The sequence below is a fragment of the Photinus pyralis genome, unplaced genomic scaffold (genome assembly GCF_008802855.1).
Source record: "Photinus pyralis isolate 1611_PpyrPB1 unplaced genomic scaffold, Ppyr1.3 Ppyr1.4_LG10, whole genome shotgun sequence".
In the NCBI taxonomy this organism is placed as follows: Eukaryota; Metazoa; Arthropoda; class Insecta; order Coleoptera; family Lampyridae; genus Photinus; species Photinus pyralis.
In genome coordinates, this window is record NW_022170250.1 from 14,475,115 (window position 1) to 14,547,203 (window position 72,089).

General features: G+C 39.0%; 5 protein-coding genes across 5 annotated transcripts; all 5 read left to right on the plus strand.

Moving 5' to 3' along the window:
• The first annotated feature begins 12,096 nt into the window (after positions 1–12,096).
• LOC116161896 lies at positions 12,097–12,692 on the plus strand. Its single transcript, XM_031475379.1, has 3 exons — positions 12,097–12,237; positions 12,285–12,416; positions 12,467–12,692. The coding sequence occupies exons 1-3, from the start codon at positions 12,183–12,185 to the stop codon at positions 12,604–12,606; spliced, it is 327 nt and encodes a 108-aa protein (XP_031331239.1). The 5' UTR covers positions 12,097–12,182; the 3' UTR covers positions 12,607–12,692.
• A 6,765-nt stretch (positions 12,693–19,457) lies between these two features.
• LOC116162377 lies at positions 19,458–21,692 on the plus strand. Its single transcript, XM_031475992.1, has one exon. The coding sequence runs from the start codon at positions 19,458–19,460 to the stop codon at positions 21,690–21,692; it is 2,235 nt and encodes a 744-aa protein (XP_031331852.1).
• An 80-nt stretch (positions 21,693–21,772) lies between these two features.
• Positions 21,773–24,349, plus strand: LOC116162378. Its single transcript, XM_031475993.1, has 2 exons — positions 21,773–23,680; positions 23,738–24,349. The coding sequence occupies exons 1-2, from the start codon at positions 21,773–21,775 to the stop codon at positions 24,347–24,349; spliced, it is 2,520 nt and encodes an 839-aa protein (XP_031331853.1).
• A 12,101-nt stretch (positions 24,350–36,450) lies between these two features.
• LOC116162172 (zinc finger protein 708-like) lies at positions 36,451–38,356 on the plus strand. The gene is made up of 2 exons (XM_031475719.1): positions 36,451–36,528; positions 36,573–38,356. Exon 2 carries the CDS (start codon positions 36,651–36,653, stop codon positions 38,211–38,213), a length of 1,563 nt encoding a protein of 520 aa, XP_031331579.1. The 5' UTR covers positions 36,451–36,528; positions 36,573–36,650; the 3' UTR covers positions 38,214–38,356.
• A 7,777-nt stretch (positions 38,357–46,133) lies between these two features.
• Positions 46,134–47,433, plus strand: LOC116162211 (sulfotransferase 1E1-like). Its single transcript, XM_031475766.1, has 5 exons — positions 46,134–46,379; positions 46,425–46,515; positions 46,561–46,720; positions 46,765–46,885; positions 46,935–47,433. Exons 1-5 carry the CDS (start codon positions 46,172–46,174, stop codon positions 47,345–47,347), a joined length of 993 nt encoding a protein of 330 aa, XP_031331626.1. The 5' UTR covers positions 46,134–46,171; the 3' UTR covers positions 47,348–47,433.
• Positions 47,434–72,089: the final 24,656 nt, after the last annotated feature.

Here is a 72,089-nt window from a genome sequence, read left to right on the forward strand (position 1 = left end):
ATGCACAGTGCCAACTTTTTTATTTATGGAAGAATTTAAACGAAATTTGATACATAAGCACTTCGAATAAAGGAAAATCAAACGGCAATTTCAAAATTTGGTTTTGCGCATGCGCAGTGCCAACTTTTTTATTTATGGAAGAATTTAAATGAAATGTGATACATAGGCACTTGGAATAAAGGAAAATCTAGCGCCAGTTTCAAAATTTTATTTTGCGCATGCGCCGTGCCAACTTTTTTATCTATGGAACTATTTAAGTGAAATTTGATACTTAGGCGCTTGGAACAAAGGAAAATCTAACATTAGTTTTAAAATTTAGGTTTGCGCATGCGCAGTTCCAACTTTCTTATTTAGAAAAGCATTGAAATGAAATTCTTCTCATAAACTGAAATTGAAGTAGCACGTCAACAATGGATTGCCCATCTGCAACGCTATCTTTCATATTTGTGGCCGGATTTTTACGATTTTAACAGAAGTTGCATCTTACAAATGGGAAATGAATGCAAGTGGAAATGCGCTTTATGTAAATCGTTTACGATTACTTTTTAACTTGTTTGTTCGGTCGCTGTATTCGGCTGCACTTTTGATTTTCCAGAGACACGGAATACTTCTGCATAACTCAATAAATTCCGTGAGGAATTGCTTATTGACTTGCCTTAAGTCAGTCATTATCTCAAATGTGCATTAAAATGTGCATGTGCCACCACTGATAAAACCGTCGTGTTTAGCCCACACAACTCGTGTTTACCCGAAACGATGGAACGAAAACCGACAAAAATCAAGCACAACTTGATATTTTGGAACGACGGGTAAAACCGACGGTTTTAGTCCACAAACCTCGGTTTTGCAACAGTTTTAACCGAACCGTCTTACCCGTCGGGTAAAAACGTCGAGAAAGAACGAGGTGTGTGGGGCCCTTTAGAGAAAGATAGCTTATACTACCTGACAATTTGAACGAATGCTTTTGTTTTTGAAAGAAATTCAGTGACTTGTAATATACTTGTCAAACGTAAATTACAGAATAAGTACTCTGAACATGAACTAAAATCGTGATGTAAATGCACCGCGTAGAAAGAAAAGAACTGCTAATTTCGAGGTCTTATCATATTAGGTCGACGATAGATCACCTCAAATAATTCTTCGTCATCGGATTCGAATAAGTCAAGAAAATCTTGATCCATTTGGAATGTAAAATAGGTTACTTATATCCTTCAAGAAAACATAGTATATGTACCTATTTGCGTACTTCTACTTACATACTTCAATTTCTTTCTTCCTATTTAGTATAGGTACGGTTGGTAATTTCGCAAATTTTTAAAACGTCACCAGTTTACTAGAAATTTGACGCAATATCCTGGGGTTATGTTGATAACTGCAGATAATCTACCCAATAACTTTATCTAGAACTTATCCTGCCGATAATATTTAAACAAGGTTCGATATACCCGAAGTGACGCTGTTAAATATAAAATTTAAAATTTATTTTATCGCTTTGCCTATTTTATTATCTCTAGGTGCAGCGCAGAGTGCAGTTTTAAAACTCACTTGCCGAATATTCGTTCAACGCTACACACGCCAACTGCATCAAGTTCAATTTCATTTTGTATTAATTATTGTGATACTTGTATACGTCAATTTCACACAAATCCTTTCTTTCCGATCCTTTAATTTGTGTAAAGATCATAGAGACAAAATATTTGGGGGTAAGTCATTTTTTTATTATTTTATCACTAAAAGATTAATCAAAATTACAGTCCGCTTTTCGCTTTTGTAACAGACGCTAACTGTCGGTTTACCTGGAAGATATCTTATACTTGACTTTATCCCGAGATGGAAATACCGGCCCTAAGAGTATACACAAACCAATTGTGTAAGTAGATAGTACCACCTACTCGACACGATGTGGCAGCACAATTTATTTACTACAAAGGTAATACTTCACTATTTTTCGATTTTAAAACATGCTGCGACCTCAGATATTTAATAGCTGAATCATGGTTGCCTCATTTCATAACTGGTTCAATTTTTTAATTCGCGGTAGATTTGGAGTAGGGGAAATTAAATACTTAGGGTATAAATTCTCGAGTGAAGGGATAATGATAGATGAAGAAAAAATTGATGCTATAAAAAATATGCCTCAACCTAAAAATAAAAAAGACATACAAAGATTCCTAGGTTTTATCACGCATGTTGGTAGATTCATAGAAAATTTGTCAGAAAAAACTCAACCACGAACTCAAATAAAAGAGAACCGATGATTTCACACGAAATAATTAAAAAACCATGGCAAAAAGTGGGCATTGACTTATATGAAGTATCTGGTAAAATTTATCTAATTGTGGTAGACTACTACTCAAAATTTCCAGAAATCTCGAATCTTCATAAAAACTTAACATCTAGTAACATAATTAACAAATTAAAAGCAATTTTTGCAAGACATGGAATCCCAAAAATAGTCGTTTCCGACAGTGCAAAACAATTCACAGGCATTGAATTTCAAAATTTTAGTAAACAGTGGAATTTTTTATCAATAACATCCTCTCCGCATCACCAACAGTCAAATGTACAAACGGAGAGAACCATTCAAACAATAAAAAAATTAATTAAGAAATCAACTGAAAATAATGAAGATATTTATCTAGCATTATTATAGCTTTCCGTAACACTCCTGTTTACAATTGTTATACACCATCTCAAATTTTAATGTCCCGATACCTCAGAGACAACTTGTTAATAATTGATTCAAAGTTAAATCCAAAATTAATTAACAACACAAAACTTAATCAGAAAATTAGTAATTCTCAATCGTACAACAAAAAGCAATATGATAGTAAAGGTGTAAGACCGAGACAAGATTTTAAAATCGGCACAGCCGTTTGGTATCAATTAAAACCCAAAAGCCTATGGAAAAGGGTAAAATAGTAGACAAACCTAGTAATACAACTTACAAAGTGCAGACATTAGATGGTAAGGTGTTAATTAGAAATAGATTTTATATTAGACAATGTCACACAAATAATGTAGAAAATAAGGATAAGTATTATTCAAATTTTGTATATGAATTTGATGATGACAATTTAGATTCACATCAAAATGTAATTAGTAATAAGGATAGCGATCATTCTAAACCAAGTGTAAGTGCAAGTGACGAGAGAAGCAAAAGACAAATTAGACTACCACCTGCTCTAAATGATTATGTTCTTTATAAATAAGGGAGATGTGGTGTATGCAACCAATCATACACTAAAGTATTGTAATGTCTATGTACATATTGTATCAATGTTCAATGTGAATAAACCAGTTCGTATTTGACTATTAAAGAGACATGACAGCCTACACAAGTTGTACATTATGTACAATGAACGATAGAGAGCCGACCGCATCCACTACAAAATACTGCGTATACATTAAGTAGGTAACGTCATTATAGTGTGATCTGTAGCGAAGGATGGATTGGCAGACTACCTATTGCGTATACCATCGCCAAAGCATTGAGCACTGCCGAAAAGGACTGCTCTGTGCTGTACAATACATTGGCAATACGCAACCCGGTAACGCGTTACGCACATCAACACCCAAATTCAAGAAAATCTTCCGAAGATTTATGAATTTCTGTGTGTTATTGGAAAAGAGACATACCTCCATCTATATCTAGATGGTAGCGTCAATTTTACTTACATTTCCCAAAGCAATAACAGCAATATCCATATCGGAAGGGCTAATACCTAATGACTTCGCTACTTGTTGGTAGTTTACCAAGATGGTAAATGATTCGAGAATCTGCCTCTTAGTGGCTGCAGCACAATTCAGGTTTTACCACATCTTCCCTTGCCACAAATTTATACTCGTAGCACCTTATAGATGTGGCAAACACAACTTTCCTGCCAAGTAAAGGACAATAGGTCTTTTTTGTCCCTGATCGGTATAAGTGTAATCTATAAGAGAGGCTTTGAAACTATCATTGCGAAGTGCTTTTATGAAATTTGCAGGCTGCTTCTGACTGGGGACCAGAAATTGAGTAGGATTGTATGCTGTCCTTATTTTGATCCCAACGATCATATTCTGCATCCTTCATGGAAGGAGCAACTATCCGTCAAAAGTCAGATGAACTTCTCTCGCTGACACAGCACAAATCTTGCCGAAGATGTGTTCAGAAAATCCCTCAAAGGTTTACCGGGGTTCTTTTCAGAAATTCAGAAAAAATAATCCATTATTATTAACATGTCAGTGCGGAAATGTTGGAGCGTTTTGGGTTACCTTAAAAAAGGTTGGTGTAAGAAAGTAGGTACTCATCTGCGTTCACAGCATGTACCACGAAGAGGGTGGCCATTAGTGTTTTGATATAAATGGTGAAAATACGACTTTGTACCTTATCATTTGATACCTACACATATTTATTTAAAACGTAGAAAATCATCATTGTGACACCGAAATAGAAAAAGAGATTATCAGATACGCATGTTTCAAGTGGGTCGAAACAGTACCTACCGTTATCAAAGGGACTCCTCTGTAGAGGTTTGTTTACTGCTAAATTTAGGAAACAAATTGCTTGAATATCATGTATTTTGTTCATTTTAGTAAATAATGAAAGAAAAACTGAAGGACGACTCCTTAAATTGATTACCTACTTGCATCTCGTATTCCCATAAGAAATTCATTTTATTGTATTTTTCTAACATAATTTTATCTCTCTCTTTTTATACGAAATGCAGAAGAACGAATCAGAACAATAGTATCAACTTTAATTTGAAATGATTGTTTCTATTATAGTCAGTACCTACCCCAGAGGCCGGGGCGCCAACAGCCGCCATCGATGCGCCGTAAAAGATAAGTCACCGAGGATAAGAAACAAAAGAAGACGTAATGCGTTCTTTGCAAGATATGTGATTTGCAGACTTGGCAGGTATGCAGGAATTTTCGAGATCTCGTGAACTTTCTAGAAACTTTCCGTTTGCTTAAATAGAAGCGTGTTTAAGTTCAGTTCCCACATCGACGCTGAAGTAATTATTAGTGAAGTTCGCGCTCTACATGTTATAAATTGTGCTCGTGTTCACATGGTATCAACCGTTTTACAAAAGGGAATCACTTCGCCTCAAGAGCCATAAAATAGAAAATTCAAATGTCCCCTCAACTCTTCAATCCTGCTACATCCTCAATTTTTCAATTTTCTACATTGTCTCAGTGCTGAGATCCTAAACCTTCCGACAGACAGACGGATTTTCATACAAAATACGCAAAAATTGTTTATCTTATCCCTTTAATAAATGCTTACCAGTTTCACCCGCAAGCACCACGAAACAGTTCTGATTGATCTGCTCCATAATTTCCTGTTCCTCTGCGAGTATAGGCAGTTTCAGTCTTGCATTTTGTATAACCGCCAACGATTGACCGGCACGAATGCTGCCGGCTTACGTTCCACCACCTTAGCTTCTTTAAGCGGCACCTCTTCTGAACCATTAAAGGTGCCTTACCTGCCTGATCTTCGATCGGAGCATTTGTACCGTTCACGACCTCTGCCTCAAGCAGTACTTCATCTACTTTCACTTTTTTCAAGGACTCGTCGCTACTCTCAGAATCCGAGCCCGAGGATTCGAACCCGATGGCATTGGGATCGTCCCTCTGTGCCTCTCGAGCGAGAAATATACGTTTACGTTTTGATCCGGCGATACTGTTAATCTTAAAGGGCCGCTCGTCACCGTCCGATTTCGCCCTCTCTTTCTAGCGCATTTTCCAACGAAGTTGGGTGCGCTGTTGCAGCCACTTTCTCTGTCAGTCCGGTCTGTCCGAGGCCTTAACTACTCCTACAGTTTTCAAGATATTTAGTTCGTTCTTTTTGCATTCGGTAGCGTATAGCCCTACCACCAGAGCCAAGGAAAATCTTCACAATTAAACTGCGCATGCGCAGAGCGCGCAATGTCAACTTCCTTATTTATTAATATATTTTGTTGAAACTTTAACCACAGATACTTCTGGTGAAGGCAAATATATCGCAACCCAACGAGCTGCCCGCGCGACGACTTACGCCTGTCTTCCTCTTCTTCTTCTCGACGACTTTCTCGAGCCGTTTTCGTTGCTTCTTGCTGAGAATTCTCGTCACCTTCTACTATTGTCGTTATCTTCGTTTTGCACTTCTTCGATGGTAAAACCAAATCGAGATGTATCTGGAATTGGGTGGTAAATTTGTTATTAAAAGGATTTAACAATAATTGACGATGAAAACGCGTTGGACGACGCAAATGACTTGCTTTTTAATTTTCTAATCGACGTCCAAACAACCATTGAAGAAGTAACTGTGGACATCAACGAACTTTGATTGATTGTTGCGTTGTAGATTCTACCGAGTAACGATCCTCATGGTCAGCCCACTTTCAACACAATCGACTACATTAATAGCTTATTTCCGACAGAGCAGTCACTCTCAAATATTGAAGAAACTGTCAGTCGAATGGAGGAGAAGATTCAGGCGATCGACGACGAAATGAGCACAGTCGTTCGAGGGCAGCCAGGACGGCCGACAGGCTCTCGACGAGGCGCAGCGGGTTATCAGTGAGCTATTCGTGCAAATCAAGGACATAAAGGGACGAGCGGAGAAGTCTGAGGAGATGGTACGAGAAATCACGCACGATATCAAACAGCTCGATTGTGCGAAACGAAATTTAACTTTGGCGATTACCACACTGAAGCACCTTCATATACTGGTGGGGGGAGTGGATACGCTTAAATCGCTTACAGAAAAACGACAGTACGGCGAAATAGCGCTACCTCTACAAGCAATAAGCGAAGTGATGACCCACTTTGAAAACTACACGGACATTCCGCAAATCAAGAGTCTAAGTGACCAGGTCAAGTCGATCCACCAAGATTTGGCGCAGCAGATCACTCGCGATTTCAAGGAGGCGTTCTCCGGTGCGAACGCGAAAAGTTTCATACACAATAAGCAGCTGGCGTCCGCTTGTCTTGTGGTCTCGGCGCTCGAGCCGAAAGTGAAACCCGACCTGCTCAAGTGGTTCATCAATCTTCAATTGCAGGAGTACATGCATCTCCTTAACGAAACTGAGGACACCGCGTGGCTCGACAAGATCGACAAGCGGTACGCGTGGCTCAAACGGCATCTGATCGAGTTCGAGGATCGGCTCGGCGGCATGTTCCCGCGGAATTGGGAGGTGTCCGAGCGGATCGTTCTGCAATTTTGCAACGCGACGCGCGAGGAGCTGCCTAAAATCATGACGAAGCGGAAAAGTCGGCGAATTTCGAGACGCTACCCGCGCGACGCTTTACCGGCGTGACGATATCTGAGAGTGGAGACGCAGGGAACAAGGAGGGCGCAAGAGGCGTGCCAGGTAAGAATGTTATTTTGAGCGCTTCTTTTGAGACAAGGCCCAACTCAATCGAGCGGATTCACTGCAACTCATTTAAATAATGGCGGTTACTTATACTTATCCAAATAGTCGGAATGAAATCTCCAAATTCGGCAGTCCAGCAATGCCCTTGTGAGGTCGAGTGGTGCAAAACAAAAAATTAGGTCATTGCCCTTGGATTACCTCCAGAATGTAATTAGACACTACGCCCTTCGACATTGAAAATATAACCTGACACCACAGAAATGGGTTCATTGTTCTTGAATAACCGAGAAAATGGAATTGGACACTACATAACAATGACGTCATTGACCTTGGATGTTCTTGAGATTATACCCACATAGCATTCGATATCTAAAGTATATACATTTTAAATCCATAATGTACAGGGAATATCCTGTACATCTTATGTATATACTATGTATATTCATTATAGACATATGTATTTTATGTCCAGTATGGATATTCTATAAATATACATTTTGGATGTGCTATGTATATACATGGGATTATGTGTTGCAAATATGTATTAGTGCGAGGTGTAAAGATTGGATGGGAATTATTATAAGGACAAGAATGACAGGTATGTTAGCAACCTATTTGTTATGAACTCGCGCTATTATAGTGTTGAACAAGAACACGATCAAAATGACTCAAGACTACAGTGTTAAATAAAACAAATTATTTTCCATTGTATACTAGGAGACTTAATAAACAAAAAGCTCCACTCCGTGAAAAGAATTTATTTATGTAGGTATAGATGCTAGTAAACTTCCCGAATGTTAGAGGAATCTCTATAGAACATCCATTCTGAATGTATACAATATACATAGAATATCCTACTGAACATCTTTGCATATCACAGGAATATTCATGGTATATCCAGTTGTCAGTATACCAATATACATAGCATGTCTGATGTATATACATCAAGACATCCAAACCGTATATACTATGTATTATGTGAAGTCTGCCAAACTTATATCCCATGCACATACATCGGACATTTGCGACATACTTTTCCACATTCTATGGATATACAGTATCCCACGTGGAATGTACATGGTATATGCAGTGTATATAGGTCTGCTATGTGGGTATTTTGACACCAGAATTGCCATTGACCTTAGGTGACATTGAAAATGCAATTGGATACCGCAGTTGAGGTCACTGACCTTGGATGACCTCGAACGTCTAATTTAACACCACATCAATTGACCATGTAAGACCTTGTAATTTGACAAATCAACTACAGCGTGCACTTTGATTTTTATTATTCATTGAATCCTGTTTTTAACTAAAAATTGTTGATTATTGAAACGTATTTACAAGTAAAAAGTCATAAGTCATCAAATGGGAATGCCTCATCATCGCTCAGATCTCCTGTTGCAGTCGAGCTATAAAAAATATTTAGTTAAAATCATTAAAAATAAAACGCTGACAATCATGTTTATAATAAGCATGTACGCAGTACATATACTTGGCTGCTATTTTTGCAGTGTTCTTGGCAGTTAGAACTCTGTAGGGTGCAGGGAAGGCTGTTTCGTAAGCATGAGCACCTCATGGTCTCACAAGTTGACTTGCAGCCGCATTTTCCTACGATTGAGAACGCTTTCCCTTTTGATGGGATACAAAGTTACGCAAGAAGAGGCGGACGGGCGAATCATCCTCCATGCGAAACATATGGTGGAGCATGGAGCCCAGAACATCCTCGTCCACTCTTGAGATACTGACGTTCTGATGGTCATATATATTTTGTTTTTTTTTAAGTACTCGGACTGAAAGAAGGATATCTGTCAGGTGTTGGGCCCTAGCGTCGATATATAGCGACCCATTTGATTGCATTAGAAGAAGAAGAAAATTCACAAGCCCTATGGGACTTTCATTGTCACACAGGTTGTGGCACAACGCCCTGCTTCAATTCTATTGGAAACAAGAAGGCGTTTATGACTTGGATGAAACGCCCGGACGTGACACCAGCTTTACTTGAACTCTCCAATTCACAAAGAGGAATAACAGAAAAAAACAATTAAAACTTTAGAAGAATTTACTACCGTTCTCTATGACCCCGAAGCACAGGAGAAATCCACTCCTAATGTGGGAAAATATTTATTTTGTACTAAAAATAAATTACTGCAGTTCCTGTCCCCAATCAAGCAGGTCATGTGTTGTGGGGGCACTGCTTCTATCCTACTGAATGCCCTCCACATCCGTCAACTTGGGGATGGACACGAGGCAAAGTGGGCTGGGAACCCAACTGGACCAAATAGGTGTAAATATGAAAGGAGCTCACAATCCTAGGGAAATGCGGCTGCAAGTGAACTTGTGAGACCATAAGGTGTTCGTGCTTGCGAAACAGCCTTCCCTGCACCCTACAGTGTTCTAACTGTCAAGAACACTGCAAAAATCGGAGCCGAGTATATATGTAACTACAATTGTACATGCTTATTTTATAAATATGACTGTCAGAGTTTTATTTTTAATGATCTTAACTAAATATTTTTTTATATCTCGAGTTCTCGACTGCAACAGGAGATCTGAGCGATGATGAGGCATTCCCATTTGATGACTTATGACTTTTTACTTGTAAATACGTTTCAATAATCAACAATTTTTAGTTAAAACCGAATTCAATGAATAAGTTTCATCTTTGCACTTAGTTTACACCGACCTTTTTATTCAAAATACTTATTCAAAATTCATAAAAAAATAACTATTTGTATATTAAGAGCGCAATAGTTATTTATGTATCAAGGGCGATATTTATGCCGAGGGCGACAGAGACCGAGGGCCTCTGGCCCGAGGGATTGTAAGTCGTCCGAGGGTTAAATATCCAGTAATGCCTGAGGTGCATACAACATTTTATTTTTCATCGTTCCAAATAATGCATTTCCAATATACAAATGTAATGATTATTGTTAGTGCTTCATACGAATCAAGTAGCATCTTTTTTTATTACATAACTCCGTCAATATATTTGACAGGCAGTTTGAGGGCATAATGAGAGGGCATAATGGATTGTCATCTCATTATTCCCTCTCATTATGCCCTCGGGCGTCATAGACTGCTTTATATATCTCATATGACAGATATAATTGACATATAATAAAATGAAAAATAAAATGATATATTGCGTCGATTGAAAGAGACATTTGCCGCGCCACATAAAAGATGTCATTTACTCGTTGTCATTGGATACTCTAAGCAATGCATATTTGTATTATAGTTTATAATTGGGAGAGCGAGGGTTTTTTTTTATTTTGTCGCTTATAAGCGACAAATTGACATTCCTCGAAAAATATGACGTTTGCGTTGTCAAATAGGAGCGCAAATGCCTACTTTGGATATCGATTGTAGGAAAAGTGGGTCTTTTTTGGTAATCTTCGCCCAGAAGAACCTCAAAAACGCCACCTTAACCACGAAAATCGGTCAAACTTTCCAAGAAACTTTCGAATCCTGTCGGACGTTAGAGATATCCTCGGAGATATCATACAATCATGCTTCCCACACAGAAATTAGCTGCGGATATTGGGCCGTATGAATAAAAGTAAGCAAATGCTTATACTTGCAAAATTTAAAGTAAATACTCGTAAGTGCTCCTTCGCACTGGGCGACTTAGGAACCCTTCTAAGCAAAAGGAAAGGACGCAGTACAGCGCTGCTAAACCATGCTAAACAGACCAGTATAAAGGGGCAGTTACGAGTAGGTATTTACTTGAATTTTGCAAGTATAAGCATTTGCTTACTTTTATTCATACGGCCCATTGTTTTTGTCGTTTTCACCCTCGGAAACCTCGTAAACGTCACCTAAACGTTTAAAATCGCTCTTCTCTTCTCTTAAAGGTATGATAAGTAACGTTACTACAAATAATGAATGACATACGGAACTATGCACGGAGTCTCCTCCTCAAATCATTTTCTGCAAATGCAAAAGATGTCTTTGCCTCGTATCCTTATTGTTGGATGCTCTCACAAACGCACGTAGTTTAGAGTAGGTCTGCTGCAAAATCTGTTCCACTTACTAATCGCAGTATTAATATGACGACAATGTACAGGCGTTGAGTTATTTAAAATGGGCCATAGGGAAATTAAATTGCGCCACAGTGGGCACAGTAGCTGAGTGGTATGCGAGCTATTCAATGTCGAGTATCGGGTATTGTTTGATTGCCGGTGGAAAACAATTCGAGCACAGATTGTAATTTTATACGTTTATATATCTCATTTGAATAAATTTATTGATTTAAGATACAATTTCTACAGTACTGTGGCAGAGATGATTCGCGAGGAAGCTATGACTGAAAGAATTGATGCAATGTAAATTTTCCCTATGGCCCATTTTAAATAACTCAACGCCTTTACATTATCGTATGGCCCGTCTTAAAAAAAACACAGTGTATATGGCAGCATTAACGATCCACTTAAGACTATCTTTGAAAAAGATTTTTCCTATTCATCCACGTCAACAACCTTTCATATTCTTTATAATTTGAATTTTGCAGGTACTAACTTTTTCTGCTTCAGCAACAAGCCACTGAATGGACTTCTTCAACCGAAGGCGGTGATTTTAATAAGCAGGTAGTAGGGACGTTTTCAAATGACTGTAGTGACGTAATAAAATTGGTGAACAAAAAACATGTTATTCAATCAAATTCGGCAGTAAACAAACCACTCAAGAAAATTTCCTTTGATAACGATACTGTTTCGCCACACCTGAACGAGGCGCCATCCCGCCATCTGATAATTCAAATTAATTACCTACTTTTAGGGGGGTAAGTAGGTATAAATATGTGCGTCAAGTGAGTAGGTAGCAAGTTATATTTTTACCATGTATATCAAAACACTATTGGCTACTCTCTTTTTAGTTCATGTTGTCAATGCATGTGAGTATACACTTCCTTTTCAGAAATTTCTAAACGTTTCATTTCAGCACTGAACTGTTACGTATGCGACAGCTCAGAGGGCGACACTAATTGCCGAAGTGGATCGGGAGTTCGTAACGTTACATGTTCACCCCCACCTTCGAATCACGTGAGGGTGTGCCTTGCATTTGCGGAAACTGGTAAATGAAAAGTTAATAACTGCTTTTTCTATTATTTACTTCTTCCGTAGTGAGCGGGGTGACAAAATATATCAGAAAGTGCGACGGTGAACTGATAAGTTCAGCTTGCGATGAAATGAGAAACCGTGGTCGAGACATTGGCAACTGTTATTCTTGTTACAGTGATTATTGTAACGGAAATCCTCTTTAAAAAATGTCGAAGGATATTAATTGAACTGTGTGCATATTTCAATAAATTGTAACATCAGAGACTTAAATATAATTTATAGGAAATGAGTGAAGCAAAGCTGACTTGGTTTCCGTATCCTGTTTTCCGTTCATTTCCCTTTCCAATTTCCGATATCAGTTCTTGTTGCCTTTTCTGCATGTTTCCATCCCTGAGTTCCATCTCGTGTCCTTCCGTCGCAAGCCTCCCCCATTTCTCTTTTCACTTCACTTATTGCTCCACGTTTCGGTTTTGTGTTGGTCTCCAATATTAATTGTTTTCCGATTCTGTATTTTTGAATATCCTCTCGTTTGGATCCCCCTATTCTTATTTCCGCTTTAGCTTAGTTTCCCGATCGGCTCAAAGCTTAAAATCTGACTACCGTCCCCGTTCGTTTTATTCCTGTCCCGATCTCCCGTGTCTGTTTGGAAATTTTGAAAAACTTCAGAAACGGAAATGGGCAAAGGATTCGTTCGTTCCCTTGATGGTGATGTTTTTGGAAAATTGGTCAACATACAGATCAACCTAAAATGCCAAGATACCGCGCCACCAAAAGAGTATCCCTTCCTCTAAGGGTGACCTGGCCCGTGTGGTTAGGCACCCATCGGGCGCGTCCCCGGGTGGCGGATAGGGGAAAGCCCATACAGACACTTGAATGATCGTACGTGACTCGTGCATCGGTGTGGGTAGTGACGATTATAAGTGGCTCGTCGGGGCTAAAACCCAGACTGGTAGCGACGAAGGTCGTCGCCGCGGACCAACCTCCCAAGTCAAGGTGTTAGCGACCGTGCCGAGGACTGCGTGGCACTGGGGTGCAGTGTCGATAACGGTGCCCCTCGGATACCGGGCGACCTCCGAGTGGTGGCTCCTTTCCTTTGGGAAGGGGCTGGCAGCCAAGCCCTGGGCAAGCGGCTCTGCCCAGGTGAGACCGCATTTCCGCACTACTCGTGGGAATTGTATGGAATCTTCACACAAAACCTTTCTGGGCTCCTCGTCAGAGGGGACCAACAAGCCGGGCCCTCAAAAGGGGCCCGGTAACGGGGCAGTCTCCTCGAAAGAGGGGACGGCTCCAACGCAGGGCCTTACCCAAGGACCTGGTGGTGGGTCAGCTCCTATTCGCAAGAAGAATAGGACTGGCGCACAGAAGGCGATGGCCAGGAAGCGCCGGCTCGAGGGTAAAACCTCGGGTCAAGCGGGCCCTGCGCCAAAGCCTAAGGCTGCGTCTGGGTCGTTGGCTCAGGGGGGCAACCCCACGTCAGGGACAAAGCGTCTCAGATCAGAGGGAAGCACTCCAGGGTCTGGCTCAAGGCAGCCTGAGAAGAAGCCTAGAGGTTCTGATGCACCCAAGGGTGCACCACGAACTTATGGGCAAGTCGCTGCGGCAGGGCTTAAGGTGGCCGTCGTTCCGGTTTCATACCCGGACGTGGACATCTCTGAGGCTCAGTCGAGGTGCATTATGGCTGCATTGAATGCAGTCGTAGACCAGATGGAGGGAGGGCCCTTTCCTCGGCTGGCAGGGTTCCGCTGGAATCCGCAGGGTGCCATCGTGGCCGAATGCGAGGACCAGTGGACCTTGGACTGGTTGGAGAGGACCGTCCCTCTTATCAGGCCCTGGGATGGCGCGTCGCTGAAAGTTCAGAGGCACGTCCCGAGGGTAACCAAGGTGATGGCTGTGTTGTACGGGCTCCCGGATGACACGGACACCATTTTGAAGCGCCTCCAGAGGCAAAATCCTATGGTCTATGGAGGACGTTCTTTCGCAGGGAGGAGCCTGGTAGGATTCTCCTCGCATTTGGTGTCGATGAGACGTCCTATCAGGCACTCCAGCGACAGAACTTCCAGGCGCACGCGGGGGTCTCGCGCGTCACTTTTGTGACGAAGGCGGGTGCTCCGGCTGCGCAAGGTAAGGGAGAGAGCTCCACCGAAGCAGCGGGACCTAGTTCCGTTGCGACGGAGGGGGCCCAACCTCGCAGTGTTGATCTCGAAGAGGCGGCGGGATTGCTCCCGGCGCCCGAAGAGATCGAGAAAGATGTCAGCGAGCTTTTGGCTCGTGTGGCGGTTCTTGGCTCCGACCAGGGGTCGGAACCGTCGGCATCGCTAAAGGAGGAGGGAACCTAGTACATCAGTGATGGACAAAGTAACCTTCTTACAGAGCAATTTGCAGCACAGTAAGGGGGCGACCTGTCTAATTAGGTCGTCAACTTGCTGTAAAGCAGACAGGCGTATGCCTCATACAAGAACCTTGGGTTTACAAGGGACGAGTAAGAGGTCTGGGCCAGGTGGAGGACTCTCTTTATTATAAGAGGGACAGCCAACTGAACCCGAGGACTTGCATTTATGTCGATAGACGAATCGAGTCTTATCTAATGGCTGATTTTTGTTTCAGGGATCTCGTAGCTCTACGACTTCAGCTGAAAGATGACAGAGGACGGGGCAGGCACTTGGTGGTCTGCTCCGCTTATCTCCCGTACGACTCAGAAGGGGCTCCACCAACCAAGGAGCTGGCTGAGTTGATAGAGTACTGTCGAAGTAGTGGGCTCCCTCTTGTGGTTGGCTGTGATGCAAACGCACACCATGTTGTGTAGGGCAGCGGGCAGCACGGACACGAACTCGAGGAGCGACCACCTTCTGGAGTACTTGCAAACAACTGATTTGAATGTTTTAAATCAGGGAGCAGCCCCTACCTTCGTCACAGCCCGGAGGCAGGAGGTCATTGATCTGACGCTGGGCTCCTTTTCAATAGCTCACATGATCACGAATTGGAGAGTGTCTGATGAGCCGTCGCTTTCGGACCACAGGCACATTCTTTTCCAACTGAACCTGGCATTGCACTGCGGGCCCTGTAGGTTTCGGAATCCCCGATCCACTGACTGGGACTGCTATGTGGCAAAACTGTCGGACCGGTTGGATAGACCACCTCTGCTCTGTCGGAAAGCAGGGCAGGTGGAAGAGGCGGTCGCATTAGTAAGTGACGCCATAACAGCGTCCTATGAGGACAGCTGTAAACTGCGTACCTTTCGAGGAAAGAAGAGAACACCTTGGTGGAACTCAGACCTTGAAAAGGCTCGTAAGGAGGTTCGCAAGCTCTTTAATAGGGCCATGCGAACTAAGTTACCTGCGGACTGGGAAGATCTTAAGATCTCCCAGCGCAGGTATAAGGACCATATTCGGAGGTCGAAACGAGGATCTTGGAGGACTTTCTGTGGTAACATGGAAGGTCTTCCTGAAGTTCAAAAACTTCGTAAAATCCTTTTGAAGGACCCGGGGCAAAAGGTGGGGACACTGAGGCTTCCATGCGGTAGATATACGTCTACCGCGGGTGAGGCTCTCACATGTCTCCTGGAAACACACTTTCCAGGCTCTGGGGACTACTTAACTTCGGACCCACCAAAGGGAGCTACTCGGGTCGGTGTAAGGCCGATCAACTGGAAGGTAGCTTCCCGGGTGGTTACCGAGGGATCTCTACCGAGGGATCTCTGAGATGGGCGGTCAGCACGTTCAGCCCATTTAAGAGTGCAGGACCGGATGGGATATTCCCGGTTCGTCTACAGAAGGGCCTGGAGCCGCTGCTCTTACACTTGTTGCATCTCTTCAGAGCCTCTCTGGCTTTAGGGTATATCCCCAAAAGCTGGAGGAAGGTAAGAGTTGTGTACCTACCTAAGCCGGGTCGTGCTAAATATGACGTGGCGAAGGACTATAGGCCCATCAGCCTATCATCGTTTCTTCTAAAAACGGTGGAGAAGCTGGTGGATGCATACATTAGGAATGGCGTACTGGTTAGTAGACCACTACATCCGTTCCAACATGCTTACAGGGCTGGTATGTCCACGGAGACGGCTCTACACAGCCTGGTGTGCAGGCTGGAAAAGGGAATGTCTTCCGGGGGGATAGCTCTGGGAGCGTTTTTAGATATCGAGGGTGCGTTTAACAACACCACGTTCGATTCGATTAGTGAGGCTGCTGAGAGCTTTGGTATTGATGGGTCGATCGTAAGATGGATCCGAGCCATGCTCGAAAGCAGAGTCATTGTATCCTCAATTGGGATGACGGAGATGAGCTCATCGGTTACTAGAGGATGTCCGCAGGGTGGGGTGTTGTCTCCACTTCTGTGGTGCCTGGTACTAGACGGGCTCCTCCGCACCTTGAACGAGGGGGGAGCGTATACACAGGGATACGCGGACGATCTCGCGATCGTCATAACTGGGAAGTTTCCAAACACCGTGAAAGAGCTCATGCAGGGGGCTTTCGAACAGGTGGATAGGTGGTGCAGTAGCCATGGCCTTTCCGTTAACCCGGAAAAGACCGAGGTTGTTTCATTCACGAATAGAAGGAGAGCGGATCTTGCTGGATTCGCTCTTCGAGGACGTCAACTGGGTCTGACCAGGTCAGTGAAATACCTGGGAGTCATCATTGACTCCCGCCTGACCTGGAAAGGGCACATTGAGCGCGTAAGCAAAAAGGCCACTGCATGTCTATGGGCATGTAGAAGGGCTTTTGGTTGTACATGGGGCTTGAACCCTCGACTGGTATACTGGCTTTACACTGCAGTGAGAAGGCCAATAATACTGTATGGTGCACTTGTATGGTGGCCTGCCATGCGCAGGGTAACCTACAGGAAGCAGCTAGGAAAGGTCCAGCGACTCGCCTGTCTGGGAGTCACTGGAGCCCTAAAAACCACGCCAACCTTGGCCATGGAGGCACTTCTGGGCCTAGAGCCTTTACACTTAGCTGTGGAGGCAGAGGCTCGGAAAGCTTCCATACGGCTAAACGATTGGGATGAATGGAAGGATCGAGGCAGCCTTCGGCACGGGCGGATCTGGGAGGAAACCCTCAGGACCGATCCCCTCCTCGCAAGGAGGGACGTGATCCGGGCTATCTTGCTAAGACCAAAGCGTTATAAAGTCATTCTCCCGGATAGGGAGCAGTGGCTGAACTCGGATTGCCCGTTCCTCAAACCTGAGGGGCTCGTGTGGTTTACAGACGGGTCCCAAACAGAAAGGGGAACGGGCATGGGTATATATGGTGATCGACCGAGAGCCAGCGTCAGCGTCTCCCTTGGTCAGCATAGCACCGTGTTTCAGGCAGAGATGTTAGCCATCATGACCTGTGCACAGGAAAACCTCCGTAGAGGTTACCGTAACAAGCATATATACATATGCAGTGATAGTCAGGCGGCGTTGAGGGCCCTGTCGGTAGACAGGTTCCGATCAGCTACGGCGCTTGATTGCAGGCGAACCCTAGATAGATTAGGTGAGTCTAATAGGGTAAGCTTGATTTGGGTGCCAGCGCACTGCGGAATAGGGGGCAACGAAAGGGCGGACGAGTTGGCTCGCGAAGGCAGTGGTGGAGTCTTCGTCGGGCCCGAGCCTACCCTAGGGATTGCTCCCTCCGTTGTTAGGGCCAGGATTAAAGATTGGTTGACCAGTCAATTCCAGGCTCAGTGGCAACAAGTAACCGGACTCCGGCAGTCCAATGCCTTTCTAACAGGGCCCCTTGGCAAATCGGAGTCTTCTAAGCTTCTAAAACTGAATAGAAGCCAGATTAGGAAGATCACCGGTGTCCTTACGGGACACTGGATGGTCAACTATCACCTGCATAACATTGGGCTCGCGGAGGAGTCCACGTGCAGGTTCTGTGGCGAGGCAGATGAAACTACCGAGCATGTGGTCTGTCACTGTGACGCTTTGATCAGGGACAGATATCAACTCCTTGGAGACAGATACCTGGAACCGAGGAGGGTGAAGCAACTTAGGCTAAACAGGGTCCTATCCTTCATTGAGAGGAACGGGCTCTGAACTCAGTTGCGAAGAAAGGGGGTAGGCACAATGGGCCTCTGATGTGCCTAAGTGCTGCCCGGTCGGGCTCCCCTGAGAATAGAATAGAATAGAATGGTGACCTGGGGTGACAATATTCAATTTCTTTCTGTCAAAAAATCTGATGAACCTGAATATCAGGAAATATGTGAAGAAATCAAAAGAAGTACCCCAGGGGAAAGGAAGGACATACTGAGTGGTGTGGAGAGCTGTTTTATTTAAGCTTTTGCTTCAAATATGTATAAATCCTACCAAATTGACAATAACCTGACCTTCTTTTAAAGAGAATTTGTGTTACAATTATTACTTTTACAAGGTGACATTAAAGGTCCTAATGCCGCATTTTCTTACATATGTTGTCAATCCGTTCACTGCAAGAAATAAAATAGGCACTGCATATTACATATTAATTTTTCATTTACCATTTTCTGAATATTCACTCCTACGTTAGAAACAAACGAAGTCAATGACTTTTCACATGTAACATTACAAACTCCCGATCCACTTCGGCAGTTACCGTCGGCCTCTGTGCTCTCGCACTCGTAACATCCAAAGTTCAGTGTTACCTACTGTTCAATCACAGATTAATCTGGGATTAATCTAGAATTAAACAATATTAAGTAATTCATGTAATAAGTAGGTATAAGACATCATTATTATGCATAGATATAAAGCAGGTCAGTGTTGAGTAAGGCATGAAAATGCAAATAATAGAATAATAGTATCGCTGAGCTAGGTAAACAAATGGTAGAACTAGGACAATAATTTTGTATATAAACGTGTAAATATTATGAATAAACTAGTATTATAGCTTAGGCTGTTCTTACTCATTTGGGGTGTAAGGTTCCAAGTCTACAATTTGGCACAGTGACGGGTGCCGCCTTACAATCCACCCCAAACCTATCTTAATCTCATACCGAGATTAAACATGGTCCTTCGAGCCGGAGAAGTCTACAAGAAGATATACAGGTACACGAAACCCAGTTTCAGGATATCACCGACGTAGAACACGAGTTCGAAAAGATGCGAGAGTGGTACGAAAAAACAAATCTGGCAATCGGCATTAAATTAAAAACCGTCAGTCACGAAGTAAAGAAATGCAGCATCAAGTTACATGAGATGAAGCTACCCGTTTTTAGCGGTGGATACGAGCATTGGGTAACGTTTCAGGATATATTCGAAAAAGTAATACACGCCAGCAAAACGGTATCAGCTACGGAGAAGATGCAGTATCTGAAGAGTCACGTCACGGGGGAAGCATCAAGGTTAATCCAGCACCTCCAAATAGCAGAATGCAACTACGATACAGCGTGGAGCATTCTCAAAAATCGATACAACAACGAAAGGCTAATAGTAGGGAAATTAATCGATAAAATTTTAGATTTTCCCAAAATTGAGCAAGAGTCGGCAGACGCCATTAGGAGATTACATGACACCACCCACGAGTGTCTGAAAGCGATCAGCAATCAAGGGATAGAAACCATAGCTTGGGGTCCAATAGTAGCGCGAATCATAGCACGAACATGGGATGCAGAGTCAAATAAACTATTCGAGCAGTCCCTAAAAACGCCAAACAAAACACCATCCCTACAGGAGCTGATGGAATTCCTTAAGATGAGATTCCAATCATTAGAAGTACTGTCCCAGGCCCGGAAAGTTCAACATGAGTCAATCCAAGGACACCAAAGATGGCAGAACAATCGTCAGCAAGGGTGTGCGTACTGCAAACAACAGCACAAACTAGGTGACTGCAATAAGTTCAAAGAGTTGTCACCAGCAAATAGACTGGGATTCGTGAAGGAGAGGCAGTTGTGTGTGAACTGCATGAATCACAATTGCAACAGCAAATGCAGATCGTTTCGACGCTGTGCAACATGCCAATATCCACATCATACAATACTACATCAAGATTACGAGAAGTCCGCAGTCCAGAAGCCAGCAGTACATGCGTCAACAGCTAAAGAGGTGAAGACCGGAATCGCAGGGAAGAATGAAGTCTTGTTGGCAACCGCACTAGTAAGAGTGGAAGACGCTATGGGCGAACTCCACGTACTACGAGCATTGGTGGATCCAGGGTCTCAGGCATCCTTTATAACCGAGCAGGCAGCACAAGTGCTAAGGCTACCCAGGCAGGCAGTACGGGCAGAAATTAGCGGCTTAGGGAGGTCAGAACCAACGAAGGCAACATCCAAGATCACTATCCAGCTACGACCACGTCATTCAAGCACGTTCACATTAGCAACGGACGTAGTAATTTTGAAGAGGATCACAGGGGAGCTTCCGAGCAAGTCTTTCGAGTTCAACACCGATCGATGGAGAAACCAACTGCTGGCTGACCCCACTCTCAACAAACCAGGTCCCATAGACATTCTTCTGGGGGCAGAAGATTACGCCAACATCATAATGGATGGCATAAGGAAAGAAGACAGCTGCTTGGCCCAGAACTCAGAATTGGGATGGATCCTGTCAGGGCAGATACACACCCCAAAGGGACATAATGTGACATTAATCAGCATGGTGTCGCGAGCAACAAAGAACACACAGTTAGAAAGGTTCTGGGAGCTAGAAGAAATACCAGGCCCAGCAGGGCCGTCCAAACAAGATACAGAGTGTGAACAGCACTACCAGGAAACCACCGTAAGAAACACTGATGGAACGTACACAGTAAGAATACCGTTCAAAGAGGACCCGTCGGTATTGGAAAGTGCCAGGCCAGTGGCGGTTGCAAGATTAGTACAATTAGAAAAGAAGTTCCTTGTCAACACCAAGTTGGAGAAGGAGTACAAAGCCTTCATGCAAGAATACTTGGAACTGGGGCACATGAAATTAGCCACCAATCCACAGGAGAAACGAATTTACATTCCTCATCAAGCAGTAATCAAAGAGTCCAGTGCGACGACCAAGTTGAGGGTTGTTTTCGACGCATCCTCAAGACCGGCAAAGGGGAAGAGCCTAAATGAAGTTATGCACGTAGGTCCAAGGCTACAACAAGATCTTTGGAGTCTACTAGTCAGATGGAGAAAACATCGCTATGCCATCACAGCGGACGTAGAAAAAATGTATCGGCAGATCAAGCTGGACAAAAGAGATCATCGATATCACACGGTTCTTTGGAGGTTCGCACCGCAAGAACAAATCAGGGAATACCAGCTTACAACGGTCACATATGGGACAGCATCAGCACCATATTTGGCGGTAAGAACGCTGCAACAATTGGCCAGAGACGAAGCACATAACTACCCAAAGGCGGCGCAGTAACTCTCAGTGACTATTACGTGGATGATGTGTTAACAGGAGCCAACACGATAGAAGAAGCAAAACTACTGCGGGGAGAGTTAATGAGCTTACTGAATGCAGGAGGATTTACACTGAGAAAATGGGCCGGAAATGATCCAGATTTATGGAAAGAAGATCAGCAAGTACCTGAACCACTAGAAATCAGAGAGGACGAAGCAAGAACCTCATTAGGGATGAGATGGTTCCCACAACAAGACGTATTCAGGTTCAGAGTGGAAGTCCGCGACAAGTCACTGACAAAGCGCAGCATAATGTCAGATATCGCAAAGATATTCGATCCGCTAGGATTAGTCAGCCCAGTGACAATAACAGCAAAATTATTAATTCAAGAGCTATGGATGAAGTCAGTCACATGGGACCAGGAAGTACCGGAAGATATAGCGGAAAAATGGACAAACTTTCGTAAGGAGGTAGTTCTATTACAAGAATTAAAGATCCCAAGATGGATTCAGCACACAGACGAAGAGCTACAGCTACACGGATTCTGCGATGCTGCCGAAAAAGCGTATGGAGCTGCAGTATACACCAGATCGAAGGATGGAGAAGTAACATTACTCACATCAAAGACGAAGGTAGCACCAATCAAGACGAAAATAACCATACTTAAATTGGAGTTGTGCGCGGCAGTTTTATTAGCAAGACTACTGGAGAAAGCAGCTACAGCTCTGGAGATTCCAAACATCACAATATATGCATGGAGTGATTCAACTATAGCGTTAGCATGGATAAAAGGAGACCCTAATCGATGGAAATCATTTGTGGCTAATCGAGTTACAGAGATAAACAAGCTCGTACCTCACCACCACTGGAAGCACGTTCGCACAGAGGAAAACCCAGCCGACATCTTATCACGGGGATACCCAGCATCAAAAATTCAAGCCAACCCAATCTGGTGGAACGGACCCGAATGGTTGAAAACAAGCGAATGGCAGGAGTATCAAACACCGAAAGTCACAACGGATCAAGAGATGAAACGATGTTTAGTAGCCACAACGTCGTTGAAAGACGATAGTATCATAAGTCGGTTCTCATCGTTATCAAGATTACTAAGGGTAATAGCCTACTGCAATAGATTCAGCAGGGCCTGCAGAAAACATCCAAGCCAACAGACGTGCGTAAAAGTAGAGGAGCTGGAAAGGTCGATGAATCAGCTAATTGCACTGACGCAAAGGTTGGAGTTTGGGAAAGAAATAAAAACACTTCAAAGGCAGCAACAGTTGGAAAACAGCAACAAGTTAACATCACTAAACCCATTCGTGGATGGAGAAGGAATGCTGCGAGTAGGAGGAAGACTGCACAATTCGAGGTTGGCATTTAACGAAAAACATCCCATAATACTACCACCAAAACAGCAGTTAACACACCTGGTGATAGTGGACGCACATATCCGGACCTTGCACGGAGGAGTCCAGCTCACAAGCGCATACTTACGAAGGAAATATTGGATCATAAATGGCAAGAAAGCAGTAAAAGCGATCATCCACAGCTGTACAACATGCATTCGGTACAGGAAGCAAACAATGCATCAGTTAATGGGACAGTTACCTACGGCCAGGGTAACACCAAATCCACCATTCACACACACCGGGATAGATTATGCCGGTCCAATCAGCATACGAGCCTGGAAAGGAAGAGGTCACAAGGCGTACAAAGGATACCTAGGTATATTCGTCTGTCTGTCAACCAAAGCAATACATCTGGAAGCAGTTGGTGACTTGTCGACAGAAACATTTCTGGCTGCTTTAAGAAGGTTCATGGCAAGAAGAGGTCATTGTGCGCACATATACTGTGACAACGGGACGAACTTCGTAGGCGCCAGCAATTTACTTCAAGCTGAGATACAGACCGTGATAGAGGAAGTTGGGAAGAAACAGGAAGGCACACTCGGAATTAAATGGCATTTTATACCAGCAGCCACACCACATCATGGAGGGCTGTGGGAAGCTGGAGTAAAATCAGTCAAGCATCACCTACGAAGAGTTATTGGCGAAGCGAATCTCACATAGGAAGAGCTTACAACCCTTATATATCAGATCGAGGCGTGCTTGAACTCGAGACCGCTAATACCACTCATCAGTGAACCAGGAGGCATAATATTAACACCCGGTCACTTTTTAATTGGAAAAGCATTAATTGGTCCAGTCGAAAATATAAACGTCACCATCGAAGAGAACCTGAGTGCTAGATGGCGGTTGATTCAAAAAATGAACAGAGACTTCTGGAAGACATGGTCATCAGAATACCTAAGCAATCTACAGCAAAGGTACAAATGGAAGCAAAGTAAAGAAAACGTGGCAGTCGACGATGTGGTACTAATAAAAGAAGATAATATACACCCAGCAAAATGGCCGCTAGCAAGGGTAACAGAAGTACATCCCGCAAAAGATGGGAAGGTACGAGTAGTAACGATCCGCAAACAAGGAGGAAAGATCAGCAGAAGAAGTGTACAGCAGCTAATAACAATCCATTCAAATCCAGAACGAGCACAGGAGTCACAGATGATGGAGCCACTGTACGCCAACCCAGGTACCAGTCAGCCGTTGCGGCCGGGGCAAGATGTTCAGTTGTCAACTGTACATGCACCATTGCGGCCGGCAGAATGTTCAATCACAGATTAATCTGGGATTAATCTATAATTAAACAATATTAATTAAGTAATTCATGTAATAAGTAGGTATTAAGACATCATTATTATGCATAGATATAAAGCAGGTCAGTGTTGAGTAAGGCATGAAAATGCAAATAATAGAATAATAGTATCGCTGAGCTAGGTAAACAAATGGTAGAACTAGGACAATAATTTTGTATATAAACGTGTAAATATTATGAATAAACCAGTATTATAGCTTAGGCTGTTCTTACTCATTTGGGGTGTAAGGTTCCAAGTCTACAATTTGGCACAGTGACGGGTGCCGCCTTACAATCCACCCCAAACCTATCTTAATCTCATACCGAGATTAAACACCTACCTAGAAACTGTTAGTTCCGATCACCATTTAATTTGTTTCACTGAAACATGGTTGTCGGCCGATATATCGAGCAGTGAACTTTTCCCAAGTACTTATATTGTGTTTCGTGACGACCGTAAATTTGATTAAAGGTCTCGTGGTGGTGGCGTTTTGTTAGCAACTAATGATTGTATCAGTTCTGTGGTCATTGACCTTACATGCTTTTCCACCTTGCCGTTAATTGATATCGTTGGATGCAAGGTAACTCGACAATCGATCTCTCTGCTTATTTTTGGTATCTATGTACCGCCTGATGTGAATGTAGAGACTTTAGAGCACTTTTTCGACTGTTTTGATCAACTGAGTACCTATATTTGGTCAAAATATAACCCGTTATGCGGAGCATCCTGATAATGATCCTAAAGTTAATTTAATTAATAGTTTTACTGCACTTTATGACCTAACTCAACATAATCCCATCTTAAACTATAACAATAGGTTGCTGGGCTTGGTTCTGTCACACAAAGTTAAGTGTAATGTCTGGCGTACTGATTTTCCAATATTGATTGAGGACTCTCACCACCCAGCGTTGGACATCGACATTTCTGTACCAAAAATGAAGATGTGTAATGTTGCCCCCACTGATTAGAATAAAAATTATAACTTCAGTATGGACAACTACTTCCACCTGTATGATGCATTTTCCAATGTTGATTGGACATCGCTGAACTGTCATCACAATGGTAACGCAACCATGCTCGAGCTGTACCAGAAGATATACGCGATACTCGACATGCATGTTCCGAAATACACAGTGGAAAACTCTATTACCGTATAGACCGGGAGGCAGCGTACATAGTAACTAAACCATAACCGACAAAAAATTCGACAATGCAGGCTGAAAGTATACGTTGAAAACTAGTAAGAAAATCACTCGTCTGCCAGCCGTAAGTGGCAGCATTAACTTGGGGCGGCGCTGAATAAGTGACTTCTTTAGGTGATCAATTAAATTACTATACTATAAGGGTCACCGAAAAGATTTAGGTACATCAAGAAATACAATTTTTCCCATAGTTTTCAAATATGCTATGGCAGACGATTTGAAGTGCAGCGTTGGTAGCCACAGAAACCCTTTAACGTAGGGAAAAACACTCCTGAACTAAACCATGAGGACCGTATAAAAATTATACATAAAAAAGTTCCTCCTTTTGTCAGTACTTAAAATATACCCTGGCGGACGATATTAAGTGTAGCTTTAATATTGGCAGACGTCTTAGAAGTTAAAAAATTTAGATATAGTAAATCCCAGTGAGTGCCAGCGTGTGAGAGATAAGCGCCCGAGAGCATTACGAACAGAGATAGCGATAGGAAACTGACTATTGAGATCCTTCAAACCATTTGATTCTGTGATATATGACAGCGTGGCGTGAGCCACCTCCGGACATGGTCCTGGGGGCCGATTCTAATAGCGTTTTCGATTGGCAAAACTTGTACTGCACGAGTGTTGCACGAGAAACTGAAGAAATCCATGTTAAAATTGAGATGTCTATATCCCTTTAAATACCCTGTATATTTCAACATCGGATGCAACCGGTCAAGTAGTTGGAGATCCTGGGGACATGAGACACGGCCATCACCACCTGTCGATATTTTTTTGGTAGCTTCCGGAGGATGTTTGGGGCTTCGATCATACATACTCCGATCGAAGGTTTGGGGATTTCGAGTGCTTGGCGTCACATCATCACTTGTTGTTTGTTAAAGCTTGTTGGTGGTGGGCTTTGAGATGCCCCAACCTTAACAACGTCCTGTGAATATGATTGTCGATACGAAGCACCCTATACATCATGTAGGTTACACAAGCTGCCAACAGAAATCTGGTGGGATTACAGAAAAGGGAAAGAGAGCGAAGATGAGACGGATGGAATTTCTTGGAAGACGACATGTGTTTACAATTTCAACACCTGCAGTCCACTTTTTTCTTAGAAATGCAGGGAATGGGCGATTTTGGGGTGGTTTAGGGGTATTAGCAGATCAAATTACCGCGTGGCTTGGGTTGGTCAAATAAATAGGATTTAACATGTGTGTTCATGGTCTTTGTCTTGTAACCGGCTGAAGTGTAAAGTACGGCTTGTCTTGAAATATTTTGTGATACCTTAATCATTGCTGTGTGCTTTTGCTTTGTTATATCAGGTGAGGTATTTGCTTTATTCAATTAATCTATAAATGTGTGTAACTTGAATGCAGATTGTAACCCTTTATTTATGTACTTACTGAATTCAATCACTTGTACCTTTAATGTGTAACCTTTGTTGGTATTGGCAATCATGTTTCATTGTCGGTAGGGCTGTATCTGTGCTGTACATACTTGCATGTGTACATATTTAATTTGTGTATTGTGCTTTTTAGTCACTCTCGATTATTTCATTGCATTTCATTATATTTGCTTATTTGGGACTGTGAGTAATCAAGAGGGAAGTGTGCTTGTTTAGAGGGGATCGGGCTATTCGAGTTTATACGGCCTTGGTGAACCTAAAACTAACATTTTCACTCGTTCCGAACCCAACAACTTTAGCCCAGGTTTACAGGGACCCCACTGCGCCTGGGTACTCCTCCCGCTCGGCGGGGTATATTTGACATCTCTTAGTTTTGTCCGATGTATGTGTTGTAATACTTGGGGAATGGCTCGATCCCATTTTGGTTACTCATAGCGTGTTTGTAGTAGTTACCCCGGTTTCGAGAGGGCTCAAAAGTGCTGTACATTGGATGTTGTTCATTATAGGACTACTCCGAAATTAGGTTTTCCTGCAGTTTTCCTAATTCGTAAGGTAAATGCCGGAGTAGTATAGAACCACTTAAGACCCTCTGCAGGGGCACCGTTTTGGTATTAGCTGCAATATAAACATACTCAACTATTGCTTTTGGTGTTCCTTACCCATAAAACGCCCTCAGTGCCTGCTGAGAACCCATTTATTACACGACGTAGGTGTCCTACATGACGATCACGATCTTAGTGCACTCGGAGTGGCCCCAGAGTGACAGATTCTCGCGGGAAATGTAAGCGAGAATATTCAAATAGGCGGCCATGTTAATTTGGCATTCCCGCTACTACCGAATGTGGTCCCATATTCCAGTGTGACTTGAAGTTGGCGTTAGCCACCAAGATAGTAGGAGGCTAAGATCATCACAGCTTCATTGTATTTTGAGTTGTATTCATAGAGTTTAGCTTTGTTTTTGGTGTTTGTGAGTTCAACCACTTTGGTGTCGGGTAAAGTATTTTATCGTTGATTTTATGTAGTTTACTCTTATGTACTTATATGAATTGTGCCATTTGTTAAATCAGATATTTTCCAAATACCATTGTGCTAATATGTAATTTACCACATGCGAGTGTTAACTAATACCCATGTGCTTGTGGAAGTCTACAATATCTCAGGTTTAGACCACGTTTACTCAGTTACACGGTGCACGGGGGGTGTACCTATGTCGAACCTCGACTTCCGTGAAGTAGGGCATGCAATGCTAGGTGTATTTAGTTTAGGGTGACTCGTAACATTCGCGAATGTGTGTGCCTTGTTGTCTGTAACTAATATCTTTCTACCGTGAGAGGGAGCTCGGGCGCTAGAATAGAAAGGTGTTCTAGAGCTAAAGCATAAAAGGATCCGAGGGCCCTCGAACCTCCAACTTTAGGGATGAAGTGCTGTAACAAAGGCCATCCTACACATGGGCGGAGACCCATCTCTTAACCACCTTCAGTTTTGTGTCGTTACGAGACCGATGTCAGGGGAGTGTTACGAAGCACAGGTAGTAGTTCCGGAAGTCTGGGTTTTATACCAATGTCATTATGTGGAAACTGAGCATAATTGGGGCCCCACGAGCACACTGTGTATTGTCATAACTGCATATTGTTACGTCACAACATGAATAATAGATCAGACATGTTTTTACAAACTTCACACCACCCTATTCGATATACAATGATACGAATAACTAGTAAGGTGACTTATATCAATAAATGCGTGAATGTGTTGCCCCTAACAATCGTAACTGCGCTGCGGGTTAATAGGCAAATATGCCAGCCCAATTCCTAACAGAATAACCGTGAAACAGGAGGGCAATCAAGCGAAGACGCTGGCCCAAACCTAACAAATAACCAGGTTCACCACCCAATGACTAACTAAAGAGTGAGTTACCTTCTAGCCGCGATTACAGGAAAGTACATGACATGTTGTGACGAATACTCTACGCATACTGTTCAAACGTACCCTGCTACTTGAATTTATTCATTAATTAAGGTAGTGTTACATGTTCTGCTTAGGTGGTTGATGTTTTAATTTGCTTGTGATTAGCATAGTTTGGGTTTTATTCAAGGCCAAGGTTTTTCTCAAGTCGCGCTCTTTTCTCCTTGGTAGTCTGCTTTTGCGAGAGTGCGGCACCTTTAGGGTTTGCTTGCTTTGCTTTTAATGTACCACATCCAAATTCCGGGTTTTTCAGAATAAGTTTATAATAAATAAACTCGCAGACGTTACAGTGTTTTATTTGAGTGTTCCTGCCCGAGTGGGTCCCGAGTCATTGTATTAGCTTCGTGTAACGTAAGGGGGCCCTACCGTAGACGATCCAATCACGTGCCATTCTTTTGTTTGAATTTTAAACAGGAACCGTGTTTTGATACTGGGATTGCAACGTTGCCACTTTGCCGTGTAATCTGTCATTTTCATTTCGAGCCTGGGTGTGGGTTAAGATCAGTACAAAATTGCTCTCAATGGAACATAAATATTCGTAAATATTTGTTGTCATTTGTCCATAACCTCAGTTTAGATTTAGGTAATCGACAAATCTCTATTCTAAACAATTACAAACGATTTCAGTATTATTTATGATAAACGATGAGGAATATAAATTTGAAATTCCTGTAAAGGATCAATTTTTGGCGTTCAGTTTAATAAGTAAGTGCAACTTTTTGTAAAATAGAAGTTATGGCTATTTCATAATCTTCGCTATTGCTAGATGACGACAAAAAACTCTCCCAACGCAGGAAACAAATTCAAATTGTCGCACGTTTGTTTTGAAAATTTGTTAACTAGCAGCTCCACGAGCTCTCGGACCTCGTGCGTCGAAATTTGCACTGAGTGCGTAATTGTTGCATCACATTTGCCAATGGAACACAGAAAATTGCCCTAAAATTACCAATAGAACGTAAAAATTGCACTCGTGCAGCACGAGTTTTGCTAATCGAAAACGCTATTAATGTTCACGCGCAACAAGTAGGGTTTAATTCCAAACGTTACGGTACTGTGTTGCGGATACGGAACTATAAATTCAGCTTTAGAAAGGTTTGATGTAAATACCACAGAAATATAATATATATGTTACCGCCAAACTGCGAAATCCGGCATTTTGCAAAATCCCTAGGCATTTTGCGAAATGACCATTGCAGCAAGCAAAGTGAGAAATGGAACTCGACTTCGCACTTGGCCTGCCTCTCTTTAGGGATTTCGCGAAATGCCTAAACATTCAGGCAAAGTGAGAATTCTCGGTTATTTTCCACAGATTGCGTGTACAGCTGTGTCATTGATAATCAATGGCTGTGTCAAACGTAAAACCCTCGCGTTAGTACCTTCCCCCATTTGATATATTCTCCATAGTAAATCCAAAGCGTGACTCAACAGAAAACCCATAGAAGAAAGTCTAAACGTGAGCGCAATATTTAGCGAGTACTTAAATTAAATCGCAATCGTCGCGTCGTTTACCATCCACTGGCAACGCTGTATGCGCAATCTGTGGGAAATGACGAAGCCTTCGCACTTTTGCCTGCATGTTTAGGCATTTCGCGAAATCCCTAAAGAGAGGCAGGCAAAGTGCGAACTGCAGCTCCGTTTCTTATTTTGCCTGTTGCATTCGTCATTTTGCAAAATGCCGGATTTCGCAGTTTGCCGTTAACATATACAAAGTTCCCAAAGTTCAGTGATAAATACGCCCAAAACCATTGAATTTATAAATGCCAAAACGACCGCTGTTCTAAACTGGTGTGACAATGGCTACAATTGTGAAAGTTGAACTTGAAGTGGATAATGAAATAAAACCAGAAGTAAGAATCAATACATTAATTGATGAGAAACTTTTACTTAATGATAATGTCTCCGGAACAATAAAAGAAGAACTTGAAAAAATTACAATTAGTGCAGATAACTCTAATGTTACACACACTTGGAAAGATGAAACCGGTGTCAAACAGGAAAATTTGGATGGGCATCCCGAACAGTTTCCATATGTTATCCGACCCCAAAGTTCAAAAGATCTTAATTGTGCCCACTGTGGTTACACAACCAATAACAAAAACACTTTGAAAGCACATCTTCGAATCCATAAAATTGGAAAAGTTTTGAAATGTGTACAGTGTGATTTTGAAACAAATAATAAATGCCATTTTAGAAGACACTTGTTAAAGCACGATATTCAATTCAATTGTGCTCAGTGTGATTTTCAAACAAATTATAAATCGAACATTAAATCACATCTGTTAATTCATAAGATTACAAAAGATTTTAAATGTGATCAGTGTGATTACGCAACTACTAACAAGTACAACTTAAAAACACATCTGCTTTCACATGCGATTTCTAAGGATTTGCAATGTGCTCAGTGTGATTACGCAACAAATAATAAATACTATTTGAAATCGCATATGTTACGCCATGCGACTTCCCAGATTTTCAAATGTGCTCAGTGTGATTTCGCCAGCGATTATAAATTGGGTTTTAAGTCGCATTTGTTAACACACAAGACGTCTTCCAAGGTGTTTAGATGTGCACAGTGTGATTTTGTAAGCAATTACAAATGTAGCCTTAAATTACATTTGCTAACTCACAACGCATCAAAGGATTTTAAATGTATTCAATGTGATTACGCAACTAATATTAAGTATAATTTAAAAACGCATCTGCTATCTCACAAAACTTCCAAGGACTTTAAATGTGTTCAGTGCTATTACGCAACCAATTATAAAGTCCTTTTTAAAAGACACCTGTTAACACATACAGTGACTTCCAAAAGTTTAAAATGTGCTCACTGTGAATACACTACAAATGATAAATTAGGGTTGAAGGCACATTTGTTACAACACAAAACTTCTAAGGATTTTAAGTGTGGAGAGTGTGGCCACGCAACTAATAACAAATACTCTTTTAAGTCGCACGTTTTGACACACAGGTCTAGTAAGGATTTCAAATGCACCCATTGCGATTACGCCACTAATAATCAATGCAATTTAAAATCACACTTATTAAAACACAAGACTTCCAAAAATCTTAAATGTGCTCAGTGTGACTACGCGACCAATTACAAATCGACTTTGAAAAATCATCTACAAGCGCACAGGCTTTCCAAGAGGTTGATGTGTGCCCAGTGTGATTACGCAACCAATACTAAGAACTATTTTAAAGCACATCTGCTAACACACAAACTCTCCAAGGATTTAAAATGTGCCCGGTGTGATTACGCAACGAATAACAAATATCATTTTAAAACGCACATGTTGATTCACAAGAATGTTAAGGATTTCAAATGTGCCGAGTGCGATTATGCGACCAATAACAAATACTTTTTTAGGTCACATCTTTGCACGCACAGGGTCAGGGAGGATTTCAAGTGCCCCCATTGCGATTACGCAACCAATAAACAATCCAATTTAAAATCCCACTTATTAAAACACCAGGCTTCCAAAAATTTTAAATGTGCTCAGTGCGATTACGCGTCCAATTACAAATCCACTTTGACAAATCATCTGCTCGGACACAGGATTTTCAAGAATTTCAAGTGCGCTCAGTGTAATTACGCAACTAATAAACAGTCCAATTTAAATTCGCATTTATTAAAACACAAGACTGCCAAAAATTTGAAATGTGCTCAGTGTGAATACGCGACCAATTACAAATCTGCTTTGAGAGGTCATCTGTTAGTACACAGAAATTTCAAGAATTAAACACAAGCACTACAAGGGTTTAAAATGTGCTCAGTGAAATTACGGGAGAATTAAAACTTGGTGTGTGCAAATACTATAAAAGCTATGCTGTGCGATTTGGCTACACTGGATTTGCACAAATTAGTCTACTATTTGTATTTATTTATTGTTCATTAAACAGGAAAAGCACACATTGCAGAAGCAGTGGTCTTCAAACTAAACTCCACTAAAAATGTTTCAACCCCAATTTTACATTTAAAGTGATTAAATACAATTGTGCTTAACGGTTTTGTAAATGTAGTTTGTTATTGGTCTGTGTCTTATTTGTATAAATGTCGTATTTAAATTGTCACAAACAAAAGTTTTAAGAAGTTGATGCCAAGACTCCAACTCTACGCACGGACCGCATACAGAATCCTAGTATGTTTTTCGCACTGGTAATTTTCAACTGTCTTGTTTTCTTATGGAAATGCTGCGGAAATCTTCGTCTGCGGTGGTTTGATGGGGATGATGGCGACTCACTCTTGGCTTAATTTCTTTCTTAGGGGTTCACTGAGTGGACCGATTCTTTTAGGACTGCGCTGTTGCAAGACCCTGTATAATTAATTGCAGCTTTTGTTTATTAAGTTGAAATTATCATAATTTGGTTGGCGACGTGCGCCCCTTGTGACGATGCGCCCTAGGCCCGGGCCTAGTGGTAACTCCAGCCCTGTTGTTAGGAACGCGAAACGTAAAATTTTGTTTGGAAGCAAATATTTTGAACGGCGAAATTACGGGGTGGATATTCTCAAAGAGAGAGAGAGAGGAGGGCCATATTTGTGGGTAATATTACAGAATTTTGAGTGAATTTAAAAGTGAAATTTTCCTTGCGAGGCGATTTCTTAGGGCCAGTGTTTGTGGTACGTATTCTCAGGGGAAGAGAATATTTTCTAGGCTAAAATTTTCAGGGACCTGTTACATCTGAAGTGGATATTCCGAGAGCGGTGAGAATATTCTGAAGGGGAGTGCTCGTGGAAAATTTTTTCAGGGCAGAATTGTAGGAAACATTCCACGGCCACAATTTCCTTGGAGGCGTTTCCTTCGGATGAGAATATTCCGACGAGAAGGATTTTTTGGGAGCGATAAGTAACTATACTTGGGCTGAATATTCCGAGGGCGAATTTTTCGAGACATAATCCGGGAGTGACAATTTTTGCAATCACTCCTTATGGTGGCACAATTTCCTTGGAAACATTTTCTTGGCAGCGAATATTCTGAGGGGCGAAGTTAAAGGGTGAATATTCATCCTTTAGGGGTGTTTTTTAAGAGGAACATTACGAGGATGACAATTTTTGTAAACTTTAAAACATGTGAAATTTTTCCTCGAAATGTGTTCTTTGGGCGAGAATATTCTGAAGGCAAGCGTTCGTGACAAATGTTCTTGAGGGAGAATTTTTATGGAAGCGATTATACCAGGGATGGAATGTTCTCAAGGGAGGACAATTCAGCGAGCGATTATATTTGGAGTGGATATTCCGAGAGCAAATTTTTCGTGGAAGGTGACAATTTTTGTGAACGTAAAAGTGAAGGTGTTTGCTTCAGGTGAGTAATATTCTGGAGGCGAGGGTGTGGGGCAAATGTTATCAAGAGAGGGGAATTTTTTCAAGGCAAATATTCCACGATCATAATTTCCTTGGGTGAGAATATTCCAATGGGATTGGGAGCAATTATACCTGGGCTGGATATTCCGACAGCGAATGTTTCGAGATAGGTAATTTGGTAGTGAATATTCTCGAATTGTGTATGGGGGGGGGGGGGGGGAGGCATTGTTATACTATATTCCCAGAGCAACAATTTTTTGAAAACATGAGTTTTTGCTTAGGGAAAAATTGTCTTATAGACCTTGGGCAAATTTGCGTGCCGAAAGTGTTCGGAGAGAGAGGGGCGCCATTTTTGTGGAGAATATTGTGGAATTTAAACTTAACGCTAGAGGACGTTTTCTTTCGTTGGGAATATTCACGGGGAAGGAGGGAGCGTTTTTGTTGAGAATCTTTCGCGGGCGCCATTTTTTCCGGTCGGAATATTCCAAGGGGGAAAGCAAATAATTTTAGGGGCGAAACTGCGGGGTGAATATTCTCAGAGGGAGAGAGGCCGTATTTGTAGGAAATACATCAGGGCCACAATTTTTGGGTGAATTTTCAAGTGAAATTTTCCTTAGAGGCCATTTCTTAGGGTAGGGATATTTCTAGGGGACGACTATTGACGGGGTGGATATTCCAAGAGAGAATTTGTCTGTTCGTGTGGCATAAGTTAAACATGTGATGATCTTAGCCTCCTACTATCTTGGTGGCTAACGCCAACTTCAAGTCACACTGGAATATTGAACCACATTCGGTAGTAGCGGGAATGCCAAACTAACATGGCTGCCTATTTGAATATTCTCGCTTACATTTCCCGCGAGAATCTGTCACTCGGGGGCCACTCCGAGTGCACTAAGATCATGTAGGACACCTACGTTGTGTAATAACTGGGTTCTCAGCAGGCACTGATATAACAAAGCAAAAGCACACAGTAATGATTAAGGTATCACAAAATATTTCAAGACAAGCCGTACTTCACACTTCAGCCGGTTACAAGACAAAAGACCATGAACACACATGTTAAATCCTATTTATTTGACCAACCCAAGCCACGCGGTAATTTGATCTGCTAATACCCCTAAAAACCACCCCAAAATCGCCCATTCCCTGCACTTCACGCATTTCTAAGAAAAAAGTGGACTGCAGGTGTTTGAAATTGTAAACACATGTCGTCTTCCAAGAAATTCCATCCGTCCCATCTTCGCTCTCTTTCCCTTTTCTGTAATCCCACCAGATTTCTGTTGGCAGCTTGTGTAACCTACATGATGTATAGGGTGCTTCGTATCGACAATCATATTCACAGGACGTTGTTAAGGTTGGGGCATCTCAAACAAATTGGCAAATTTTCCTGTTTTGGCTCGAAAATGCCCGGTTTTTCCGTCATTTTACTAACCTTGCATTTTCCAGTTTCAGAGAACACAACCATATGAAGCTGCACAGTTCTCATTATAAAGAAAAACGCTCGAAACGTGTTCAATAACTCCCTCTATTGGTGTTTAAGGTTAGCACGTGATACGAGTTCAATGGCCCGTATGAATAAAAGTAAGCAAATGCTTATACTTGCAAAATTCAAAGTAAATACTCGTAACTGCGCCTTCATACTGGCCTGTTTAGCATGGTTTAGCAGCGCTACACTGCGTCCTGTCCTTCTGCTTAGAAGTGCTGCTAAGTTGCCCAGTGCGAAGGAGCACTTACGAGTATTTACTTTGAATTTTATAAGTATGAGCATTTGCTTACTTTTATTCATACCGGCCAATGTCGGTGGTTGTAGCGCAATATCGGCGTATATCTATTGATCAGCGGCGTAGGTACAATTTATTAGGTGGATTGTAGGTATTTTAACTGCAGTGGCGCGACACTGCAATATTTTTGGTTCAATAGTCATAAGGTGTCTTTTGAGCAAGATGGCTGAAATTAAATTAATTCTTCCTCGTCGAGGACCATTTTGACAAACAAGCCTTTGTTCTTGTACCTTGTGCGGAAAACAGGAGTGAATATTACTGTCGCGTCGCTTGCTATAAATACCTCACTAGCGGCAGTGGTCTTCTAGAGACTTATAATAGTTTGTTGAAAATGAGGAAATTTCGAGAATTCAAAGACATCCTTCAAGTAGGAGACACCCTGTACATAGTAAATTTGAAAAATATTAGGAATAATATAGTTGGTAGACACAGCCATGAAGTTGGTGCTTATTACCTAACCTCATTTCGCTGTCAAAGATTTTTCTAGTTTCTGGAAACCCCAATAATTGAGGAAAAATTATAATGTACAATGTGGGGAGACAATTTTTAACTGTTTGCAACTCTGATTTGATTAGTGTTTGAGGTAAATACGCCCATGTAACTATTTGTGGTTACAATTACCGAAGGACCATTGCTCTAAACGGGTGACTGTTATGTCGACTGTTGTGAAACTTGAAGTCGATAATGAAGTGAAGCAAGAAGTAAAAATCAATACATTAATTGATGAGAAACTTTTACTTAATGAAACTGTCTCCGGAACGATAAAAGAAGAAATTGATGAGGTCGCACATGTTACACAGATTTGGAAAAATGAAAACAGTGTCAAGCAGGAAAATGTGGATGAACAGTTTCCATATGTTGCCGAACCCCCAATTTCAAAAGGTCTTAATTGTGCCCACTGTGGTTACACAACCAATAACAAAAACATTTTGAAAGCGCATCTCCGAATACATAAAATTGGCCAAGATTTGAAATGTGCACAGTGCGATTTTGCAACAAATAATAAATCACTTTTTAAAACACATCTGTTAAAGCACATCAATCCCAAGAAATTTAATTGTGCTCAGTGTGATTATCAAACCGATTTTAAGTCAAAAATTTCGTCACATCTGTTAATCCACGAAGGAACGAAAGATTTTAAATGCGATCAGTGTGATTATGCATCTACCACCAAGTACAGTTTAAAGACGCATCTGCTTTCACACAAAATTTCGAAGGATTTTCAATGTGCTCAGTGTAATTACGCGACAAATAATAAATACCATTTTAAAGCGCATCTGTTACGACACGACACTTCCAAGAAATACAAATGTTCCCAGTGTGATTACGCAACAAATAATAAACACCATTTTAAACCGCATCTATTACGGCATGAGACTTCGAAGATTTTCAGATGTGCTCAGTGTGATTTCGCAACCAATTATAAATTCAGTTTTCAGTCGCATCTGCTAACACATAAAATATCCAAGAATTTAAAGTGTGTTCAGTGTTATTACGAAACCAATTATAAATCCAGATTTAAGTGGCATCTGTTAACACACAAGACCGTTTCCAAGGTTTTTAAATGTGCCAAGTGTGATTTTGTAAGCAATTACAGATGTAATCTTAAATCACATTTGCTCATTCACAACACGTCCAAGATTTTCAAATGTGCTCAGTGTGATTACGCAACCAATATTAAGCAGAATTTAAAAACGCATCTGCTAACACACAAAACTTCCAAGGATTTTAATTGTGTTCAGTGTTATTACGCAACCAACTATAAACTCACTTTTAAAAGACATCTGTTAACACACACCGCGACTTCGAAAAATTTAAAATGTGCTCACTGTGAATACACCACAAGCGATAAATTATGGTTGAAACAGCATTTGTTAAAACACAAAGCCGGAAAGGATTTTAAGTGTGGAGAGTGTGGCCACGCGACCAATAACAAATACTCGTTTAAGTCGCATCTTTTAACACACAGGGCCTGTGAGGATTTCAAGTGCCCCCATTGCGATTACGCTGCCAATAAGCAGTGCTATTTAAAATCACATTTATTGACACACAAGACTTCCAAAAACTTTAAATGTGCTCATTGCGACTATGAGAGCAATTACAAATCCACTTTGAGAAGTCATCTGTTGGCGCACAGGGTTTCCAAGAAATTCAAGTGTGCTCAGTGTGATTACGCAACCGGTAATAAGAACCTTTTTAAAGCACATCTGTGTTAATGCACAAGTCCTCGGAGGATTTGAAATGTGCTCAGTGAAATTGCAAGAAACTAAGTACAGAGTGTTGCAAATACTCTCTCCAAGCTTTGCTGTGGGATTTGGCTATACTGGATTTGCACAAATTAGTAGTGTATTTATTTATTGTCAACAGGAAAAGCACCAAGTTAATTACTAGCACTATTTATAGTTCAAAATCTTCCCATTCCAGGGTGTAGACATGGTATAGGTATTTACAAAAGTCAGGAAAATGACACATTACTGCCGAGGTAACATTGAAGTAGGAGGCCAGTTTAGGTGCGAGTACTTTAATTTCTGGAGTCAAATAGCGTCATCTTTCTGACAAAGCATTAAACTCTATATCTAAAAATGTTACATTTTCACGTCATATCAGTGGTCTTCAAACATTTTCAGTGCTTTCCTACCATGTATAATTTTATATTTGTTTCCAACACGCTCCTTCACTAAAAATGTTTCAGCACCAATATTACAAGCATTAAATATAATTGTGCTTAACGCTTTCATAAATATGTCTGCTTGTTGTTGCTAAGATTCTGGGTATCTTTCTATGAATGTCATATGTAAATTGTCACAAATAAAATGAAATTTTATGTCGTGTGTTCAGTTTTACTCTAGCATTGTTTCCTTAACTAAAGCGGTCGATTAATGTCTGATTATCCTCTGAATAAGTTATATAATAATAGCGTTTTATGTCACAATCTCCAAATAACAGTGAGTGCTACTACTTCGGCTTCAGTACTAGACACGGTGACGTCCGACATTACTAAAATGTGGATGACGGCAATTAATATTCCATGCGTTCCAAACGTCTCAGATCGGAGGGTCTGGCCCTAAGACTTGCATTTACGTCGATAGACGAATTAAGTCTGATTTCTGTTTCAGAGATTTCAGCTGCCGAGATGGCAGAGGACGGAGCAGGTGCCCTGCTCAGCTTATCTCCCGTACAAATCGGAAGAGCAGTGGTGGGGTCTTCGTCGTACTCGAACCTACGCTAGGAATTGCTCCTTTGTTGTCAGGACCAGGAGTAAAGACTAGGTGATCACATACATACTGACTGGTTAACTATCACCTGAAAAACATTGTGCGTGTAGGAGAGCGTACAATTTCGACGATTTGAACTCCCCCGCCCACTCAAAAATTAAGGCAAAATAAAATAAAAAATAAAGTAAAAAAATTTAAATGGTTTCACTAATTTCAATTACTTCAACGACTTCAAGGATTCCAATTATTTCAATGATTTCAAACATCTCAAGAAATTTGATTATAACCCAGGATTTAAAAAAAACGGGGTTTCGTGGATTTAACTGATATCGAAGATTTCAAGGATTTGGAAGATTGCTCGCATTTCGCAATTTCACTGATTTCAATTAGTTATTATTATTATTATTTAAGGTATTCGAAAGATTGAAAGGATTCCAAAGATTTCAATGACTTCGAGAATTTCAGGACAGCAAGGATTTTTAAAATTTCAAAGGATTTGGAAGATTTCGTCGCTTTAATGATTTCAAGTATTTTTAAGAACAAGGATTTCATGCGTTTGGAAGATTTAAAGGATTCAAAACAAATGATTTAGAATATTTCAAGGATTTCAAGAATTTCGAAAATTTAAAAGATTTCTAGGCTGTCGAAGTTGTCAAGGTTTTCAAAGGTATTCTTTTCAATGCTTCTGAGGTTTCAAGGTTTTCAAGCATATTAAGAATTTCAAGAATTTTGCAAATTTTAAAGTTGTAGTGTACTTAACCCCCAGGTTCTACTACACTAACTTCACACTACAAAAACACGGAAATAAAGTAAACCAGGCAACGTTTAAAAATGGCCACCCGAATGACTATTCCCTCTAAAACTAAACAAGATCCCGCTTAAATTGAAAAGTGGCACGTGATAAAACATCTAAGGCAGGGCCCCCTTACGTTAGTTGTAGACAACGCCTTGCCCTGAAGCACAATATTGAAGGAACGTTAAATAAAACACTGAAATTGTGAAAAGTTTGTTTAATAATGATCGTAATTATTATGATTGAGAAAACCCGGAAATTTAGTTGATGTACATTAATATAAACAAAACAAACAAAGCCAAAAGGTGTCGTACTCTCGCAAAAGTCACTGCCAAGGGTAAAAAGAGTACGACGTAAGAAAAACCTTGCAGTTTGATTAAAACAGTCCAAAAGTTAATTAATAAAGTATTAACAAAGATAGTAAATGCATATACACAATGTTGGTTACACTCAAGGTTAAAGCAGTTTTTGGGGACAATGGCCTTGTACGCAAATTTGACTAAAAACAAAATATGTGGAAATTATTGAATCGCCACTCATTTAACGCACATAGATTCTAAACTGAAGAACTTTGATTAGCGTCACCTCGCTCCTGCAAGATGGGTAGTCCGCCCCTGGTTTCGGGGTTTCGAACCTACAGTTGGATGTCGAAGACAGTGCACGGAATTAGGTGCCCTAACACATAATTATAGACTACAGTTTCTTTTTCCACCTCCCGTGACTGCTTCATTCACGGAGAAAATTGTTAGTAACAAACAACAAGTCAGTACATACATTAAACGAATCAGTAACTTCCACATATTAAAATAAAAAGATCAAAACTGATATGAATGTAACTTCAGGTACAAGACCAAGTAATCAACATCAATGAACATAAATTAAACAAACATTACACCAAAAATGTAAACAATTACAAACAATAGCATAACGGTATCACACATATGATTGCATTGCGGTTAAACCAAGTAATAGTCAAAAACAAATATTGAAACACAAAAAAAATATAAAATGCGGCAAAGAAAACACAAATACGATATAAAGAAATGCAAAAAATTACTACCTGCATTAAATAACACAAAATAACAACAAACATTCGAAACGTTCACGACCGCCATTCAAGACAAGATGCCAAATGTAACTCCCGTTCGTGCTTCTTAGGTGGCGCAGGCAGCTTTTTTCCCACCTAGAAGTTGCATGGTTGCCAACTCTCAAAAATGTATGTATCGTCGTAAGTTGTATATACAGGGTGGAACCTCTCAAGGTTTAAAGATCTTTTCATGGCTTTTCAATGTTTGCAAGAGTTCAAGGTTCCCAAGGATGTCAATGTTATAGAACCAAGCCCAAAATAAAGCCTTTAGGCTGGCTTAAATGTAATTACAAATCACTCAAAACAGATAAGAGACACCTTACCTTATTATATGTCGTTTCGCTGGTGTAGGTATAGAGGTGAGCGGGATGATAGCGATAGCGCCGCGGCGGTGGTAATATTGGCGATGTTGCACCCAGAATTGACACTCAAAGACAACATTAAAAGCGAAGTAAAGCTTGACTCGTATATCGTATCGGTTCTAACGCACACTTTTGTGGAAGATAAGGTGTCATAAAGCGCGCGCAAAATAAAATTTAACTATTAATGTAAAATTAATTATAGTTCTGTAACAGTCAAGGTTTCAAGAATTTGAAGGATTTCAAAGGTTTCAAGATTTGAAGGATTTCCAGGATTTTAATAATTTTCCGAATTTCAAGCATTCCAAGAATTTCAAGGATGTCAAAGGTTTAAAGGACTTCAAGCGGGATTTCAAAATTTCAAGGATTTCAGGGATTTAAAAGAGTTCAGAAATTTCAAGGATTTTAAGGCTATCAAGGGTATCAAGGAATTCAGGGATTTCAGAAATTTCAAGGATTTCGAGGATTTCCAGAATTTCAAGGATTTCAAAGGTTTTAAGGATTTTCAAGATTTCAAGGACTTCCAGAATTTCAAGGATTTCAGAAATTTCAAGAATTTCAGGGATTTCAAGGATTTCCAGAATCTCAAGGATTTCAAGAATTTTGAAAGTTTTAAAGGTTTGAAGGTATTCTTTTCATGGCTTTACAATGTTTTCAAGGTTTTCAAAGGTTTCAAGGATTTCAGAGATTTCAGGGATTTCTAGGATTTCAAGGATTTCAAGGATTTTCCGCATTTCAAGCACTTCAACAATTTCAAGGGTTTCAAAGATATCAAGGACTTCAATGATTCAAGTGTAAGAGGGGGGGTATGTTATATGTCAACAAGGGAAGTCACTAATTAAATTGGAGCCAATTGTTGGTCAGAACTCATTATTAAGATGCGACAAATCTACTGTAAACTCACCTTTCATTAGAAACGTCCCTCTGTAATCTACGCGTAAGGGGTTGGTATGGCAGCATTCAGTCTGACTGGTCGTCTCCCGCGCTCAAGGGTCATGTAAACAAATATCGCGACTGCTTAACCGCAATCCTCGCCAATTAATTAAGTAACTCACCGGGGGGCGTTAGCCCCGAACTGGCACTAAGCGCTCCTGGATCTCCGAACACTCCGGTTGGCGATTGGGGTTGAATGCGTCGTTGGAGATGGTTTCCTGAAGGGTTAAGATGGAGCTCATACCTATTTGGGAAAGGGTTACGCCGCGCGCACGTGTATTATTTAGGATACACATCCCGCCTTGGCCCTCTGACTAGGACCCTCGGCCAATAGATCAGTAACGTCGATCTATGTCACTCATTGCCCTACCTGGGAACGACATCCAGGTCGAGCTCACCCCCGAACTGTTTGTGTTAACAATGAGGCCTTTATGTTTCGTATTGGGTCGACACCATGATCTACTCGAGCGAGTAGATCACTCAGCGGTATAATCAACGGGAGCTACCCGCGGGACCGCGTCATAGGCACATGCACATAATGCACTCTAAAAGCCTAGGAATATATCCGGATATCTGCCAGGGGTTTTACCATAGCCCAACAACAATGCACGACCAGCACGATGGCCTGCACAACACACTCACCACCTACACGTGGGAGACACTCACCACCTACACGTGGGAGACACTCACCACCTACGCGTGGGAGACACTCACAATAAAGAGCTATTACACCAAACTCACTAACGTCCGATGCTCTACCTAGCATCCCTTATACGATCGTGACCAGAGCGCGTACGCAACTTAACTGCCTTAACACACGATCCCTTAAGACCCTTGCACCCATATGTGCAGAATCGCGCATACTTGACCAGTCAGCTTGCCACATTTATCAAATAGGGGTTGCGTTGACATTTTACTTTTTCGTTATTAAGGACTACCCTAAAATATGGTTCTTACACAAGGATTTCTAGAATTTCAAGGATTTTAAGTATTTCAAAAATTTCAAGGATTTCAGGGTTTTAAAGATTTCAAGGATTTCAAGCACTTCCAGAATTTCAAGGATTTCAGGGATTTCAAGGGTTTTAAGGATTTCTAGGATTTTAAGGACTTCCAGAATTTCAAGGATTTCAAATATTTCAGGGATTTTAAGGATGTCAGGGATTTCAAGGATTGTAAGGCTATCAAGGTTTCAAGGAATTCAAGGATTTCCAAAATTTCGACGATTTCAAGGATTTCAAAGGTTTCAGGGATTTTAAGGCTATCAAGGGGTTCAAGGAATTTAAGGATTACCAGGATTTCAAAGATTTCCAGAATTTCAAGGATTCGAAGGTTTCAGGGATTTTAAGGATTTCAGGGATTTCAAGGATTTCAGGGATTTAAAAGATTTCAGGGATTTCAAGGATTTCCAGAATTTCAGAAATTTTAAAGGTTTCAAGGATTTCAGAGATTTCACGCATTTCTAGGATTTCAAGGATTTTCCGCATTTCAAGCATTTCAACAATTTTAAAGGTTTCAAAGATTTCAAGGATTTCTAGAATTTCAAGGATTTTATGAATTTCAGGGATTTCAAAGATTTCAGGAATTTCAAGGGTTTCCAGAATTTCAAGGATTTCAAAGATTTCGCGTTTTTAAAAAATTTCAATGATTTCAGGGATTTTAAGGCTATCAAGGGTTTCAAGGAATTTAAGGATTTCAAGGATTTCCAGAATTTCAAGGATTTCAAAGATTTCAGGGATTTTAAGGATGTCATTGGTTTCAAGGATATTAAGGCTATCAAGGGTCTCAATGAATTCAAGGATTACCAGAATTTCAAAGATTTCAAGGATTTCAAAGGTTTCAGGGATTTTAAGGCTATCAAGGGTTTCAATGAATTCAAGGATTTCCAGAAGTTCAAAGATTTCAAGGATTTCAAAGGTTTCAGGGATTTTAAAGCTATCAAGGGTTTCGAGGAATTTAAGGATTTCCAGAATTTCAAAGATTTCAAGGATTTCAAAGGTTTCAGGGATTTTAAGGCTATCAAGGGTTTCAAGGAATTTAAGGATTTCCAGAATTTCAAGGATTTCAAAGATTTCAGAGATTTTAAGGATTTCAGGTGTTTCACGAAATTCAAGGATTTCCAGAATTCAAGGATTTCAGGGATTGCAAAGGTTTCAGGTTATCAAGGGTTTCAAGGAATTTAAGGATTTTCACGGTTTCAAAGGTTTCCAGAATTTCAAGGATTCCAAAGTTTCAGGGATTTTAAGGATTTAAGGGATTTCAAGGATTTTAAGGCTATCAAGGGTTTCAACGAATTCAAGGATTTCCAGAATTTCAGGAATTTCAAAGGTTTTAAGGATTTCAGAGATTTCACGCATTTCTAGGATTTCAAGGATTTTCCGCATTTCAAGCATTTCAACAATTTTAAGGGTTTCAAAGATATCAAGGATTTCTAGAATTTCAAGGATTTCATGAATCTCAAGGATTTCAAATATTTCAGGGATTTTAAGGATGTCAGGGATTTCAAGGATTGTAAGGCTATCAAGGTTTCAAGGAATTCAAGGATTTCCAGAATTTCAACGATTTCAAGGATTTCAAAGGTTTCGGGGATTTTAAGGCTATCAAGAGTTTCAAGGAATTTAAGGATTTTCAGGATTTCAAAGGTTTCCAGAATTTCAAGGATCCAAAGATTTCAGGGATTTTAAGGATTTCAGGAATTTCAAGGATTTCAGGGATTTAAAAGATTTCAGGGATTTCAAGGATTTCCAGAATTTCAAGGATTTCAGGGATTTAAAAGATTTCAGGGATTTCAAGGATTTCCAGAATTTCAGGAATTTTAAAGGTTTCAAGGATTTCAGAGATTTCACGCATTTCTAGGATTCGAGGATTTTCCGCATTTCAACAATTTTAAGGGTTTCAAAGATTTCATGGATTTCTAGAATTTCAAGGATTTCATGAATTTCAGGGATTTCAAAGATTTCAGGGATTTCAAGGATTTCACGGATTTAAAAGATTTCAGGGATTTCAAGGGTTTCCAGAATTTCAAGGATTTCAAAGATTTCAAGGATTTAAAAAATTTCAATGACTTCAGGGATTTTAAGGCTATCAAGGGTTTCAAGGAATTTAAGGATTTCAAGGATTTCCGGAATTTCAAGGATTTCAAAGATTTCAGGGATTTTAAGGATGTCATTGATTTCAAGGATTTTAAGGCTATCAATGGTTTCAATGAATTCAAGGATTTCCAGAATTTCAAGGATTTCAAAGATTTCAGGGATTTTAAGGATGTCAGGGATTTCAAGGGTTTTAAGGCTGTCATGGGTTTCAATGAATTCAAGGATTTCCAGAATTTCAAGAATTTCAGGGATTTCAAAGATTTCAGGGATTTTAAGGCTATCAAGGGTTTCGAGGAATTTAAGGATTTCCAGGATTTCAAAGATTTCCAGAATTTCAAGGATTTCAAAGATTTCAGGGATTTTAAGGATTTCAGGGGTTTCAAGGATTTTAAGGCTATCAAGGGTTTCAAGGAATTCAAGGATTTCCAGAAACGCCATTTGGGATATGTAACTCCCCTGCTACTGGGAGGATTAGGCGTTCTAGAACAGTGAACCTTGTTTTGGTTTTAGGAGAGTATGTGATAAGGTTTGATAAAATAGGAAGGAGGATATTGTCGATAATTTACTGTTATCACCAAATATGCGTGGACTGAAAGGTCAAACAGTAAGTAGTATCTTATCTCGAATGGCCCAATAAATGCCATTCAAATTGTAAATGAGTAAAGGTAATAGAAAACAAACGGACGTGTATATTGGAAATGTTTAATGTGCAAAAGGAGGAAATTTCCGACGACGAAGTTGGCAAAATCATTAAGAAGGATTTTGAAAATGGGCTCATTAACGAATATCTGTTATTTGGAGAGGATCGCGTTTGTCTGCCAAGATATTTCGAGCAAAGAGCCGCAGATGTTGATGCCCTCGAAATCAGTAACGATGACGTCATCCTGGCGTCATTTCCAAAATCAGGTACGACCCAATTTTACTTTCGTCCGCTAATACCTACCGATTTAGGTACAACGTGGGTGAGGGAAATGGTGTGGCTTATCGAAAATGACCTGAATTACGAAGGAGCTAAGGTTGACTTACGCGAACGATTCCCCGAGTAAGAGAGACCGAGAATTTGTCCCTTCCTAAGCGATTTTCCTAGGCTACCCGGAATTTTCAACCCAAGGTTTGAGGCAAACGATCCCAACTTCGGCATTGTACTTAAGGAGTTCAAAGCAGCAAGTGGAAGGAGGCTCATCAAGACTCACTTGCCATTTTCCTTGTTACCTAGGCAAATAAGAGATGGGACAAAGACACCGAAGGTATTTCGAACCTCAATTCAAACGACACTTACTTGCTCCTGTAGATTATCTTTGTGATGCGAAACCCGAAGGACGTGTTCGTCTCTTACCACCACATGGGCCTCCTCATGATGGGCTGGCTTGCCAATCGCGAAGACTTCGCCAAGGCCTTTCTGGCGGACAAAGGTTTCTCCGCCCTGTAGGTAGTGACGTAGGTAATATAATTGATTTTTAGTGCTGTACGCACCGTACTGGCAGGTGGTCCACGGTTATTGGACGAGGCGCGCTCTGCCAAATGTTCTCATCTTGAAATACGAGGAGATGATCAAAGATCTTAAGTCCGTCCTCTTAAGGACTTCCGCCTTTTTGGGGAAGGACCCGATGAGCGAGGAGCAACTGGAACGGCTATGTGCGCACCTAAGCTTCGACAGCATGAAAGGGAATCCGGCGGTGAACTCGCAAAAGTTGGTGATGCAGAGGAGGACGTATAACCCCAACGCCAATGGATCCTTCATGAGATCGGGGAGAATTGGAGACTACAAGGCGGAAATGAGTCCTCGGATGGTTAGTGCCTTTGACGCGTGGATTAAGAAGAATATCCAGAATACGGACTTTGACGAACAGTACGCTTACTTCGGCCAAATTTAGTACCTAATTAAAGCTGCCCCCCTACTAGAAATCCACTGTGATTATAACCTAGAATTAGCCTCTGGGCCGTAAATAAATGACCTTATTCCTGGGAATTGGTACACTTTATCACAGGGCCAAGCACAACATCTCCTTATCAATCGTAACTTACTTCTTTCCGTAAAGATCGGGATCCGAGAACGATAGACTTCAAAAATGTAAGGGATCTCAAAGAATTCAATGATCTCAATAATTGAAAGGATTTCAAGGATTTCAGGTGGAAAGGTCCCCAAGTTCTCGAGTTGTAGGGTTTTTGAGCTCTCGGAATTTAGAAATTTGAAAGTCTCGAAGTTCCTTGTAATCCCTGAAATCCTTAAAATCCATAAACGCCTCAAAATCCTCCAAATCATTAAAATCCGTAAAATCCATCCGTAGATCCTTAAAATCCTTAAAATCGTTCAAATCATTAAAATCCCTATAATCACTAAAATTCTTAAAATCCATAAAACCCTTAAAATACTTCAAACCCTTAAAATCACTAAAATCCCTAAAATCCTTAAAATCCTTCAAACCCTAAAAATCATTAAAATCCTTAAACTCCTTAAAATCTCTAAAATCCTTAAAATCATTAAAATCCCTAAAATCCTTAAACTCCTTAAAATCTCTAAAATCCTTAAAATCATTAAAATCCTTAAAATCTCTAAAATCCTTAAAATTCTTAAAATCCTTAAAACCCTTAAAATCATCAAAATCCCTAAAATCATTAAAGTCTCAAAAATCCTTAAAACCCTTTAAATCCATAAAATCCATACAATCCCTAAAATCCTTCAAACCCTTAAAATCATTAAAATCCCTAAAACCCCTAAAATCGTTAAAATCCTTAAAATCATTAAAATCTCTAAAATCCTTAAAATCTCTAAAATCCTTAAAATCATTAAAATCTCTAAAATCCTTAAAATTCTTAAAATCCTTAAAACCCTTAAAATCATCAAAATCCCTAAAATCCTTAAAGTCTCAAAAATCCTTAAAACCCTTTAAATCCATAAAATCCATACAATCCCTAAAATCCTTCAAATCCTTCAAACCCTTAAAATCCTTAAAATCCTTAAAATCCTTCAAACCCTAAAAATCATTAAAATCCTTAAACTCCTTAAAATCTCTAAAATCCTTAAAATCATTAAAATCCCTAAAATCCTTAAACTCCTTAAAATCTCTAAAATCCTTAAAATCCTTAAAATCTTAAAATCCTTAAAATTCTTAAAATCCTTAAAACCCTTAAAATCATCAAAATCCCTAAAATCATTAAAGTCTCAAAAATCCTTAAAGCCCTTTAAATCCATAAAATCCATACAATCCCTAAAATCCTTCAAATCCTTCAAACCCTTAAAATCATTAAAATCCCTAAAACCCCTAAAATCGTTAAAATCTCTAAAATCCTTAAAATCATTAAAATCCTTAAAATCTCTAAAATCCTTAAAATTCTTAAAATCCTTAAAACCCTTAAAATCATCAAAATCCCTAAAATCCTTAAAGTCTCAAAAATCCTTAAAACCCTTTAAATCCATAAAATCCATACAATCCCTAAAATCCTTCAAATCCTTCAAACCCTTAAAATCCTTAAAATCCTTAAAATCCTTCAAACCCTAAAAATCATTAAAATCCTTAAACTCCTTAAAATCTCTAAAATCCTTAAAATCATTAAAATCCCTAAAATCCTTAAACTCCTTAAAATCTCTAAAATCCTTAAAATCCTTAAAATCTCTAAAATCCTTAAAATTCTTAAAATCCTTAAAACCCTTAAAATCATCAAAATCCCTAAAATCATTAAAGTCTCAAAAATCCTTAAAGCCCTTTAAATCCATAAAATCCATACAATCCCTAAAATCCTTCAAATCCTTCAAACCCTTAAAATCATTAAAATCCCTAAAACCCCTAAAATCGTTAAAATCCTTATAATCATTAAAATCTCTAAAATCCTTAAAATCTCTAAAATCCTTAAAATCATTAAAATCCTTAAAATCCTTCCAACCTTTAAAATCATTAAAATCCTTAAAATCCCTAAAATCCTTAACATTCTTAAAATCCTTAAAACCCTTAAAATCCTTTAAATCCTTAAAATCATCAAAATCCCTAAAATCATTAAAGTTTCAAAAATCCTTAAAACCCTTTAAATCCATAAAATCCATACAATCCCTAAAATCCTTCAAATCCTTCAAACCCTTAAAATCATTAAAATCCCTAAAACCCCTAAAATCGTTAAAATCCTTAAAATCATTAAAATCCCTCAAATCCTTAAACTTCTTAAAATCCCTGAAATCCTTAAAATCGTGAAAACCCTTAAAATAACTTAAAACCCTTAAAATCCTTCAAACCCTTAAAATCATTAAAATCCCTAAAATTATTAAAATCCTTAAAACCCTTAAAATCATCCTTAAGACCCTTAAAATTCTTAATATCTTTAAAACCCTTAAAATCCTTAAAATACTTAAAACCCTTAAATTCGTTTAAATTCTTAAAATCCTTCAAACCCTTAAAATCATTAGAATCCCTAAAATTCCTAAACTCCTTTAAATCCACAAAATCCCTAAAATCTTTCAAACCCTTAAAATTATTAAAATCCCTAAAATCCTTAAAATCCCTAAAATCCTTATAATCCCTAAAGTCCCTACAATCCTCGGGTCTCCCAATATTCTCGATATGTTAGAAATCAGTGGAATCCTCGAAATTTTAGGAATCTTGGATATCCTCGCAATCATTGAAACTTTAAAGTTTTTGTCCTTCAAACTCTTGCTGTACTTGAAACCCATGAAGTCGAAATCCTTGACAATCTCGAAATCTTTGAAATCCTTAAAATCCTTAGAATTCCTCGAATACCTGGAATTATTTACCACACTTGCACTTTTCGAAATTTGCGAAATTCTTGAAATCCTGGGAGTCCTAGGAATCCTTGGGATGTTCGAAATCCTAGAGATCCTCGAAATCCTCCATATCTTCAAAATCATTGAAATCCTAGGAATCGTCGACTCCGTCGAAAAACTCGAAATCTCAAAAATTTATGGAATTTTTAAATTTTTTTAAAATTCCGCGCAATCCTTGAAACCCTTGCTATGCTTGAAATACAAGAACTTCTTGAAGTCGTCGAAATCCTTAACGGCCTTGAAACCTTAAAAAACCTTAACATTTACGAAATCCTTTAGACCTTTAAATTCCATTGAATAGCTGGAATTATTGTTCTTAAAATTCCCGAAATCCTAGAAATAACGAAATCCGAGCAATCCTCGGAAGCCTTCAAAACTCGCACATCTTTGAAACCATTGGAAATCTCGAAATAGCCGAAATTCTTGAAATCCGAAGATTTTTTGGAAATTTGGATAATACTCGAAATCACTGTTTTTTTTTAAACTTTAGAATCTTGAAACCTGAAACCTTTTGAATCTTTAGAATCTTTGGAATCTTAGGCATTTTTGGAACTGTTTACAATCCTTGGAATCTCTGGAATCTGTGGATTCTCTGGAATTTCTGCAATCTATAGAATTTTTGGAATCTAAGGGATCTTTGGGATGTTTGGAATTTTTGGGATCACGGGAATCATCTGGAATATCTTGAATCTATGGAATCTTTGGAATCTTTAGAATGTTTAGAACCTTTAGAACCTTTAGAATCTTTAGAATCTTTAGAATCTTTAGAATCTTTAGAATCTTTAGAATCTTTACAATCTTTAGAACCTTTAGAACCTTTAGAATCTTTAGAACCTTTAGAACCTTTAGAATCTTTAGAATCTTTAGAATCTTTAGAATCTTTAGAACCTTTAGAACCTTTAGAACCTTTAGAACCTTTAGAACCTTTAGAACCTTTAGAACCTTTAGAATTTTTAGAACCTTTAGAACCTTTAGAACCTTTAGAATCTTTAGAACCTTTTTAGAACCTTTAGAACCTTTAGAACCTTTAGAACCTTTAGAACCTTTAGAACCTTTAGAACCTTTAGATTTAGAATCTTTAGAACCTTTAGAACCTTTAGAACCTTTAGAACCTTTAGAACCTTTAGAACCTTTAGAACCTTTAGAATTTAGAACCTTTAGAACCTTTAGAACCTTTAGAACCTTTAGAACCTTTAGAACCTTTAGAACCTTTAGAACCTTTAGAACCTTTAGAACCTTTAGAACCTTTAGAACCTTTAGAACCTTTAGAACCTTTAGAATCTTTAGAATCTTTAGAATCTCTAGAATCTCTAGAATCTTTAGAATCTTTAGAATCTTTAGAATCTTTAGAATCTTTAGAATCTTCAGAATCTTCAGAATCTTCAGAATCTTTAGAATCTTTAGAATCTTTAGAATCTTTAGAATCTATAGAGTCTTTAGAACTTTTAGAAAATTTACAACCTTTAGAACCTTTAGAAGCTGTAGTACCTTTAGAACCTTTAGAACATAGAGATTATAACCTTTTGAAACTTTAGAACCTTTAGTACCTTTTGAACATTTAGAACCGTTAGAAACTTTAGAAACTTTAGAACATTTAGGACATTTAGAATCTTTTGAATTTTTAGAACCTTTAGAACTTTTAGAATCTTTAGAATTTTAGAATCTTTAGAATCTTTAGAATCTTTAGAATCTTTAGAATCTTTAGAATCTTTAGAATCTTTAGAATCTTTAGAATCTTTAGAATTTAGAATCTTTAGAATCTTTAGAATCTTTAGAATCTTTAGAATCTTTAGAATCTTTAGAATCTTTAGAATCTTTAGAATCTTTAGAATCTTTAGAATCTTTAGAATCTTTAGAATCTTTAGAATCTTTAGAATCTTTAGAATCTTTAGAATCTTTAGAATCTTTAGAATCTTTAGAATCTTTAGAATCTTTAGAATCTTTAGAATCTTTAGAATCTTTAGAATCTTTAGAATCTTTAGAATCTTTAGAATCTTTAGAATCTTTAGAATCTTTAGAATCTTTAGAATCTTTAGAATCTTTAGAATCTTTAGAATCTTTAGATCTTTAGAATCTTTAGAATCTTTAGAATCTTTAGAATCTTTAGAATCTTTAGAATCTTTAGAATCTTTAGAATCTTTAGAATCTTTAGAATCTTTAGAATCTTTAGAATCTTTAGAATCTTTAGAATCTTTAGAATCTTTAGAATCTTTAGAATCTTTAGAATCTTTAGAATCTTTAGAATCTTTAGAATCTTTAGAATCTTTAGAATCTTAGAATCTTTAGAATCTTTAGAATCTTTAGAATCTTTAGAATCTTTAGAATCTTTAGAATCTTTAGAATCTTTAGAATCTTTAGAATCTTTAGAATCTTTAGAATCTATAGAGTCTTTAGAACTTTTAGAAAATTTACAACCTTTAGAACCTTTAGGAACTGTAGTACCTTTAGAATCTTTTGAACCTTTAGAAACTTAAGAACTTTGAGAACATTTAGAACCCTTAGATTAGAACCTTTTGAAACTTTAGAAACTGTAGAACTTTTAGAACTTTCAGAATCTTTAGAATGTTTAGAATTTTTAGAATCTTTAGAATGTTTAAAATCGTTAGAAACTTTAGAACCTTTAGAATGATTAGAATCTTTGGAATCTTTTGAATCTTTGGGATCTTAGGGATCTTTAGAATGCTTAGAATCTTTAAAACTTTTAGAAAATTTACAACCTTTAGAACCTCTAGAAACTGGCACCCCTCATTTTGTTCTTCACTCTTGTTTTCCTTTTTCCCAGACCTTTAATTTGATATAAGATGTCAAAAGCTGCTTCAAACGGTTTCCGAGATATTGCATGTTTTCGTTACTTGCTTGTGGCAAATTGATAAAAAAATTAAATCGCTTGATGTTATTCTTTTGTTTTTATACTTGTCAAGGTATCTTTCGGAAAAAAGACGGCAAGTCCTGGCCACTATTCAATTACATTCACGGTGTATTAATATTAAATTCAAAAAATCTTCATTAGAGTAACCCAAACGAGCCATTATTGACGAGAAGTATAAGTTCAAGCAGCGAAAATTTGATGTTTAAACATTATCATAATAAAATCGTTGTACTCCAAATTCGACGTAGAATCCGAAAATGTAGAAAAAATAGGGGGTCCCTATTTAAAATAATAAAGTTGATGGCTACTTCCGGTATTTCCGGAAGTGGCGCCATCTTGAAAATATTTTAGTTCAATTCATCATGTGTCAAAACCCCTAAAGGACTTATCAGTTTAGTTTCATTTTCAAAGGTTTTCCATATCTTTCTAACTGACGCTCGTCAAGAATGACCCTGTATATATCCGACTCTCTGAACCCTAAGACTTGCTGAAGCCAATATATAAGTTATTGGAAAATTACACTCTCTAATTCTGACACTCTGTAGACTTTCTATGATACGTAAGGCTTAAACTATTCAACCCGTTAGAGTCTCAAAAATATCAACTACTCTTGATCCAAAGGACGTATGTCACTTTTTATGCAAAATTAATGTAATTTGCTTATACTAAAAACAACCGAACTAAAAATATTGTCCATATCTAAATATCCTAGGTACTGTGAACGAACACGCCAAGAAATGGGGTTGTGTGGACACTGGTGTAGACGCACCATACAGTACAGGGCAACATTCACCCTTATGAATGTGAACACTCTGTAAACCAACAATGTGGGCGTGATTGCAAAAAGTTTTCCCACGCCCAAGAAATCGCATTCTGTACATAGAGCTGTTATCTCTAATTAATTATTTACAAAGGCGCACTGCCAAAAACTGTAATCGCTGTTTAAAATTCTCAATCATCGGCAGATTTTTCGATGAAGCACCGTTCGCCAGCAGTTCAACACAATTAAAATTCCATTTAATTTCATTTACTGTTACCGTAACGTCTTACGGGTAATGGTAAATACAACAAAAAAACTTGTTTCTATTTGTTATATTTCTTTTAAATCGAATCGCGTTCGGTTTACAACCGTTTCAAATCGACCACAAAGCGGCAGCTGCGATCTGCAAAGCGTGAAGGAAACGTTCACGTCTTCTTCATATCGTTGAAGGCGCGCGAGTTGTTCGGCCGCGGCTCGTACGCCAAAAGTGGAAGCCGCACGCGCCGTGACGCAATTTTTCGATTAAATACGCTACCGGTAGTGCAGTTTAATTTCGTTTGTTCGAAAAGATCGAGAATAAAGAAATCCGGAGATATCAACGGCCGGTAAAGCGTCTAACCCACTTCTAATTATTGCAATTGCAAGAGAAATCGAATTATGAACATCATCATCATCATCATCAGTCTGAATCTATATCGCTGAATGTGCGCGAAGGTATAAAAAATATTCATGGTGTGCTTAGAAAACGTTTAATTTGGTTTAAATACATAAATTTTGTGTTCACTTACTCCCGCAAGTCATAACGGAATTAATGCAATTGGATTTTGATTGTCGGTAAGTTCTTTTTCGTTTTGCTTTGTTTTTTTCCCCGCAAAACTGTTTGTCTCGTTAAAATTTTCTGCATTTAAATGTGGGTTAATTGCCGAAATTGTTAGTCAACAGCGGCGGCGGCAAAAAAAAAAGACGGACGAAATTCGTTTCGGAAATTGATATGTGTAAAAGGATGCGCTCCGATCTAATGGCGCGTAAAAATGGAGTCACCAATTTCGAATTCGCGCGCTTCCGCGTGCTCGAAATTGTAAACAAAAGCCGGCGCGTTCTTAAACTTTCTCCAATTTATGTGAACAATGTCGCTTTAGCTTTTGTCAGTTTCAAATTGTCGCGTAGAAATGTCGTCCGGAGTGTTCGGAACCTGTGCAGGAAAAGTTGCACTTACGGTCACAGGTTTCAAGAATGTCGAATGGAGATTTTTCAAAACAGCTTCAGAAGTTGCCGTTTTTAAAACGGCTTCTAGTAGTGGTAGATTTGTGTGAACAATTCAATTTCCGAGTCTAATACAATTTGAATTTAACGCGCAAAATAAGGTACCTATCTAAATGTTATACAGGGTCTTCAAACTTAAGTGGGCACTATCGCCAATACGCTGATTTAAATAAATGCAAGTGGTGTCTTCCAAACACTAATTACTCTTCTAAAAATCATTGCGCAAAATGTATTAATAAACACAGACTTATTTCTTATGTTCTCCTGATACATACCTGCTACACACCTTCTCACGTATAACGTTCTCCTGGTAAACATTTTTAAATATTTGTCCGGATTCTAGAAACCTATCTATGATCTTGCGCGTTACGAATTTTCTTTCCTGGCCCGTTACATCAGGATCACAGAAACACAAGAAAGACTACTTTCCCACATTCTCCTGATACAAGTTTCTTTTTAAATACGGGGAACCTGGATTACAAGAGAAGTAATTCCTTAACAGGCTCTATTTCTCTTGATACATGTTTCTTGAAATAATTATATCAGCGATAACAAAATGGGGTGATGTTCTCCTGATACCAACTGCTCTACCAATTTGTCTTTCAAACTGTCGTGTCAGTCTTAGAGCTTCGCAAGAATGTGAAAAATTTATTTAATAAACACATTCTTGCCTATTCTGATACAAATGCGCTAAAGATATAATTCACACCTTAATTTGTTACATAGATACCTATAAGGTTCTCCTGATAAACATTTCGTCTTTTAAACATCTGTCCGGGATTGAGAAACTTATTTATGATCTTGCGCGTTGCGAATTTCCCTTCCTGGCCCGTTACATCAGGATCACAGAAACAGAAGGAAGACTACTAATTTGTTACGTAGGTACCTATAATGTTCTCCTGATAAACTGTCTTCTTTTAAGCATCTGTCCGGGCTTTAGAAACTTATTTATGATATTGCGCGTTACGAATTTTCCTTCCTGGCCCGTTACATCAGGATCACAGAAACAGAAGGAAGACTACTAATTTGTTGCGTAGGTACCTATAATGTTCTCCTGATAAACATTTCTTCTTTTAAGCATCTGCTCGGGCGTTAGAAACTTATTTATGATCTTGCGCGTTACGAATTTTCCTTCTTGACCCGTTACATCAGGATCACAGAAACTGAAAGAAGACTACTAATTTGTTGCGTAGGTACCTATAATGTTCTCCTAATAAGCATTCTTCTTTTAAACATCTGTTCGGGCTTTAGAAACTTATTTATGATCTTGCGCGTTACGAATTTTCCTTCTTGACCCGTTACATCAGGATCACAGAAACTGAAAGAAGACTACTAATTTGTTGCGTAGGTACCTATAATGTTCTCCTAATAAGCATTCTTCTTTTAAGCATCTGTCCGGGCGTTAGACACTTATTTATGATGTTCCGCGTTACGAATTTCTCTTCCTGACCCGTTACATCAGGATCATAGGAAGACTATTTTCCCACATTTTCCTGATACAAGTTTTTTTTTTAATAAGGGGCACCTGGATTACAAAAAGGTAAGAGGAGTAATTCCTTCACAGACACTATTTCTCTTGATACACGTGTTTCTTGAAATAATTACATCAGGGCTAAGGAAGTGCAGGTGCAATCTTTTTCAATTGTCTTGAGAGCTTTTGCAAATATGTTTCAAATCTTTTGAAATCTTGAAATCTATAAATTTTGTTGAAATTGCTTTGAGATTCTTTTGTTATCCTCCTGAAATTATCTTGAATTATTCTTTTATTTTATTTTATTTTTTCAGAACTTTAAAATCTTGAAATTTTTTAAAATCTCGAATTTTTCATAATTGAACTCTTGAAATCTTGAAATTTTCTCGAAATTTTCTTGAAATCCTCTATAAACGTTAAAATTTCCTTGAACTTGAAATATTTTTGAAATTTTCACGAGATTTTTCGAATTTTTTGGAACTTTCTTGAACGCTTCTTGAAATACTGAAATTTTAAAATTTTTTTGAAATCTGATTTGATATCTTCTTGAAATTCTCTTAGCCTCTTGAACATTTCATGAAATTTATGTGTATTCTGTTTGTCACCTAGCAATTTTCTTTAAAGCTCCTTAACATGCTTTTCAAATCTTCAATTTTTCTTGAAATCTTAAAATCTCCATGAAATACTTTTGTGGAATTTTTGAAATATCGCAATTTTCTCGAAATATTCATGAATTCTTCTCGAAATTTTGTCGAAATCTTCTATTCTTCATGAAATTGTGAAATTTTTTGAAATCTAGAAATCTCGAAATTTTTTCGAAATTCCTTTGTGATCCTTAAATCTTAATATCTGGACAATTTTAAAAATCGTTAAAATCTTATTGAAATATTATTGAAAACTCCTCCAAATCTTTTTGAAATTTTTTCGAAATCGTCTTAAAATTTTGAAATTTCCTTTACATCTTGAAAGCTCATTGTTATCTTTTTGAAATATTGAATTCTCTTTTAAATCATCTTGAATATTTGTTGAGATCCTCTTGACATCTTGTTTTTTGCTAATCTTATAATTTTCTGAAAATTTAATAATTTTGAAATTTCCTTGAACTCTTTGAAATTTTAAATTTAATGGAAATTTTCTTGAAATCGTTGTGGTCTTCTTAAAATTGCCTTGAAATTTCTCCTCTACAAATCGAAATTTTCTTGAAATCTTAAAATACTGATCTCGCAATATTCTTGTTATTCTTATGAAATTTTTTTGAAATCTTCGTGTGATCTACTTGCAACCCTGTAATCTTTTTCAATTGTCTTGAGAGCTCTTGCAAATATTTTTTAAACCTTCAAATATTTTGAAATCTTGAAAAATTTTTAAAATCTGAAATTCTGCTTGAAATCTTCTCGATATATCTTGAAATCTATAAATTTTCTTGAAATTATTTTGAGATTCTCTTGTTATCCTCTTGAAATATTCTTGAATTCTTCTTGTAACCTTACATTCTTTTCAAAACTTTAAAATCTTGAAATTTTTTCGAAATTTTTTTCGAATTCTCTATAAACCTTAAAATTTCCTTGAACTTGAAATATTTTTGACATTTTAACGAGAATTTTCTTTAAATCCGATTTGATATTTTCTTAAAATTCTCTTGTTAGTCTCTTGAACATTTCTTGAAATTTATGTGTAATCTGTTTGTGACCTATCAATTTTGTTTAAAGCTCCTTAAAATGTTTTCAAATCTTCAATTTTGCTTGAAGTTTTAAAATCTCCATGAAATACCTTAGAAATTCCTTTGTGATCCTTAAATATTAAAATCTCGACAATTTTTTAAAATCTTTTTATCCTATTGAAATCTGCTCGTAATCTTCTTAAAATATTCCTGAAATCTTCTTCAAATCTTTTTGAAATTTTTTTGAAATCCTCTTAAATTTTCTTTACATCTTGAAAGCTCATTGTTATCTTTTTGAAATATATCTTTAGAAGCCTCGTGCAGACTCGTCCAATTGTTTAAAAATCAATGTAAAGGTGCGGGTGGTTGACTTAAATTGGTTTTTACCGCTCGCCGCAAACGTTATCGTGGTTTAACGCACATTATCCCATGGACCTCTACCGACAACCTAATTCACAATACTTTTATTGTTTATTTCACGCCCAATCTGGTACGTAAAGCCTTCTCCACCAATCAAATTCAAGCCCTTCGAAAACCCCTCTCTTTTATCTCCATAGTTTTAAATTTTACAGAATACGCCTCCAAAATGAATGCTAATCGTTTCGACGGCCATACTTACTCGTTCATCTAATACACCTCGTCCCCATTGTCCAATCACGCGTTTAGAAAAACAATTAACCACGGCATCCACTTTTTCATCTTTGCCAGAACTCTCGCGTGATCGATTCCTAGACCGCGACATCCATTAGAAACGGGCACGTAGAACCCATTGATTCTATGTAATCTCTCGCCAGACTGGCGCGTCCATTTTTTCACGCAATTAATCCGGCAACCATTTACTTAAAAAACAATCATTTCTAGACCACTTTTATCAGAAATGCCTATAAAATCAAAAACGTAAAAAATTGCATGTCCTGTAATTTAATGTTACCTTGGCAATGAAATGCCAAAGTGGTTACGGCAACGACATGAACTAAGACATTATCCATTGTTGGGGTGCATTCAACATACTTAACAATGCGCATTCTTCGGTACGAAATTTCTAATTGGCAAAACGGAATATTGCACCATCAAATCTCTCTTTTTGTCCGAATAATTATAAAAAAATTGCGGTAAATTAATAAAAGTTAATGGACAAAAAGGTGTTTACATCAAGGTAGCTATTATAGTATACAGGATGAGTGAAAGTAAATTAAGTAACCTTTTATTTTTATAATTGCAAAATATTATCCATTAGCTCGCAATTAAAATACTCGGTACAATAAAATAATTAAAATTAGAAAACGCACATCTGATGCGTATGCGTAAAATGATCAATTCGACAAGCTCACTTCGTTTTCTTAAATTACTTATTGCGAGTAGCCTTGCCGGTCATACCTGATAGTACCGTTACGATAACATCTGACAAGTACTCTATATAGCATTGCAATAAGCAAGAGCAAAAATGTCCAGCGAGCGAAGAATCGAATTTAACGGTACAGCATGCAAATGGTCGCGTTCAATTATTGTTCGCGCCCTCGTTCGCGCCGCGCGGCAAATTATGGTATTATGTCAGTGGCAGCGTAACAAAAGACGAGCGTCACACTCGATTGTCCGTGTAATCGACGATTATGACAGGTTGATGATGAGAAAAACTGTCTCACGCGGGGCGATACTCGTCAAATTTGAGATTCCAGCTGCGTAGGTCTCTCGCGAACGCTCTCGCCTAACGGGTTGCACGCTTGCGGTTTTCGTAAATTACGTAACAATGAAAGAAACAATAAAAAAAAATGGACAAGTTTATGTGTTAGTAGGTAAGCGCAATTATTTCGACCTTCCTCGTACTTCCCGCCCACGCCTCGAGTGGCACGAGCAGGAAATTACGTGCTAAAAATTTGATAAACTTGCGCAACTTGTTCGCAACAATTCTGGAGCGATGTACTTTCCGCAGTCGTTGCTCTCGGGATACCATAAAGGGAATTTTTATTGCCTGTACAATGAACTATCGACTAGAGCCTTTTTCTGGCTGCGAGGAGAACGTTATAAATTGAAACGCCGAAGAGAAATAAGATCTCATTCTCGCTTACACTGCTGTATCATAAAATGTTTCTGCTCCTTGATACTTTGACATATACCTGGGATTGGGGGGGGGGGGGGCTACCTGGGTGTTACGGGTACGGTTACTTTGTCGTGCAACTTTCAGTCTTCATCATTGCTCCTTCCAGCACAATAAAGTTGGGTTAATTTTCCTGTTCCGTAATTAATCAAGTTTGTGTCTAATTCCTCTTCAAGGGATTATATCAACGTTAACTTTATATAAACATTAAAAAGTATTTATTCGTAATTAAATTCAATCAGATGCATATTTGTAAAGGGTGGTCTCTTTACCGTTTAAAAAATTCGGTTTTGAATCTGTATTTTGTTAAACATGGAATTTTCTGCATGTACCGCTTCGTAGTGAACTTGAACTAAAGTAAGTCTGCCGGTTTCCACGATCTCTCCATTCAGCGGGCGGCCGAGAAACGCGAAATGCGTGCTTTCTATTGGCTGTCAGGGCACGCTAGTCGAGGTCATTGCATTCGGACAAGAAGGCACCTTTCGGTTTTTCTAAGGGAGAGAGATTCAAATACCGAAAGAAGAGGGAGCACGTATTTGGGTTCGCTAATCATTATGATTATTCTGGGTTTATTTTAAGTAAAAACGAAAGGTTTGTGACAAAATTGAGGGTTACCATAAACAAAGCGGAAAATTGCCTTATTAATTTAAATTTTTTGATTTGTACAAAGTAATGGTCGGATATTTTCAGGAATCTGCATGCTAATTTTGTTTGATGTAATTTTAATATTCCTAATGGAATCGACCCGAAAATTATTTGCATGATACAAATTTTGATTGCTCTGTTTCGTTGATTGATTGCATTTAATTTCAGTGATGCCATTCCTTTGGTTGGATTACAATTTTGTTTAGGTTTCAGAGCTGTGTGTATATTTTGAACAGGAAAATGTACCAATCGTTCCTTAGACCCGCCTCTCTACGTCCACGGTAGCAAATGTAGTTTACCAAAGATCAAATACACTGCACTTTTCTTGCACCCCATTGCCGAGCGAGCCGAAGGCGAGCGGCATAGCTCGGGCTCTCCCTAAAACTCGCCTCTCTACGTCCACGGTGGCAAACGACGTTTACCAACGGCGAAAGACAATACCCTTTTCTTGCACACCAATGCCGAGCGAGCCGAAGACAAGTTCGGCATAGCTCGAGCTCTCCCTTAGACTCGCCTCTCAACCTCTACGGTAGCAAATGACGTTTACCAAAGACCAAAGACACTACACTTTTCTTGCATCTCATTGCCGAGCGAGCCGAAGGCGAGTTCGGCATGCTCGGGCTCTCCCTTAGACTCGCCTCTCTACGTCCACGGTAGCAAATGACGTTACCAAAGACCAAAGACACTACACTTTTCTTGCACACCAATGCCGAGCGAGCCGAAGACGAGTTCGGCATACCTCGGGCCCTCCCTTAGACTCGTCTCTACGTCCACGGTGGCAAATGACGTTTACCAAAGACCAAAGACACTACATTTTTCTTGTACACCAATGCCGAGCGAGCCGAAGGCGAGTTCGGCATAGCTCGGGTTCTTCCTTAGACTCTCCTCTCTACCTCCACGATAGCAAATGACGTTTATCAAAGACCAAAGACACTACCCTTTTCTTGCACACCAATGCCGAGCGAGCCGAAGACGAGTTCGGCATACCTCGGGCCCTCCCTTAGACTCGTCTCTACGTCCACGGTGGCAAATGACGTTTACCAAAGACCAAAGACACTACATTTTTCTTGTACACCAATGCCGAGCGAGCCGAAGGCGAGTTCGGCATAGCTCGGGTTCTTCCTTAGACTCTCCTCTCTACCTCCACGATAGCAAATGACGTTTATCAAAGACCAAAGACACTACCCTTTTCTTGCACACCAATGCCGAGCGAGCCGAAGACGAGTTCGGCATACCTCGGGCCCTCCCTTAGACTCGTCTCTACGTCCACGGTGGCAAACGACGTTTACCAAAGAACAAATACACTATACTTTTCTTGCACTTCCATTGCCGAGCGAGCCGAAGGCGAGTTCGGCATAGCTCGGGCTTTGGTCCGATTCTTTTCAAATTGGTGTCGTCGGAAAGATGTTGTAAACGCGCACAACTCCTGCGTGGCGGAATTTTGTTTTTTGTCATAGGGGCGAAATTAACGACCTTTTGCGAGGCGCGCGCGCGCGTCTACGAGAAGTAGTCAACTTCGGGCGCCTTTTACTTTCCGTTGCGAACTCACGCGGTTTAACGTTTCGTGAATCTCGAATCGCTGTCTCTCTTTCTCGTGTCGCCAATAGAAGTGAATTGCGAGTGAACGGGACGTCGGAAGTGGGTACCGTAAAAGAGAATGTGGTAGCCCGCGACACGATCTTACTGATGGTGTAGTCAAATCTTCAAACGCGAATTGCGGGTGAACGGGACGCCTGAAGTGGTACCCTCAAAGGGAATGTGGTAGCCGCCAACACGATCTTCCTGATGGTGGAGTCAAATCTTCAAACGCGAATTGCGGGTGAACGGGACGTCGGAAGTGGGTACCGTCAAAGGGAATGTGGTAGCCCTCGACACGATCTTCCTGATGGTGGAGTCAAATCTTCAAACGCGAATTGCGGGTGAACGGGACGTCGGAAGGGGGTACCGTCAAAGGGAATGTAGTAGCCCCCGACACGATCTTCCTGATGGTAAAGTCAAATCTTCAAACGCGAATTGCGGGTGAACGGAACGTCGGAAGTGGGTACCGTCAAAGGGAATGTGGTAGCCCCCGACACGATCTTACTGATGGTGGAGTCAAAACTTTAAAAGCGAATTGCGGGTGCACGCGGAAAGTGGGAAGCGGTTAGTGAATGTAGTAGCCTTCGACAAGATCTGTTATTGATGGTTGAGTCGAAAGTGGCTAATAAAATACTGATCTGCCACACAAAAATGCGCTGAAGTCCCTTCGATCTCAAACGAGGACTTTGATAATTTTTTTTATTTTAAAAAATCCACTTTTTACGGGTGCCAAGATTAAAAACCTTCAGACCGAGCTTCAGGCGGACGTGTGGAATTAGTTGTATTTTGATGAAAAATACGCTAAAACATTTAAGTATTTAAGTTTAACATACCTACTACTGTGCGATCAAAAATGAGTTGCTGTCGAGTCACCTGTGGAACCTTTGTTTACATGGGAAATCGTATTTAACTTGAACTTCCAAAGGCGACTCGACAGCAACTCATTTGTGATGGCCCGTTATAAGTCGATGAGCAAAAAATGATCATAACACTTAACTACAAATTAATTACATTAATAACTTCTCCCTAGTCTGTTCCTTAGTCCTTCTTTTCCACCGAAGTCCGTAAGTAATAATAAAATAAATTTGACTTGTAAGGGCCGGTCCAAAATCAAGAATGATAGTAGGTTTTACTTGGTCACTGCTGTTCATTTTAATTGATTCATTTTTTTAAATATAATTTTTAAAGGGACAAATGCGTTGAGATCCGTGGTCTCATTCTAATATGACTCTTTAATATACCTACAGGGTGGTAATTTTGCCTGGAACACTGAATATATTTTTAAAACAACATTAAAAAAAAAGTTTTTTATGGTATCCAAAATTACCAAAAGGGTGCTAACGATCCACCTCGCGATCTACGTACTTTAAATTTGTGGTCAGTGGTGTACTTCTGCATGATGAACTAGCGCATATTTGTTGGCAAATGGCAAATACTATGCGATCAAAAATGAGTTGCCCCTTTTTTGGATACAGCAGCCTAAAAGGTGTGCACTTTAATGTATGTAATAATGCCCCCCCCCCCCCCCAACTTTTAGATAATTCAATAATTTAGGTAATATTTTTTTTTATTTCTGAGGATATTCCAAGAAGATTTTTATATGATTCTAGTATAATATTCTAAAGATGTGTAATGGGTCTCCATGCTCCGAACGTTCAAAAGTTCTCAATAGTTATACAATTTTAAGAGGATTCTCAGAAGATTCTAAGACTGATTCTAAGAAAATTCTAGACTTATTTCATTAATAGTAATGTAAAGTTAAATGTTAGCCTCATAGAACAATTGAGTCAAAAGTTAAGAGTGCGTACTACATTAGAAAGAACATAGAAAGACGAATGAATTTCAAGCAAGCTATGAAATTATAGCCATAAGAAATACAATTCCAAGGCAAAAATTCAAGGTTGATTCCCAAATGAAATACTAAGTGTTTCAGTATCACCAATTTTGTAATTTTTGCCTCTATCCAGCGATGTAAGAATTCAACATGGCGTCCATAAGAAGTCGAGAAGTTGATATGATATTGTCACACTCTGTAGGTATAGTATCGTATCGGCGGCCGATACCGATATCGCAACATTGGCGGACCCTAATAAAATAAAAATTAAACAAGTTGTAAATCAGCATATGCATGATTATAGCACATTTTTGGTAATGCAGGTCAGTATTTTATTAGCGAAGTTTAAAATTATCGATCTCACGAGTAATTTTGGCTGCGTTAAATAATTAATTTTATTTAATTTCAATTGAGGGTACGTCTTCATTTTGTAAAACAAATCACAAAGTAAATAATAAGCTTTTATACTGGTAGCTATCTAACGGTAAAATTACAGCACCTCCGAAACCCATATCGAAATTATTTTCTTCAATTATCGATCTCACAAGTAATCTAACTCAAAATAGACTAGTGCCTGCACATCTACACTATAGCAGAAAGCTTTTAGTGAAAATTTGAATTCTCTAGGTATTGTAGTTGTGGCCTGCCAGCCATAACGAATATAATAGCGTATTTTTTTCAAAAATGCCCTAAAAAAAGGATTTCGCCTTATAGCAAGTAGTAATTTTACTGCAGTTTCTATGAATTGATAAGTACTTCTCGAAAGGTCTTGTACTCGGTCTAACGGACTATTTACGTGTACAAAGGAAAATAAGTTAAGACATAATGTAAAGAAGCATCCGGAATTTCTCCATTTAGAGTGCCGTTTACAAAGACCACCCTGTATGTAACGATTGGTTTGGGCTTCGTTACGCAAGAAGACCGCGATATTTTTGTAACCACCGAAGGATGTTGTCCTGGCGAAGATGAGGGGCAATTAATATTCTTTGGTTTCAGCGCCGTTAATTATTTATAAGATGTTTTAGATTCCCATAATAAGTAAAATCAAGGATAAAACGAGTTCAAATCGAGTTGTTTACAAGTTCCCCGTCCGTATGCCTGCATGTTGCGATAAGAGTGTTAAAGCGATAGCGCCGTTTGAGAAGAAAAAGTCCAAGGGAGCTAGATACAGATTGGATTGATGAGTACTCAGGTTTGATTACGCTTAATTAGGTAAGCGCTGTTAATTAATGCCATGTTAATGGGCAGTAGTAAACCTTGTCAGAAACCGTCGAGAGAGGTGTCCACAGAGGCGCTCTAATTTTTCTAGTTGTTTGCAAGTTGTCCCAGATTTTTAAGATACCGCAATTAATTAAAAACCAAATTATTTTCTACACCGCTCGGTGCGAATGCAGCGAGGCTTTGGGAATTCCATGTTCCACTTCTACCAAAATGGGTTTCCTTTAAAAGGAAAATGCTCAATTTGGGAGGGATCTTTTCTGCTTCATACCTTCGAGTTGTAAGTACGCCTTTTGATTTCTTTAATTTGCGAAACCGTATCATTCCGAATCCACCGAAACCCTTTTGTTTTACCGTTTTCCCTCTTTAGCGACCGTAAGTCAAATCGTTGTCCTTTCCTTTTCACTACCGTTTTGAGTTTCCCTTTTTTGGCACAACCGTAACCTTTTGCCACCGTTCCGCCAAGTTTCATTATATTCTGTTCTCCTTGCTTTTCCGCTTTTATTTCCCTTAGACACCGCTAATTGATTTGTGCTTTATTGCTTTATTCCCTTTAGGAAATTTACCGTCAGGGTCGCCGGCCATATTTTGTTTTAGATAAACCGGAAGTGACCGCCGCCATTTTGTGGTGAACTCTTCCCGATCCCTGGTAGATTCCGTTCTCCACTAGAGGATACCCGGAGGCTTTCTACCCCATCCGAAGAGACCGCCCCTTTTCCCAAGACTTAGGGGTGCAGATTAAGTCTTGGTGGCGCCCGAGAGACCGACCGACCGTCTACTGTGTGATCATTGAATTGTACAATTATATTATTGTTCGACAATTAAAGGAACTTGAATTAATTGTACTTTCATCATTTAAGCTACCGTTCGTGCACGAGCTAAGGGGGAAGTTCGTCGCAATAAATATTCTTATAAATAAGAAATTTAGCATGCGCAGTCTATGCATGCACACACCTAATGTTTAAAATATGCGATATGTTTGCCTTTACTAGAAAAGTGTTTGGTTAAAATTACAAAAAATATCTGTAGAAATAAGAAAGTTCACATTGCGCGCTCTGCGCATGCGCACAACGGATTTTTACAATATGCGATATGCTTTACTTTACTGGAAGTATAAAATTTCAAACAAATTTTCTATAGGGAAGTAACGTTACCCATTTCACTCATTCGGAGAAATTTTGTATAAATTTGGGAAAATTTAAGGCAATGAATGCTAGAAATTAAAAAAAAATGAAGATGGCAACCGCGCAATTTAAAAATTGCCCAAGTCGTTTTTTTCATAAATATAGAAGTTATTCTTACATTAAATTATGTTTTTACATTTTTCCTATTCTATTTTGCACGTTCCTTTCGAGTTGCACGTTGTGCTGTTTCAGATTACACCGAGGATTAAACATAAAACAATTTTTGCACTGTCTTTTGTTTTACAAAAAACATCTGACTCCCGTAGTATTAAAAATAGATACCTACATGTTTCGTTTTAAAAAAGCTAAAAAGTAATCTAATTCGACTATAAACAACTATTCCTTGTACGTTTTTTTCCTATATTTTAAAACTAAACCATGTTTTAATTGCAAGATTGTCAAGTTACTTACACCAAAGATGATCTTTGCTTACACTACGGATTAACGGATAAGTTTTTTCTCATCGGACATCGAAATTGGGATACCCTGTACAGTACCTATACTTTGTCCGCCATCATGAGACAGATACAAAATATAAGGTCTTCCTTCCGCTTCCTCCCGACTACCAAAACAACATAGACTGCCGTTTTCTCAACGAAATTGGTGTTGAGAGTTTTTTTTACTAGTAATGTAACAAGGAGAGCATACATTTTTCTTGCATTAACGCACAATAGAAATTATTGCGTACCTCACAAGATTCGAATTATTGATTTTATAATTTAAGGGAAGTAATTATTGAGATTGCAAAAAATTATCAGTGGTTGCAATTTAGTAAGCAATTAATATATAATTAATATTCATATATATATAATATATAATTAATATTCATCCGATTAAAAAACTTTAAATACGAAAGTTATAGGAAACATTGTACTCTATAACTTTCGTAATAACTACTTTTAATGTAGGTGGCACTGGAACGGAGAAATTATCGAAAAACTGAATTTTCGTAACTTTTTCCAATATGGCGACGCGACCGGCAGTCGCTCAAGGTCGCAAATTCAGGGTATTATTCAGGAGACCAAAATATAATAATCTTTCAAAACTCCTTGACCTGTTGCAGCAAAACGCTCTTTTTTTTGGCCTATTTTGACTGGACTATAGGTGGCACCCACACACAGTTTCATTTAATTAACAAGTCGTAAATGGAGCAATTAATTTAAAACTTGCAATCTAATCAGTAATTTATATAGTGAATAGTGAGTGGTTTAGCAGTAACAACCATAGAAGCAATAAACACAGTTTTCACAGCTACTTAAGAGCGAAATTGATAGTCAAATGTTGTTCGTCTCAAAGTGTTGATGAGAAAACATCTTTGGTCTAAAGTAATATAGGGTGTTTTAAACGCACAATAGAAGATTTCCAAATTCTCACGTGCATAACTCAAATGACTCACTTGTAATATTCATTGAATTCCTCGATATCAGCAATTTTTTTTAAATCTCCAAACCATCTAGATATTCTACGAACTCTATACGCGATTTCCACAACAGAATATCTTTTTTTCAAATTGTAGGCAACAAAAATAAGACGAGAATTTTGTTCTTGGAAGTGTGCTCAACAATTTTCGTGATTCCAGATATTATTTGTGATATTCCTGTTAGGAGCCAATTTGGTCGAGAGGGAAACGTCTATAAAATTATGCATGTTCAGACAATTTGGAGAAATTCATTATGATTCAAAAAATTGCAAAAATCAACTCAAAAAATTCCAGTTTTCTTCATCTCGGAGTAGGAAGTGCATAAATTTCGATCATCTGATTCTATTATTAAAGAAATTTAGATTTTATCTTTTTTTTAGTATAATTAGATGTTCCAATCGGTAATTTATTGTTGGATGTGTTATTGTGTTAGTATAGTAAAAAAAGTCGGTCCATTTGAAAATATTTTATTTTGAACGATGCCAGGTCGCAATATGTAAATGCCAAAGTATGCAAAAATTAAATATACGAATTTCCTAGGAAACGGTATCGTTGAATCATCATATTTACATCTATTTTCCTAAAAGTGGAAATTCCGGAAAACGCACCCAATTAGATAAAGCGGTTGCAATATCCCAGAATTTAATTGTATATTATTCAGAAACATAATTTTAGATGCCCCCACGCCAATTTTTCGAGCGGTCAATGCATCCACAAACTTCAAACGTCCAAAAAGGATTGTCTTTTGCATTTTAGCAACACAAAGCACGTTCGCAATGTTTCAGCTTGTAAGTATAACATTTTTACGTGATTACTATTACAACTAGTTTCATCACAAACGTAAGGAATATCAAGTGCACAATGAGTCACGAAATAATTCCAGTCATTTAAAAGGTAAATATTACGATAATTACCACACTGACGTGTTTTTGTCTTGAAACATTTATGATAAGATACGCTACGCGTCTAAATTGGGATATGCTGTTTCCAGCTCGCATTCGTCTACAAGGAAGTCTAGGAGAAATGTTTGTTTGCATTTGCATAAACATTAACAAAATGGATTCGTTATTAGCATTCGAGCAGGAAAAATAAAGCACGTCTTTATCTCTGCCATGTGCCTTGAATCTAATGGTGTTTAGGCATTAGATGTCGAAACAGGCCTACTCGTTAGCATATTTGGTGTTAACAAGGTCTAAAAGTTACATTCGTTGTGCAATAAGTAAATGATTATATTGTTAGAAAAACTTTCCCAATTTGTTGCTGTCGTGAGAAAAACAAAACAATCAGAATACTACGGGGGGCAAGTTGGCAATGTCAAATCGCAATATTGAAAGTCAAACAACAAAAATAGCTTTAGATGTCAAGGTATCAATCATTCACGGGTCATGACGCATAAACGATCATGTTCCGTTCAATTAAATTGTTGTGAAAATTTAAATTTTTACGATATACAGTTTACAAAGCTAACAATTAAATTAATCATGGCCAAAACGTTTTCAAAGTTGGAACGCGTGTTCTTAGATTCATCACAAACGTGATGTCTTGGTTTCCGTTTGAAAGTCATTTTTTCAAATTCGGGCTTTCACATTTGTGGAATTTGATCTCGAATTTGATGATATGGGTTTAATGAGCAGGGTGGGTGATCTTATAAACATAATCTATTTAACATTATGGAAGTGCCCTAGTCGCTAAATACAGAAAACTAAACCACAGGCGTGTAGGAAATTAAGAGCTCACTCGGCCGTTGCGTTGGTTCAATTTAAAATTATTGAAGGGGCGGCAACCCTGCTTAGGTGGTTGACGCCACGGGTGTAAATTTTTCCAACCAAAATCTACATACTTCTTTTTGCGTTCTTACCAAAAACTATTTCCTTACGAGTCGTTTTCGTTGTGCACCCTGTATACGAATTTCAATAAATTAATAAAGTGAAGTAATTTTTATGAAATGTGTTACGTAAGTAGGTACATCGGAATAATTTGAACTCTTAGATTTGTGAGTTGCTGTTTGGATCCATTTGAGGGATAGGAGCGGCATCCTCAAGAATCAAAGTAAAACCCGACGTAAACCGTTAATCTTTTAGGGCCGGTTGTTCAATCACGGTTTAAACTGCAGATTAGGTAATCCGTAGTTTAAGATAATCCACAGTTTATCTTTTATTGCGTTGCTCATTTGCAGTTTAGGGAGAGTTTAACTAAACTGCGTTTAATGAAATTTCTATTGGTGGCAACACTGTAATCCGCTCAAATTTTGACGTTTACGCTATTCAACCTTCAAATTTGGTTTGTTTACAAGCGTATATGTTGTTTTGTTCGTGATTGAAATAGTGTCTGTATTTTTTGTGTAATTAATCGTGGGTAGTAACACCGTTTGGAAATGGAGAATGCTGATTTAATACGGAAGCGACCGCGATCTGTAAACTTCAATCCAACTGAAGAAGCGATGCTTTTGCAGCTCGTCAGAAAGTTTCGAGCAACAATAGAATGTAAAAAAACCGACGTTCTTAATAACCGCATCAAAGACGCTGCATGGAACCAACTGGCTGAGGAGTTTAATGCTGCAGGAGGTCAAGGAAGGGATGCGAAAACACTCAGAAGTAAATATGAAAATATAAAAAAAGGTTTCAAAGAAAAAATTCGCAAATGAAAAGAGATATTTAAATGCTACTGGGGGAGGGCCAGCGAAGAAAATAATAACGACGGATGTAGACGAGCAAATAAAAAAATTGCTCGGAACGACCGACAGGTTCTTCTTCATCGTCCAAAAACAGCTGCATTAGCTCCAAAACACCTTAATCATCAGTAATTGGCTCATCAAAATCCGTGTAGTTCATCTTGATTAACAAACCATGAGACCAACACGCCAAAATGATAAGAATAACGTTTTCGCGTTTGTTTGATTTAGTAGGTATTGGGGGCTATGTTTGACGGTTTAGGAGCGTTAAACGGCCCTCTTTCGCCGTTTAGTTAAACCTCTAATCTAAACGGAGTTTAACGTTAAACCGCAGTGGTGCAATGCATTAAACTAAGCTTACAGCTTTAAACGCCAGTTTAAGCTAATCTACAGTTTAAACCATGATTGAACAACCGGGCCTTAATGTGTCACAAATTCACAATTGCAAAGAAAAAAATACTTAACCGTATTGACTATTATTTGATATAATTTCAGATCCTGAACGCAGTAGTCTTTACTTATCTTGCAGATGTTTCCAACTCTACATTTTAAGAGTGATTTGGAAACCACATGAATACAACGAAATTTTGAAAATCGAAGTGTACGAAACAGGCAAAATTCTCGGTAAATAAGACATTTCGGGAGTTCAACAAATATTACTAAAATTAAAAGATATTTAGAAGAAATAAACTAGAGAGAATTTAGCAGGAAAGGAAATTTGGGAGAACCTAAGAAAAAATTCGAGGGAATTTGGAGAACTTGCGTTAGGTAAATTGGGAAAATTTAAAGCATTGCAAGAGACTTTGGGAAATGAACTCGTTAACGATAGAGTGAAAAGAAGCAAACCTAGCAATTTCACGTGAAATTGGCTATTTTAGTTGCATATAAGTATAATAAGTAGGTACAGGGTGTCCCATTTTCGACACTTAGGTATAGGGTATCTCCGTAATTCTTAGAACCATAAAAAATACTTATAGGATGGTATGTGCTCTGTTTGGGTCAAACTTAAAATGGTAAAATAGTTTAAGACATATTGGTAAGGAGAGGGGGTTAAATTGTCAATTTTAGAGTGACCCCATATTTTCTTGGTTAAAAGATATACAGAAACATGTTAATTACAAAAGTTTGTTTGCAATGGTTTTTGAATAATCTAGCATTTTCAAAATAAGAATATGGG

What these genes read in the sequence shown, in the direction of transcription:
- LOC116161896 (XM_031475379.1), top strand. Translation starts at nt 12,183, where the DNA reads ATGTATATCAAAACACTATTGGCTACTCTCTTTTTAGTTCATGTTGTC. An exon ending in AGTTCATGTTGTCAATGCAT is followed by an intron (nt 12,238 to 12,284) that starts GTGAGTATACAC and finishes GTTTCATTTCAG; the next exon opens with CACTGAACTGTTACGTATGC. An exon ending in CCTTGCATTTGCGGAAACTG is followed by an intron (nt 12,417 to 12,466) that starts GTAAATGAAAAG and finishes CTTCTTCCGTAG; the next exon opens with TGAGCGGGGTGACAAAATAT.
- LOC116162172 (XM_031475719.1), top strand. Translation starts at nt 36,651, where the DNA reads ATGTCGACTGTTGTGAAACTTGAAGTCGATAATGAAGTGAAGCAAGAA.
- LOC116162211 (XM_031475766.1), top strand. Translation starts at nt 46,172, where the DNA reads ATGTTTAATGTGCAAAAGGAGGAAATTTCCGACGACGAAGTTGGCAAA. An exon ending in ATGGGACAAAGACACCGAAG is followed by an intron (nt 46,721 to 46,764) that starts GTATTTCGAACC and finishes TTGCTCCTGTAG; the next exon opens with ATTATCTTTGTGATGCGAAA. An exon ending in GGCCTTTCTGGCGGACAAAG is followed by an intron (nt 46,886 to 46,934) that starts GTTTCTCCGCCC and finishes ATTGATTTTTAG; the next exon opens with TGCTGTACGCACCGTACTGG.
- LOC116162378 (XM_031475993.1), top strand. Translation starts at nt 21,773, where the DNA reads ATGAGCTTACTGAATGCAGGAGGATTTACACTGAGAAAATGGGCCGGA. An exon ending in GAGGGCTGTGGGAAGCTGGA is followed by an intron (nt 23,681 to 23,737) that starts GTAAAATCAGTC and finishes AATCTCACATAG; the next exon opens with GAAGAGCTTACAACCCTTAT.
- LOC116162377 (XM_031475992.1), top strand. Translation starts at nt 19,458, where the DNA reads ATGCGAGAGTGGTACGAAAAAACAAATCTGGCAATCGGCATTAAATTA.